The sequence below is a fragment of the Bacillus rossius genome, chromosome 1, assembly GCF_032445375.1.
Source record: "Bacillus rossius redtenbacheri isolate Brsri chromosome 1, Brsri_v3, whole genome shotgun sequence".
NCBI classification, from domain to species: domain Eukaryota; kingdom Metazoa; phylum Arthropoda; class Insecta; order Phasmatodea; family Bacillidae; genus Bacillus; species Bacillus rossius.
The window spans coordinates 376,535,799-376,596,746 of record NC_086330.1 but is presented as its reverse complement, the minus strand read 5'-3'; the positions used below and the strand labels follow the sequence as shown (position 1 = coordinate 376,596,746).

At 41.9% G+C, this 60,948-nt stretch overlaps 1 protein-coding gene and 1 long non-coding RNA gene across 2 annotated transcripts; one reads left to right on the top strand and one right to left on the bottom strand.

The window, feature by feature from the left end:
• Positions 1-1,697: 1,697 nt before the first annotated feature.
• LOC134528888 (sodium- and chloride-dependent transporter XTRP3) lies at positions 1,698-33,859 on the top strand. The gene is made up of 10 exons (XM_063362555.1): positions 1,698-2,097; positions 6,527-6,759; positions 9,080-9,301; positions 12,574-12,684; positions 15,710-15,951; positions 16,749-16,899; positions 25,439-25,640; positions 27,110-27,269; positions 29,421-29,583; positions 33,617-33,859. The coding sequence occupies exons 1-10, from the start codon at positions 1,932-1,934 to the stop codon at positions 33,857-33,859; spliced, it is 1,893 nt and encodes a 630-aa protein (XP_063218625.1). The 5' UTR covers positions 1,698-1,931.
• A 14,973-nt stretch (positions 33,860-48,832) lies between these two features.
• LOC134528546 (uncharacterized) lies at positions 48,833-50,027 on the bottom strand. Its single transcript, XR_010074407.1, has 3 exons — positions 49,816-50,027; positions 49,425-49,609; positions 48,833-49,256 (listed from the first exon to the last, which is right to left on the bottom strand). It is a non-coding gene; the product is annotated as an uncharacterized LOC134528546 (long non-coding RNA).
• Between the last annotated feature and the right edge of the window lie 10,921 nt (positions 50,028-60,948).

Sequence of the window (60,948 nt, the reverse complement as noted above, 5' to 3'; positions counted from 1 at the left end):
GAGCTGGGAAAAAAAATCTACCTACTTCACTCGGTTACCATAATCATACAAACGTGGCACCACCATTGATTCTAAGATTCAAGTTATTGCGAAAAATTCAGTTTCTCAAAACTCCACACTAAACGGTGTTTCTTTACGAACATGTTCGTAACAAGTTATTCAACTTTATTCCGTCAGTTATTACCATAATTATTAATGTATGCATGTTCACTGCTGAACGTCATTTTTCGAGCTGAACATTTTCCCCCAACTACCAACTTCCTCGCTCCCCTCTCTCTGAAACATTTTCAAATGTTGGTAGTCACGGCCCTTGCGTGAACACTATATGTCTATATTGTTCCATAAAGGATCGGTTGCACTGAGCAAATATAAAAGCATGCCCCAAAAATTTGTGCATTTTCTCGACGGGTAACTTTTTGATGTGTAATATCTTATGCTCTCGGTATACTTACCGCATTTGGTAGGAGTAATTTCTTCAATGGAACAGAAATGTTTAACCACGGCACTGCCATCTTTGGCAAATGCCGCGAACCAAAGTTCACAAAGACAAAGTAGAACTTTATAGTATTAACTGTTTAATGAGTTTAACAGTACATGAAGAATTTTGTCGAAACATCATGTCTAAAGCCAGGGTTTAGTATTTTTAAAGTCTTTTTCTCTTTTATCAGAGCCGTTTCATTATATAGTTTAAAATTTCAGTCGGCAAAACTGAATGATTCGATAGTCGACGTAGCTGCTCCGGCAGCGAATTCTAGCGGCGGGCGCGGGAACTACGTGTGATCCGCGTCCAGAAATGCAGTTGAAAAATCAGTTTGCGTATATTTATTACGCTCGGCCTTATTTTAAGGTGTATTTGCAACATGAGAACACAAACCTCTTTACTGAGGTCCCATCGTTCGCTTAAATTTGTAAACAAAACCCTTGCGATCATACCATTTCTTTGCAACTTGACAACGAAAAAATTACAGCAAATACAACCTGAGGAAGGTTTAGAGCGTGATAGTTGGCATCTTTGTTCACAAGCTTGGTGCAAAAACGGCACATCAATTCTATTTATTTTACTTTGTTCGGGTTTTTGTTTATATAAACGGCCAAAACAACCTCAACCTGTCCTCGATAATTGTGAGAACATTGACCTCAGTATCACGCCTCACAGTTATTGTTACGAGAATGTGTGATACGGTTTTATGTTCTTTGCAAGACATATATTTTTAACTTGCGTTAAATTAAGGTGTAAATCTTTAAGTGGCGAACAATTTTTTTTGCAACAATAATTGTTATATATGTTGTATACGCCTACTTTCACTAAAATTAACTAAAATTAATTTAAAACTATTTATAATTAGAATAGAAGTAATTTCTAGTACTGTAACAGCAACTTAGATTAACACAAATTAATAACAACTGGACATGTAATAAACTAAAGAGATCAAAACTTGTAATTAATTTTTCCCGAAGTTGGTGAAACATGGTATGATCCAATTCTGAAGGATTCTGTTGGTCCCATCTACTGCCACCCCCCTGGTTCCCGCCCCGGGGTGAAGCTAGTGTAGCGGAAAGCGGGGAGGCCCTGCGAGACGTGGAGGGGTGACACTTCCCCCCTCCGAGGCGGGGAGGGGTTGCGGTCCACCCCTCCCGCGCGAAGGGGCGCATGCGGCCTCGTCGAGCCAAAACTTTCCACTGACCCTCGCCGCACGTGTCGCGAGGGGCGCGGGGATCGATGCAGGGCGGGCAGTCGCGTGCGAGCCTGCTTCACGTGCTGCAACTGAGTTCCTGACGTGGTCACCGGAGGCACAGACGTCCAGAATGACACAGCTCAGGTTAGAGAAGTGAAACTGCGCAGATGATTTCAAACCTCTCCGCGCCTGGCGTGACTACGTGCTGGCAGACTCGCTCGTGTGTGCGCGCGAGGTGGTGATCGATAGGCCCCCATGGAGCTGGAGGCGGCCGCCGCCGCGGGGGCGGGCCCGGAGGCGGCTGGCGGCGAGAGGGCGGCCTGGAGCAACAAACTGCAGTTCTTCCTCAGCATCATCGGCTACTCCGTGGGGCTGGGCAACATCTGGAGGTTCCCCTACCTCTGCCAGCAGAACGGCGGTGGTGAGTGGCTGTCCGGGCTTCGGGTCGCGGTGACTGACAGGTGGCGCGGTGACTGACAGGTGGCGCGGTGACTGACAGGTAGCTTTGAATATATATACTATATAGAAGTCGCCAACCCAGGTTAAAAATTCTAATACGGTTTTTAGGTAGTTGGTTAATTCACCGCCGCAATCGCCACCATCTCTAGGGCATCGACTTGTGGTGGTCCCTAGCGGACAAGTGTCCAACTCTTCAAAACACCCCTTCCCCCTCCTGTTGAACGACGTTGAGCTGCAGTGAATGATGGACGAGGGGTGCGGGGAATGACAGCGGACGATAGTGCTGCGCTCTAACGTATAAATAACAACTAAGACGATACATGACGTTACGGCAGCGCACTGCAGCGGTGAAGTTCCCAAGCTGCTCATTATACGCTTCTGAAAAACGTAGAGTAAATCCTATCCACTCACGACTTCTATACAGTATATATATTCAAAGCAGGTAGTGTGGTGACTGACGGGTGGCGCGGTGACTGACAGTTAGTGTGGTGACTGACAGGTGGCGCGGTGACTGACAGGTGGCGCGGTGACAGGTGGCGCGGTGAAGGGTAACAACCACACCCCCTCCTCTTCGTCCCTCTCTTATCACTAGAACACAAGGTCCAGCAAAGGGTAGGTACAGTATACACAAGAAGCAATCGAATGAATTCGGAACGTGTTTTCGCGTCTTGCTAACAATATTTCAACATTGGTTCAGCAACAACAGATTAACGTGTTCTCATGTTGCACACACACATATAAAACGAAACTTGGACATGTAATTTAAATTAAAATTCTTAAAAATAATGCCGAGCATAATAAGCATACGCAAATTGTGTTTTCAACTACATTTATAAACGAGAATCATGCGTAGTTTCCGCACCCACAGCTAGAATTCGTTGCTGGAGCAGTTACATTGACTACTGAATAGTTTGATTAGCAGACTGAAATGTTAATCTTTGTAATGACACTACTCCAATAAAAGCGCAAAAGTGTCGAAAACATACTATACCCCGGCTTTGAACCTATGTAGTTTCCGAAGAAGAATTTTATTCAAATACTGCCCATCTGGTTAAAATTCATCAAACATTTAATACTTTAAAGTTTACTTTTGTCTTTGTGATATTTGGTTCGCTTCATCCGCCACAGATGGCAGCACCGTGGTTACACATTTCCGTTCCTTGACTTCCGTCGCTTCCACGAAATGACTCCCACCAAATGCCGTGCACCGAGAGCTGAGATGACGTCAGACCACCACATCTCGAGATGGCGCAGGCCACGCCATGCGCACTCTGGACGCGATGAGCTGAAGCTAGCGTGAAGTCTTCCCGCCATTCTCGTCAACTATGCGACTTTTGTGAATGGTAACCCTTTTACTGTAGTGTTCGGGAAAAAAAAAAGCGTTTAACAAATTGCGGCGCTGGCCCCTTTCATAGTTTCTCAGACATCCCGTCTAAAGGTTCTAAGATACGGCAGCGTGCTAAATGCACACGTCGGTTGAAGGGTTTCCAATGAATATTTCACCAGAAAAGAACTGTCCTGAAAGTTCAGCTGGCCGACGTAGGCTGAAGTTTTCTTTTTCTTTTTGTGCGAAAACAAATTGCAAGTGGGTTCGGTAGGCATGAAGTCGACTTGGCCAGCAAATAAATACGCGGAATCCTAGTGCCGATAATTACCGTTATTTCTGATATTCAGAAATATTTGAATCTAGACCGCAGTAAGGCGACAAGGCCATCAATAAAAAAAAAGTCCAGGACTGTGTATTTCACGGAAATTATATCAATGTGTTATAAATGCATATTGAGCATGCAAACTACTAAATATATTAGGAATATTTTATAAATAAATTAATTTGCATATTAAAGGTTAAAGCTGTATTTTTTGCTCTCCTATAAAAATTTCAAAATGTGGACACGTTGACTTTCTGTGGTTACCAATTCATTTTATCTTTTTAACTTTTTTTGTTGCAATATTGCAGCGATCTTTACTGATCACGCTATAAAACGATATAAATGTATATTACAAAAATATTACTGGAATCTTTTTTTCGGAAGGTCCCAGATCTCTTCAGAGCGGACAGCCCCATTTGACGGGGAAAGGAGGTCAAGATCATATGTATAATTTAATTCGGTGGGAATATTATAATTGGAGACCGAAAAAATTCGCGGATTCATTCCGCGATAGGCTAGGATCAAAACACACTTACCTTCAAGCTGCTTCAGTGATTGGGCCACATTTTTATCTGGTAGGACTCTCAGCCAAAGAAGAACCCTCAACAAAACAAGTATCAAATCACTAACATTCTTTTTGACAGGTCTCAGGAGTTAGTAGCCAATGAGCAGGTGGTATTTTTCAAAGTATGTAGATGTTTGTAGAGTCTATCCTAGAGGTAATCGAAATCGCGAATTTTTCCGGTCCCTAATGATAATGGTTTAAGGATGTCGGTGGGAGGAGGTGTACTTACGCCCCTGAAGGCGTGGGAGCCGGGCATGTGGGTCGCCGCGGAATTCCTGCCGCGCGGCCGCGAACCAGTTATAAATAGCCGGGGAACTCGGCCAAGGGGCGAAGCCTTAGGAAGCCAGGGACGAGCCGTCTGGCCGGCCACGTGACAGGGCGCGTCATCTCCGCACACGGCTCCAGCGCCGGCACAACCCCCGCTGGGGAGACGCGGAGTCTGTCCCCGGCCCTGCCCGTCCCCCGGGATGTCCGCAATGCTCCACGGCTCCAGTGGCTGGCGGAACAGCATCTCCCTCACGACGATGACTGGACCGCAGAGCTCTTGACAGGTCCTTGACTGCCCTCAGTCGGTCACGAACAAGGAGAAGAAGTGGTCACCCAGTCACGTGCAACCCGCCAGCGGATGTGATCTTGTTATCTACCAATGAGTAGAGACCTGTAAAATTCGCGACTTCAAATCCCTAAAGGATAGACTCCATGATCCTCTATGCACTCGTGCAAATTACATCTGCTGATTGGTTACCGACTTGTAACACCTGTTGACTGGAATGATCGTGATTCGCTAATTCTTCTGTTAAAGATTTTTCATTGGCCCAGAGTCCTTCAGATAAACTGTGGCCCAATCACTGAACCAAAATAATGTCAAAAGTATTTGGTCTCTATCCTATCGCGAAATGAATCCCCGAATTTTACAGGTCTCTACCAATGAGTATTCCAGAAATGGATGATAATCGTGGCGAAATAATCGTGGATCTAGTAATATATGTAGAGACCGTTAAAATTCGCGAATTCATCTCGCGATAGGCTTAAATACAAATAGTTATACCTCAGTGTTGCCTCTGCTATTGGCTCACAACTCACCTGGATGACTCTGGGCCAATGAGAAACGAACGAGAAGACTTGCTAGGTTTTAAGGAATCACTTGACTTGTTTGGAAATCTCCTTTACATGATGGTATTTCTCATACTTACTAAAACGAATAATCAAAGGTTTATCGAATCACAGGCTGCTACGTTGGGACGTCTCACAAGACAGCAGCCAATGAGTGGGTGACATTTGACCGAGTGTACGTAGAACTATGGAGTTCATTCTGGAGGTCATTGAACCCGCGAATTTTTCCGGTCCCTAAATATATGATAACTTTGGCATTGTTCTAAGCATTTTGAGTATGAAAAAAAAATATTTTTTTTTTCACAATACGTTGTTAGTTAGAACAGGTGCAAGAAAGGAACTTATCTCAAAGAATGACTTGAGGTAAGGGACTGGAATAGAATTCGCTGTTTCGATGACCTTCAGTGTATACTGCACAGTCCTCTGTATACTCGGGAAAAAAAAAACGCCAGTTCATTGGCTGCTGAGTTGTGAGTCGTCTTAAACTGGTTCGACTGTGATTTCGATACTTCATAGGTTGAGGGTTTCTCATTGGCCCCGCCTCGTCCAGATGAATAGTGAGCCGATAGCAAAAGAAGCCCAAAGGTACAACGCGACATGAGTCCGTGAATTTTTCCTGTCTAACAATGACCTGCATTTAGCAGGTTTCTAACACTTCAAACACTAGTGACTTGATTATGAACGATACAGCTGTTTGAGCGCAGAGCGCGAGGAACCCTCCTAATCAATAGGGACAGGAAAATTTCACGGGTTCAATGACTTCTAGGATGAACTCCATAGTTCTACGTACACTCGGTCAAATGCCACCCACTCATTGCCTGCTGTCTTGTGAGACGTCCCAGCGTTGCAGCCTGTGATTCGTATAAAGCTTTGGTTGTTTGTTTCTCACTGGCCCAGAGTCATCCAGGTGAGTTGTGAGCCAATAGCAGAGGCAGCACTGAGGTATAACTATTTATATTTTAGCCTATCGCGAAATGAATTAGCGAATTTTTCCGGTCCCTCCTAATCAAAGTGTACTCTATGGTTCCACAGTGTGTAGTGATGACTGCTCTGTGGTCGGACAGGCGCGTTCCTGATCCCCTTCGCGGTGATGCTGGTGCTGGAGGGCGTGCCGCTGTTCCTGATCGAGCTGGGCATCGGGCAGCGCCTGCGCCTGAGCTCGCTCGGCGTGTGGAGCGCCGTGCACCCCTGGCTGGGAGGCATCGGGGTCACCAGCTGCATCGTCACCCTCTTCGTGGCGCTCTACTACAACGTCATCATCGCCTGGTGCTTCTTCTACCTCTTCCAGTCCTTCCAGGTACCGCCTCCCTCGCCCCACCTCACCACAGGACTAGGAGGGACACTGAAACCATGTGTCGCCATCTGTCGGGCGGGCCCGCAACTACCAGCAAATATAGAGGTTCTCATACAAAGTTTTTTTTGGTTATATTAAGTTATCTCCTTGACGGCGCAAAACTAATTTAATCGATGCGAAAATACTTAATGCTGTTTTGTAATAAACCGTCATGTAATAAATAAAGGAGTAGGAGGTGCAAAAATTCATTGTATTACACACCACAAAATTAGTGGCTACCAAAATAGAGTGAATTTTCACTCGTTTGTTTGCCTGATAATAGCTTATACATTACTTCTTCTAATAAATTAATGTAGTTATGTCAGCAATGTATTATGAACACTACCATCTAGCGGACGGGCCCATAACTACTTCAAAAAACTAGGTCTCAGTCTCGGTAATTAGAGCTTCTCCCCCATGACCTCACCCCACCTCACCTCACCTCACCTCACCTCACCTCACCGACCATCTCGTCATGGTCAATAGGCAGGGACTGGAAAAATTCGCGTTGTTCATCGACCTCTAGGATAGACTCCACTGTCCCGTGTGTGCTCGGGTAAATGTCATCTATCCGTTGGCTGCTTACTTGTGAGACGTTTCATCTGGGTTGTCTATGGTTCAGCTCTTCCTTGGTTGAGTTTTGCTCATTGGCTCACAGTTCTCCAAAGAAGAAGAAAAAACGCGCCAATCGTGGCAGCGGTGCAAAGGAATAGTGGTTTAAATATTAATCCATCGCGAATTGAATCCGCGAGTTCTTCCGGTCTCTATCTGTAGGTAGTGTCACAATTATTCATTGGGTAACAAAGTAGACTTGAAGCACATATACATCTCCCTCGCGGTGACGATTGTACCACAGTGTAATTGACTACCCTGGCCTGTTCTGAACCAGGAGTAGTCATCCAGGCACGTGTAATCCGCCAAAGGATGAAATTTCATCAACATCCTATTCCCACCTGTTCCAACAAACAATCATATAGGGACAATAATTTTATGTTTAGATATCATTTTTAATGAATGACAACATAAACAAGACTTAAAAAGTCAAATACTCGGTGACTTCGAGGTTGAAGCCGCAAATATTCTGGCACAGAATTTACAAACGACCTTGGCAACTAGTTCTCCGTGGGAAGTCCACTATTGGAGGAGGATCTGGCCAATCACAGCTAGTTGCGAGTGACCTCTATAGAGCACTGTGCCAGAATGACACCACACGCGTAAAAGTCGTGCGTATCAGCCTTTCTACACACTTGGCTTGTACCCAGAAGCCGGGAATTAGTTGATGATTCCGGCCTCGAAGGTCTGCTTGGAAGATTCTCAATTTTTCGGATGGGCTGAAATGCACTATACATAGAGACCGGAAAAATTCGCGGATTCATTTCACGACAGCCTAAAATTCAAATAGTTACACCTCAGTGCTGCCTCTGCTATTGGCTCACAACTCACCCGGATTACTCTGGGCCAATGAGAAACACTCAACCGAAGCTGTATTGAATCACAGGCCGCTACATTGGGACACCTTAGCAAGACAGCAGCCAATGAGAGTGTGACATTTGACCGAGTGTACGTAGAACTATAAAGTTCATCCTAGAGGTCATTGAACCCGCGAATTTTTCCTGTCCCTAAATATAGGTACATACATAAATGTAAATCTAGTTCACGCTTAAATGGAAAAAAAAATCGGGAGCCCTTACTTTCAGTATCCTCTGCCCCGTGTTTCATTTAATGGCATTATAATGAACCTAGTGACCCGTATAGCTATGCACTGAGGAAGGTGGAAGTGTAATAATAACCAACATCAGCACCCGAGAGTTGCAAACATTTACCAAATTTTTTTAAGCTGTCAAGTGCAGGAAGTATTTTTCCTGTTACGATGCCAGCTGAGTGGGTTTATATCAAAGTGTGAACGTACCCAGTTCATGAGGGCATTTATTATTTTTAAGGCACATTTTTTAAAAAGTGTTTAGATTAGTCTGCATGGCTGAAAAAGTTTTTTTTCCCCTACATTTTTGTGGCTAGTACAAAAAAAAAGTTTTCGTCAGTATAAATTCTGCCAAATATATTATGGAATCAACTTTTTTTTTTAAGTGACTGCATAATTTCTCTTGTGCTAACGAACGATTTCGTGGACAAAACAAAATTATTTTTTTTTTGATCAACACGAAATATTTGGAAGGGTCTGTATTTGTTTGCTGGAGCCACCGACTGCTGCCCGTGAGCGCTGTGGAGGCCACACAGGGTCAGCGACTCCGGAGGGCTGACGGGGGGCGGGGTCCGTGGTGCGCAGAGCCCGCTGCCCTGGGCCAGCTGTCCCCGGGCCAACGGCAGCGAGGTGGCCGAGTGCGCGCGCTCCTCCGAGACGGCCTACTTCTGGTACCGCGTCACGCTGGACGCGTCGCCCTCCATGGACCACAGCGGCGGCCTCAAGTGGTGGGTCGTGGCGCTGCTGCTGCTGGCCTGGGTCGTCGTCTACCTCATCGTCATGAAGGGCATCCAGTCGTCGGGCAAGGCGAGCCGACACAGCCCCGAGCCTTCTCTTCACAGACGAGAGTTCATTGCAACTCGTGACAACTAATGGTTAGAGACCTGCAAAATTCGCGGTTTCGATGGCCTTCAGGATAGACTGCACATTCCCCTGTACACTCGGGCAAGTAACGCAAGTTCATTGGCTGCTGACTTATGAGTCGTCTCAGCTGGTTCGTCTGTGATTCGATCCTTCTTTGGTTGAGGGTTTATAACTGGTTGAGATTCGTCCAGATGAACAGTAAGCCAATAGCAAAAATTATCTAAGAGGTATATGTGTTTGAATTCTAGCCTATCATCGAATGAATCCGCGAATTTTGCAGGTCTCTACTAATGGTTAGAGACCTGTAAAATTCGGGGATTCATTTCGCGATAGGATAGAGTCCAATACTTTTGACATTATTTTGCTTCAGTGAATGGGCCACAGTTTATCTGAAGGACTCTGGGCCAATGAACAATCTTAAAACAGAAGAATTAGCGAATCACGATCATTCCAGTCAACAGGTGTTACGAGTCGGTAACCAATCAGCAGATGTAATTTGCACGAGTGCATAGAGGATAATGGAGTCTATCCTTTAGGGATTTGAAATCGCGAATTTTACAGGTCTCTACGGTAATGGTCAATTATGTTAGGTTAGCTACATTATAAATACTTTAAAACATTGTGGACGGTTGATTTGGTTAGGATAGCTACATTAAAGATACTGTGAAATCATGTAAACTGTTTCCTAGCGCTGGATAGCTACATATTAAAAAGTTATTTGCCAAGCAACCATAAAATGATTTTACAGTATTTTTAATGTAGCTATACTTACCTAATATAACCAACCATCCACAATGTTTTAAAGTATTTATAATGTAGCTAACCTATCCTAATCGACCGCAAAATTTAAGGCCACACCGGTTTATACAATGAGATAGAACGAAAAAAAAAAGCGAGCATAAACTTCGGGGAACTTCGGGTGTGGCTCTCTCGTCTGTGAAATGAAGGCTTCCCTCTATTAGAGAGTAGTCTTCGCTTCAATCACATATTTGCACACAATCATAAGCAGTGGTATTGTAAGGATATACTTATCATAAGTGGCTCTTTTTAGTTAAGGATTTCAGGTTTTTGAAAAATCACTTGAATGTCCTCAGCTAGCCAGTAATTAAAAATTTTGGGGTGAAAGACCCTAATATCTTCTGCTGGACTTGGGTGGTGTGGGAAGGGGTTTACATCCACTACTCCTCCAGAAATCCAAACACCCCAAAAAAAAATAGATTTATCAAAAAAATTTTTTGTTATAGCTTCCTACGGTCCTATGCAAATTCTGGCTACGCCCATGTGTTTATGTCTCTTTAAAAATCACTTGTGATTAGAACAAAATTACAAAATGAAGTGAACTTTACATTTCTACAAGATAGCGGTTATTATAATTCAGTGCCGCCAACAGAATAAGCCGTACGTATGCGAACATGGCTTAAGGGGTGGGAGTGGGGGTGAGGACATCTATGTCCTTGGATTGTGGGTGTCCTCTCTGTCAAACTGGAAGGTGCCATCTGGAAACGGCGCTACTGAGTTCTGGAAGATGGCGACTGCTATCCCGAACACTCGCTGCAGGCTGTATTTTCGAATAGCGCCTCGCATCTCATCCATATGCAACATTATAAGAGAGGAAATGAGTTTATCTTCTGTTTGCTTGTAAAAAGTATACTTGAAAAATTCTGGGACGATTTAAAAACCTCTTTCACTCTTATAAAGCTACAATATGACTCCAGATATCCATAGACTATGTTTTGTTTTAAAATAAAAAATTTGTTTCCATGAGACATTGCAATATTTGCAACTTGAAACCGGAGGAAAGGACCAAGTTGACTTATTTTCAGGCTCTCTCCAAGTAAAAGGTTACATATATAAGTTTTCTTGATAATACTGCGGATTCAAGTTATTTTAATATCTTTATAAATAGATACGTAGCTAAGAGCACTAGAATGCTTTGATACGAAAGGAAATCTAAATCGTTAACTAGTACCAGTGGCTACTCTGAAATAAAAAATAAAAAAATATTCATTTGTTTTTTGTGTGGTGTGTATATATATATATATATATATATATATATATATATATATATATATATATATATGTATATATATATATATAATCGGCTATTTTTATGAATTTCCGGGGTTTCCATTATGCGCAGGATATTGCCTGATATATGATAAAATAAATTGAAAGATGAATTCACTATGATGACTTGACCTTGAATTTTAAACTTCAATTTTTTTTATTGTTTATTTTTGATGTGTAAATATCTTAGCTCTCGGTAGACGGAATGTGAAGGAGTAATTTCGTGAATGAAACGGAAGTCACATGCAACGGAAATGTGTTCCTAAACACGGTGCCGAAGTGTAGAAACATAAAACGTAAATAGTAACTTTAGTATAAGGGGACATAGCAAAAGTATTAGTTACCAAATTAAACTTTGCGTTAGTGAAACTACCATGGAATATGTTTGGTAAACTAAAATACATAAGAAAATTGGCATTACAATAAATATAATACATATTATCGCTGCATCTTCCCAATAGACTCGGTAACACAGGCGTGAAGTGCGCGGATAAATCCCTAGTGCGAATTTTACACATGGTTCAAAATCACATCACTGGTAAAAATTTTTAGTATTAAAGACTGATTTCAGTCACTTAGGTAAAAACAAATATACAAAATATACCAGGTGTTGTAATGTGTTTTCAAATTGTTTAGGTTAATATTTCAGAAATTCCATAGAAGTATATTTTCTAACTTGTGCGGAAAATGTATAGTATTAACGGTTATAGTGAATTTTAACAATATGTGCAGTATTTTAATAAAATTCCTTGTCGGAAATCATGTTCAGAGCCAGGGGTTTAGGATTTTTTTCAAGTGTTTTTCGCTTTTATCAGGACCGTTTCTAATAGTTTAAAATTTCTGTTTCGTGCTGCTATCTGCGGGTGATGGTGGCAAGCAACTTATATGATTCAGGCAGCGAATAAAATATGTGTGTGATCTGCATGCAGAAGTTTTTGTATTTTAAAAGTGAATATTTTATTTATCAGTATATTTATGATGTTCGATATTATTTCAAATAATTCTACGTTAAATTTGGTGACCGAGTTTCGTATTATAAGTTTATTTGCAACATGAACAACGTGAGAACACGTTACCGAGTTCAGATGTTTACACATCTCCGGCGAGTGCTGAAAGATCCGCTGACAATTTTATTTTCGATTCCACAGGTGGTGTACATCACGTCGTTGTTTCCTTACGTCGTGCTCACCATATTCTTCATCAGGGGCATGACGCTGAAAGGCGCCGGTGCAGGCTTGACACACATGTACACGCCCAAGGTAAGCGTTTCCTGGAAAATGTGAAAAGATAAAAGAAAGGAGTGTGTGCAACTCAGTTCACGTGATAGAAGCGAAACTTCTTTGGTAATTCAAACCTCTTTGGCGTCAACAATGTCTCACGAAAACTTTACATTCTTGAAATTGTAATTGAAAATTTTATCTCCTCAAGCCCAGAGAAGTTTCTCTTCAGAAATATTTAGTTACACAGCTTAAACAATACTCATATAACATTGCTTAACAATACTGATTTACACAAGTAATTAAAATAATACGTACTTAAAAGAACACTATTTTCTTGCGAATATGGCCGGTGGCACAACAATGCACAATGCACAACAATAAGCTCAAACCACGTTGTGATGCCCTCTGCCCAAAAACTGCCTTACTAGATGTCAGCAAGTCGGCAGGGTTCAATCTGAGCCGCCCAAGGGAACGAGGCCTGACCAGTTCTCTGCACCGTCCGCATCCTGTTTTTCATCCTCTATGGCGTCAGAAACGTTTTAAATCTTACTCTCATAGCGACTAAAGAAGTTTCGCTTCAAAAGGTTAATTTTCGCCGAGGACAAAGAGTTCCTGCAGTCCTGGTCGAGTATCGCGGTGTAATGTTCCGCACGTGTTACTGTTTCCGTTGCGGCCGCCGCACATAACGTTTCACAAAACAATCCTGACCGTAACAGCATGCAAACCTATGCTTAGTTTACACAGTGCATGGGATACACCGAGACAAGTTGGCAAACATATTAGAGCAACCATCTTAAGACTTGATTTCACCAATCATCTCGGATAATTGCATTTTATTTCCTTGATGTTTTTACATAGGACAATTTCTACGAATGTTTCACATTACGAGCATTGCAATTTGTGTTTTTTTGGCAAGTTTTGTTGCCATGAATAGGCAAATGTCCACATTTGAAGTTTTTTCCTGACTAATTGCATCGTGAACAGTCACTAGAAGTAATTTTCAGAGTTTCCACGGCTGGTTAATACACACACGCTTCCTATAGTCTTTTAAGAGAAAAAAAAATTGTTTCTTCATAAAAATCTGGAACTGGCAAAAACCAAAATTTTATCATGGCGACTTAAGCCGAGTTTTAAAGTCTTATCGTGTACGCACGGTCCTACTCAGCTCTGAAACCAGCCTGTGTTGGCTCAGACGTCTGGACTCTACAGAGTGACAATGTGACATGGCACTGTCAACTGTCCAGCTGTGACAACACAGTGAACACAGTCCCCTGGAAACTCTACAGACACGTAACATGCGCCAAATTTTACCAGATGACAACTGGTGGAGACAGTTGGACTTAGCGTAGCATTTCGTGTTATGTTCACAACGTCCTTCTTGATCGGCTAGGTTCGTTGAGGGCATTTCTTCCGCTAGCGAGGGGGCCAGTGGAACTGCAGTTGCTATACTGTTGGTAGAGAATAAACCATTTCGCGGTTTATTTTGCCACCACGCTGCCGTGCAAACATGTGTGCGTTTCTTTCTCTTGTGTGATTAGTAGAGACCGGAAAAATTCGCGGATTCATTTCGCGATTGACTAAAATTCAAATACATGTACTTTTAAGCTGCTTTAAAAATTGGCTCACTGTTTATCTGGAGGGCTTTGGGCCAATGAGAACACCTCAACCAAACAAGCATCAGATCACTGGCAAACCAGTAGTAACGACTCACACGTCAGCAGCCAATGAACTGACGTTATTTTCCAGAGTATACCGAGGGGCGTGTGGTCTGTCCTGAAAGTCATTGAACGCGAATTTTTCCAGTTCCTAGTGATTGGTAGAGACTGAAAAATGTGAGCTATTATTTGGCTTCAGACCGTTCTACAATTGAATTACGCTGTCAATGGGTCATAAGAAGGGCATATATTTTTCGCGAAATAATCTGATCGCTCATTGGACTTCAACAAGGTATGCCCGTGGTAGAGAGAGATTGTTTCCTCGTGATTGGCGGTCGTGTGCAAGAGAAGCTATTTCCTTATTTGGCCGGGTCATTTATGACACGTGATGGCTGTGATTGGTGTGCCAACAGTAGGCACGTGCCTGAAACAAACCCAGCCAACCGCGACACACAGCTGGTCTGGAAACATGGTCCTAATCATAAGTAGTTTTGGCATGCCTCTGAGGACGGGAAACCAGTAACATTATAAAAATGGCCGGAAGGTACAATGTGGCAGCAGCCAGTAAGACGCCTTCTTCGGGTGAGTTCACCCTGGCAGGAGATAACAGGAGTGCTGCATGTCCGGCGACCAGGAGTCCTCGAGCCGACGGCAGTCAGCCAGCAGATAACCAACAGTTGGCTCGTCCGAGACAGCACCAGCTCGCCACTGCACTCGAAGACGCCAGGCGCGTGATGCTGGAAGCCAACTCCCGACTCCCGCAGGACTGCAGAGCATGGCCTGGTGGTCAAATACACGGTCGAATGACATGGTCCTCATCCACTGGACGTTCATGATCCCATGGGAAACAGCCGCAATCCATCAAAAATGATTACCAACCATGAGAGTAACAAGACGCTAAATTTTTTTGACAAAAATCTTAACCCATAGCATGTTCGTAAACAAAAAAAAACACTAGTCATCAGCGTAAGAATTTGTGGTTTTTTTGGAAATTTTACACTACTATAAGCTATTTTTTTCATCGGGTTAAGATCGGATCATTTTGGAAAAATCATGTTGTTGAGAAGGTTAGGTTGTTGTCTCTCGAAGTTGTCAGCGAACTGGTCCTCAGTTGGTTTGGAGTAGTTAGTGCCTTCCTGTCTCGGATATCCATGAGGTCATGCGCGAGCATAATTGTGTTAGTGAGTAGGCTGTATTCCCAAGGCTTTAACATTCCTGCCATTAAGTGTGGTTCCGTAGATGTACTGACAATTTGTGTATCCAAAGATATGTGTTTTAAAATTTTTAAAACGAAGTACTTAGAAATTTTTGTGTGGTGTGAACTGTGTTGAGATAGTGTGGGAATAGTTTTCCAACGCAGTCAATAGTTGTAAGCCACACGTCACTGATTAGCTGTCGTTGTTTGCCAGGTTGAGAAACTCCTTAATCCGCAAGTGTGGCTGGACGCGGCGACCCAAGTGTTTTACTCGTTTGGGCTAGCGTTCGGGTCCCTGATCGCTTTCGGCAGCTATAACCCGCCGACAAACAACTGCGTGAGGGACGTGCTTCTCGTCTCCGTCACGAATGCCTTCACGGCCATTTACGCCAGTGTCGTGGTCTTTTCTATTTTGGGCTTCAAAGCGACGACGATTTTCGACAAGTGCGTTCTCAGGTGAGTCGTTGTCTCAGCAGCTGTCAAATGTTTGATGCGTGCACGCGTCACGGTAAGTAAGCACACTCGCACACGTGTATTTTAAATGTACTTCTACAGACTTGACTTAGTTCCCATCGTAGTTTGGTAAGTGCTGGAGAGGTGAAGACTGGAGACATGTGTTTAGTCAGTGATACACGGTAGTATGCATACTCACAATATCACCAGTTCATGCGAGTGAGAGGTCATGACTAGAGATGGCGATATGTTGTGGGAAATTTTGACATTTTGCCATGTAGGCTTAGATACATTTTGTCCAGATTTTCATGTTTCTTTTGTTACTGGCTGTTAATGACGAAATAAGCTCGTTCCCCAATTAACTTAGCTAATAAGGAAACACATACATCCGTCATATGCCTAAAATAACTACGCCACATAAAACATATTTATTTCAATAACAATGGAAGAAGATGCAGTGGGTTTCAGAATATATGGTCTTTAGTCATGATTGTCTTGATTCAATACTTATTTTAGACCAACGTCCTGTTTGCAGAAAAAGAACTATCCCTGAGTTTTTTTCCAAACATATGAACTGGCATACAGCATCATGTAGTCGGTGCATCAGTATGCGATTTTTTGAATACGCGATGTTTTTATAGCATTTTCTTCAGTTGAATGTTCCCAGGGAAAGTTTTATCTGCATGTATTTATTCTAACAGGTGAAATTTCTTTGCTTAATCATTCTGTAACTCGAATGAGTTCAGCAAGCAAGTTTTATCTGTGCAAGGAAACTATTTAAATCTTGTATTTTTTTTCAGTAACAAGAAACTTCTCGTTGAACATGGTTACATCCATGATATGAATATAAGTTCCGGAGAATATGACAGCATTGTTGCCAACACAACCGCGCTGGACGATGTGTTGAAGTACTCCCTGCAAAACTGCAGCTTGACCCAGCAGCTAGATCAGGTTTGCCAGCATCTCCCACTGCTTTTCACATTTATGCTATTTACCTTATTTAGCATAATGTTATTTTTCATTGGGAAATTTAGGAGGGAAAAATATTTCGTAATCAGTTTAAGCTTTGAGTATTCTGCGCTATCTAATTGAGATTGTTTCGAGCGGGGAAACAAACCTGGAAAGAATAACCCAGAGGATTAATTACAGTTTAATTTTACAGGCTAATATTTACTAATATTTACACTACTAGTTGAATTACTACAACAGTTTCAATGCATGTCCACAAATTAATCGCAGTTTCGTAAGTCCACTGTTCACTCTCTCAACTGGAGCTCGGCTCGACAGTGGATCTCCCTACAGCTCGTCCCTTGCCATGCAGCTCGACCCCAACTCACTGCCTCTCACTCATCACTCGTCCGCCGCGCCGCAGCACCGTCCACCGAGGCTCGGATCTCATCCACACGGGGCCCGTGCCTCGTCGCCCGCTATCGCTCGCCAAGGAGCAGCTCGCAGGTCCGGTCTGGCTGCGGCCCACGGGGAGGGTCTCGTAGTTTCCAGAAGTGACGCGACGTCAAAGTAGACTTGACGCTTGAAGCTGCGAGAACAGTGGCGTCCTAGTTACGCCATTCATACACATACGCGCATGTGCATTGTAAAGGGACGCGCGGAGCTGGACTGAGCCGTGAGTTCTGCAAGATGGCGCCGGCCGAGAGCTCAAACGAGCCAGCGAGTGGCCCGCCCCCTGCCCCCTCCCACGCAGCCGGTGTGAGGGGGGAGGGAGGGAGCCTGGTGTGACGCACGCCCCGAGAGTGACTCAGGCTCACGGCAGCTGCTGTGTGTGTGTGTGTGTGAGGACGGGCAGCCTTCTTTTCACAGACGAGAGAGCCAAACGCCCGATCGTGCATCTTCGGGTTTTTTTTTTTGTTCATTGTAACTCATGATAACTAATGGTCAATTAGGTTAGGTTAGCTACATTATAAATACTTAAAAAATTGTGGACGGTTGATTTAGTTAGGATAGCTACATTAAAGATACTGTGAAATCATGTAAACGGTTTCCTAGCCCTGGATAGCTACATATTAAAAAAGTTATTTGCTAAGCAACCATAAAATGATTTTACAGAATTTTTTAATGTAGCTATACTTACCTAATATAACCAACCATACACAATGTTTTAAAGTATTTATAATGTAGCTAACCTATCCTAATCGACAGCAAAATTTAATGCCACAACCGTTTATACAATGAGATAGAACAGAAAAAAAAGCGAGTATGAACTTAGGGAACTTCGGGTGTGGCTGTCTCGTCTGTGAGATGAAGGCTGCCCGTGTGTGGACAGGCGCGAGGTACTGTCGAGCCTAGCTCCAGTGAGGAGTGCGGACTGCGGAACTTGTCAGACATTGAGTGACTTGCGAATATACATTTTTTAAGTGTGAGTGATTGGTGATGAGACATTTTTCAGCAGGTATTTTTTTTTTTTGGTAATTTGAAATATTAGTAATTAATAAAACTACAATAAAACTTAAATTGGGCTATCTCTTACGTAACCCAGTTTCCCAGCACAATTGATGTAAAATATATAATAGATTACAAAAGAAGGAATATTTTTCACTTACACTAACTTATAACAAAACTTCAAATGAGCATTCGGAAAGAGAAATAGGGAAAGTAGTTATATTAATAGTTTTTAAAGTAATCGATTTTAGCTCGTTTCTCAACTGCGGCGCAGAAAAAAAAATTGGTTGTCTGTAAAGTCGGTTTACGGACGATAGTTTAACGTGACAACGTCATAACAAAACATTGATGAAATGATTGCATAATTTATGAATAAAATTGAATCATTTTTATTTTAATAATAAAAGAAAAAACTTGAAATTATACTAGTAATCAGATTTTTAAAATGCAAGAATAATTAACCTTTATTGCCGAAATTGTTGTTGCAATAAGCAATGAAAACCACTTTAACTTTCACTTCACTTTATAAACAGTCGACGAAACAGTTCACGTGTAGATGACTTGTAATTAATTTTAAAAACTGGCGTTTAGCTATAGAGTTTAAATATAATTATGAACAAGTTTTCATATAAATAGGCTGTAATCAAATATCTATCATCAATTATATGAATCACCATAATTTTTTAGTCAATTGTAACATAACCTATTATTACTGCATTCGCCGACAGCCTTACGGAACAATGAGCATAACGGGACACAGCGTAACGGAACAATGAGCGTAACGGAACAATGAGCGTAACGGGACACAGCGTAACGGAACAATGTGCGTAACGGGACACTTTCGTGCGTGCAGCCGGCGTTCATCGATTTATTAGACGTTGCCACGTCAAAAATTGGGATTGACCATTCCAGATTCTTGTCGGCGAGGAGTTCAATAAAAAATACACTCACACGTGGTAATTTTCGATGAACGTTTCGCTCGCCTGGTGGACTTGATTGCCGCGGTCGATCATAGATAGCAGCTGAGTCACGCAGACATATTGTAGAAAATCACTTACAAAAGAATATTACGTTTTCACCTTTGAAAATACTAATAACGCATCTGATCGACACATAATTCAAACATGGACGAATAATTGGTTAGAGCAGAAAGGATATACATGCGTAAATTGGAATTTGGGACGAAATATCAGCTTTAATATTTTGTATCCAGGACTAGATGCCCACTCGAGAATTGGCCATAATCCTGACAGCAAGCAGTAAGAAATCTAGCCTTTACTTAGCTAACATGCAAACTGTTTATATACTTGTTTCTTTTATTACTTTCTCGATGACAGTAAAAATAAGCTGCTAAGCTACTTAGTAAACAATTGTTGGTAGCAATAGTAGGAACTGTTGGGCTAGTACTCGTCGAAATATCCACACACAGCAACACATTGTTGCAAGGTGTTGTGGTTGCAATGGATTGCTCGGTAGCGTTTTAGAAAAAAAAAATGTTTTGTAAAATAGTTTTCTTTAATAAGTTTAAGTTATTAGTTTTTCCAAAAGTTTATTTTTTTATGAAACAAAAATGTGATAATTAAAATAATAATTTAAAGTGTTATAAACTTAACAATAATTATAATTAAACGTTTCCCATAGTATATATTATTCATACAAAAAAATATTTTTTTAGCCATGGTTATGCAAACTTTAGATCTGTTAGCAGAGAGACATTTCCTCCACGAAAAAAAGGAAACAACACTGCTCACACTGCAACTCCACAGTTGAGCTAACTTTCTGCTGCAAGCAACCATAATCATCTCTATTTCTTCGCTGAACCATCTCACACTCCTAGCCGACTACACACAACTCGCTCGCTCACTCACTTCTCTAGCTACGCCCTCTCTCTTATCGCGTCCTGGCTTTCCCCCACCCGCCCACACTAATCAATACCTGTGAACACTATCACCAGTCTTACCAACATTCCCCCCTTCCTTGTCCGGGGAGACTTACACTCCACGTGCTTCATTAGCTCTGATGGACTAATTGACTGCACCCCTCTCATCTTTCACTAATCTCCCCCTCTTCAAGTTCCCAGCTCCTCTGGACCCAACAACTCCAAGAGCATTAGCATTACATAACGACAAAACAACACAACTGTTGATACTCTAACACTGTATTTTTTTTCTCTCAACGACAACTTACAAACAAATAAAAAAGGGGTTGTTTGTAAAGTCGGTTTACGGACGATAATTTTACGCGATAACGTCATAAGACAACATTGATGAAAAATTTATACTTTTTAATTTTCAAATATTATTTACAGTTTTTTTTTGCAAATTTAATTTAAATAATTTGTTTAAATATAATCACGAACAATTAGTTAAAAAGCCCGCCTTAGCCTGTTTGATATTATAGAAGATTTTCTCGCACGGTGGTTGGCCGGTCCTGGCACGCTCGGGCTCAGGCGGAACGTGACAATGAGTCATGCTTTTTCGTGCGTGCAGCTGGCGTTCATCGAACTATAAGACGTTATCACGTCAAAAACTTGATCAAGCGCTGAGATGAAGGAGCGCGCGACGAACCTCGGATATGTTCGGGAAAGATCGGAGGGTCGGAGGAACGGAATTCTGCCGCCATATTTCGTAACGAAATGCCTAGTTTGTAAGTCATTTATCTTTTTTCTGTTTTAGTTTCTTAGTTTTTTAGGTGCTGACTGGCGGCGGAGTGAGTGGTCAGTGCAACCATTCACCACCAGGGGCGCTTGCGTCCCTGGTCACTAAATCCAGTCCTGGATAAAAAGCAAAGCGGACTACGAGTCCAAGTTCCCAACCCCCGCATGGTAGACTCTTTTCTACTCTGTCCAACACTTCATCCAGACCATCCTCTGTCTCCTGTAAACTCCTACACGTAATGCATGCCAATTTGCATCCCGCATGAATGTGCCCAGGGTTTTCCCTGTGTCTATGCAGGTTTTACCTGGGCCCAACCTATCTCTAGTTATAGTCTAGATTTAAGAGTGAGGGGAGTTAGTCATGGCGCCAATCGCTGCCATGGCTGGCCAATCCCCTCCTAGCACATTATGCATGCGACCCTCTCCTTGCATGGCTAATCCCAGCATGACTAGGCGTATAGGCTTCGGCCTGAGACGCACCTAGGTCCCTCCCTAACCCGGACCCCTCCAAAATACACTTAGTTTTAGTTAGGTTAGGAAAAAAAAAAAAAAAAATTCTGCCGCCGACTCTCCCCAGCGCGTGACCGGACGGGGGAGCTGAATTGTTGCCCCTTGGATGGGCAGCCCTTCAGGATTTTTCTGACAGTGGTTAGTTTAGTTTAGGTTAGGTTAGGTTAGGTTAGGTTAGGTCACTTTACAAACTAATCACTGTCAGAAAAATCCTGAAGTGCTGCCCATCCAGGGGGCAGCAGTGCAGTCGCCCCGACCGGACACGCAGGCCGGAAGTTCCGCGGCCAAGTGTCGTGTCGTCCTGCGCATCGCGTCACGTCATCGCTGCACTGCACAAACTGTTGGTTTATTGATCACTGAGGCCAGGGTTATTAACTACGCAAGGAGCGCAACGCCGCAACAACGCAACAACGCAAGAAAATCACGTTAGTCTATAAACAGGCCTGTTGCAATCCGTAACGAACCCTTTACTAAATTTTTTTAAAACATTAGGAAACTAGCTTGTTTCTGTTTTGGTAAAACTATTGTATTTGTTTGTCTTTTCGTTTTGTCGTGTTTTTTTGTCTCGTTTCAACTGTTGTGCTGAATTATTTTGGGTTCAATATTTTTGTGTTGTCATCATTTGTGGGTTTTTATTCGTTCTCTTAGTACATTTTTCTTTGTTTTTCTTTGTTTGTTGACCATATTCCTGTTTCGGAATATTTTGTGGTGTTCATATCCTTGTTGACAACAGCAATTGTTTGCTTTTTTTGTGTGTTTTTTTTTGTCTTTTTTGGGTATTTTTATTTATTTATTTATTTTATTTATTAGTTTTTCTTCAACAGAAAAAGTTCTTAGCAATGGCGTATGTCCAAAAACTTACATCAAGTCATTAGGAAACAAATCTAAACATCTGGGTATTATTTAATAATTCGTATTTATCATGAAAACCAAATATATTGTTCACAATTTGATTGAAGAGTATCTTAGAAAGATTTATGCAATGGGAGTGCATGACTTGATGTAAGCTTTTGGACATACGCCATTGCAAAGCACATGTATGTCTGTAGAAGAAAACTACAAAAAACCCAAAAGACAAAAACACCAAATTAAGCAAAAAAATTGCTGTTGTCAACAGGATATAAACACCACATAATATTCCATAACAGGAATATGGTCACCAAACAGTTTGTTGAGTTTGCAATGGCGTATGTCCAAAAGCTTACATCAAGTCTTGATTGAAGAGTACTTTTCATTCACTGTGTTAAAGTGTAACAAGTGAAAAACGTGTGCATAATAAACAGAACTTCGTGGGTTTGTATGCGCAAAACTTCGTCTTTGGAACAGTTGTCGGAACACGTCTTTTCCAATATGCGTTTCTTGAGTAGTTTATAAACTACGCGTAAATGCCCTGTCACACTGTCAAATGTTTATCTCAAAGTTTAGGCTTATTTTACAATATATTTGGAGGGGTAATATTAGGTGGAAAATGGCTAGGCATTAAATTTTGACCATCAAATTAATTTGGACAGATAATTTCAAATATGTTTCTTATCATGTCACACTACGTTAAGTTTATTTTGGGACTGAGCTATATCAAAGTTTTGGTTAAAATCTAATTTTGAAATTAAATAACGAATAAACACGCCGGATGCAAAATTTGAACTTGTTAACCATTTAACGCATTAATTTTTTTTAAACATCTATAAATTTAATTTACATTAATACTCGTTACATAATAAATATTGACGTTCAGTGATTCTTGAAAGTTATAAGAGATATTATTTGTTTTTTAGCATATCTTTATCTCGCATACGACATTCATATTAACATTATGTTCTTCTCCTTGTGACGGAAACGGACGTCATTTCCGTTTTCACTTAGCGCGATTTCGATTGGCTGATTGCAACCAACATATTTTTGAAGGGAAACCTACGATTCACTCGTCCTTCTGGACATACCCGAATACTCACGTTGGCAAGCCTTCTTTCGACAGATGAGAGAGCCAAACGTCCGATCGTGCATCTTCGGTTTTTTTTTTGTTCATTGTAACTAAATATACAAACTCATGATAACTAATGGTCAATTAGGTTAGGTTAGCTACATTATAAATACTTTAAAACATTGTGGACGATTGATTTGGTTAGGATAGCTACTTTAAAGATACTGTGAAATCATGTAAACGGTTTCCCCCAAATAAATACACATGTTGTGGTACGGAAAAAAAAAGCGAGCATGAACTTCGGGGAACTTCGGGTTTGGCTCTCTCGTCTGTGAAATGAAGGCTTGCCAACGTGAGTATTCGGGTATGTCCAGAAGGACGAGTGAATCGTAGGCTTTCCAATTTTGAACCCGTGCTACATGCAGAATATTTGACAGTAGATCAAGTCACCCAACTTGTCAACCAAACACGGCTGACCCTGTGACGTTTTTCGTCGACGTGATAACCTCCAAGCTTGTTGGGGAGTTGGTATCGGAGGTTATTCGGTGCCACAGGGCCTTGAGGATGATACACGGGGGAGAAACTAATATTGTACAGACTGAGACCTAGTTTTTGAAGTAGTTTCGGGGCCACCCGCCAGATAGTAGCGTTAATAATACGGTACTGACACAGCTACATTGATCGTGATAAGTAACGCAACAGCCATTACCAGGCAAGCAAACCAGTGAAAATAAATTCACTTTATTTTGGTAGCCACGTAATTCACTCATTTGTATAGAACATGACTTTCTATTGTAACTAACTGTCTTTCTCATTGCACACCCCTTCATCTAGTTTGAACGACTCAATCCATTGACCACAAAAAAAAAACAAAAAAAAAACTACTCCTACAGACATCGCTCGTTAGCACAAAATCCTCCAGACACACTGCTACCAACTCCAGAAAAACTAAAGGCAAGCTCAACAATCCCGAACACCGCCGAACTTACCCGAACTCTCTCGACACGCTCGGAGCAACACAACACAACTCCAGAACAAATCAAACACACACACACAAAATAATGTGGCACTCCAACCTTGGAGTGTCACACTATTTACAAAACAATACTAAGTGTTTATTTTACTAGACATTAAAGTCGTCAGATAGTTAAATCATCATTATAAAACCAAGTGTTGTAACGGGGACAGTATGGAGAAACTAGAAATAAATACGCGAGAGAAGTGGCGGTGTGGGGTGTGCCTACGTGTTTAAGTACGTGAAACTAATTAACAGTAGTGGTATCTAGTGACGTGGAGTATAAAGTGTCTCACACTTCTTCGGAGTTCCCCATATTGCCCTATTAATAGAGACCGGAAAAATTCGCGAATTCATTTCGCGACAGGCTAAAATACAAATAGTTATACATCAGTGATGCCTCTACTATTGGATCACAACTTACCTGGATGACTCTGGGCCAATGAGAAACACCCGACCAAAGCTTTGTACGGATCACAGGCTGCAACGTTGGGACGCCTCACAAGACAGCAGCCAATGAGTGGGTGGCATTTTACCAAGTGTACGTAGAACTATGGAGTTCATCCTACATGTCATTGAACCCGCGAATTTTTCCGGTCCCTAGATAAAACTAACACCAGCATTTATGAGTAGAGACTAGAAAAATTCGCGATTTCGATTACCTCTATGATAGACTCCACAACCCTCTACACACTCAGGCAAATGCCACCTGCTCATTGGCTACTTACTGACTCGTGACACCTGTCAACTGGGACGCATGCGATTCGATACTTTTTTGGTTGAAGGTTTTCCATTGGCTCAAAGTCCTTCAGATAAACTGTAAGGCAATCAGGGAAGTAATATAAAGGTACAGTTGTTTGGATTCTATCGTATCGTGATATGAATACGCGAATTTTTCCGGTCTCTAGTTATGGACCCGACCCAGCACATAGCGTGACACACGCGTGCCGGACGTGTCTGTGTCTCCACCGCGCGTGTGACGTGTCTACAGGCGGCAGAGGGCACGGGGCTCGCCTTCATCGTGTTCACGCAGGCCATCGTGGAGCTGCCCGGGTCGCCCTTCTGGGCCGTCATCTTCTTCCTGATGCTGCTGTCCCTGGGGCTGGGCTCGCAGATCGGCATCATCGAGGGCCTGCTGTGCACCTTGTTCGACGCGCGCCTGCTCAAGGCGGTTCCCAAGCCGCTGCTCACAGGTGCGTGTTGCTACTACCACAGTCACCACCTCGCGACTTGTAGGCTTCTGGACACACGCCACTGCTGAGCACGTGTATGTCTGTGGAAGAAAACTACGAAAAACCAAAAGACAAAAACACAAATTAAGCAAAAATTGCTGTTATCAACAGGATATATACACTACATAATATTCTTTAACAGGAATATGGTCAACAAACAAAGAAAAAAACCAAGAAAAATGGACCAACAGAACGGAAAAAAAACCATACAAATGATGAATTGAACCCAAAAAAAAAAATCAGCATAACAGTTGAAACGAGACAAAAACCCAACGAAACGAAAAGATGAAACAAACACAATAGTTTTCCAAAACAGAAACAAGCGACGTTTCGGGAACTGCTATCTGCTCCCATTTTGCTTAATTTGTGTTTTTTTGTCTTTTGTGTTTTTTGTAGTTTTCTTCTACAGACATACATGTGCTTAGCAATGGCGTATGTCCAAAAGCTCACACCAAGTCATGGACTTCCATTGCACAAATATTTCAATGATAATATACTACCTCACATTGTAACTACGTACATGTTGCAACACGCAGAATACTACCTTACAATTGATTCACTTAGAAAATATCACTTAGACACATCGTAACTTTTTTAAAAAAAGGGGGTTGTCTGTACAGTCGGTTTACGGACGATAATTTTACGTGATAAAGTCATAAGAAAACATTGATGAAAAATTGCATACTTTTTAGTTTTCAAATATTATTTACAGTTTTAACAAATTTAATTTAAATAATTTGTTTAAATATAATCACGAACAATTAGTTATAGAAATAAACTGAAACCAAATCAATGCCAATAAATTGTTAAATTGAAATGACGAAATTGGACAGATAAATCAAATTTTTTTAAATTGCTGCTTTTATAAAGCCCGCCTTAACCTGTTTGATATTATAGAAGATTTTCTCGCACGGTGGTTGGCGGGTTCTTGCACGCTCGGCTCAGGTGCAACGGGACAATGGGTCATTCTTTTTTGTGCGTGCAGCCGGCGTTCATCCATTTATAAGACGTTATCACGTCAAAAAATTCCTTTTAATAGTACAGTGGCCCTCGTCAATCAGTCGGCAGGCGGTGCAGTGACCCCACCATAGTTCTGCTGTCAGCGATCTGATGTAGGTTTGTCTGATTTTTCTTTCCTCTCTAGTTTTAGATGCTGACTGACAGCGCAGTGAGTGGCCAGTGTAGACACTCACCACCAGGGCTACGATCGCCCCTGGTCATAAACCCAGCAACGGACTATGCGTCCAACTTCCCGAATAGTACACTCTTTTCTACCCTGTCAAACTATCCATCTATCATCTTCTGTGTCCTGTACACTCCTACGATATTAATGCATGCCCTTGCACCTCGCGTGACAGCCATTGTTGACCATGGTCCGTCAGTGCCTGCTAGTGGACCATGTGTGGTGACTGGATGGACCTGGTGCGCAGGCGCGGTGTGCCTAGCCTGCTTCCTGGCGGGGCTGGTATTCTGCAGCGGCGCCGGCGAGTACTGGCTCACGCTGTTCGACTCGTTCGCCGGCACCATCGGCCTGGCGCTGGTGGCCTTCCTGGAGACCGTGGCCGTCATGTACGTGTACGGCCACCGCAGGCGAGTGCCCTTCCACCCCTGCCTGCCCTACCTTCGCCTGCTTCCAGCACCATCAACTGGTGGCGTCTGCAGCGAGAACCCTCATCCTCTGTCCACCCGTGTGCCTTTGTTTGGAGCGAAGCGTCAACCCGGAAGTCGAAATACAGCGTAGTTTTCTACGAAGTTGAAAATTCCGTAAATTAATGGTTAATTACCTAATGTTCTGGAGTGACATAAAACCATTTACAAAAAAAATTAATTTAAATTCTAAGAAAAAAATCACAAAATTGTGGAAGCATTATAATACATTTGGGACTAATTTTATGGTTAGTTACCTTTTGTTCATGAGTGACATAAAACCAACTACAAAAATTTTCATTTAAACTCTAAGAAAAAATCACAAAATTGTGGAAGCATTATAATTTTGGACTAATTTTATGGTTAATTACCTAATGTTCTGGAGTGACATAATACAATTAAAAAAGAAAAATTCATTCTAATTCTAAGAAAAAATCACAAAATTGCGGAAGAAATATAATTTGGGACTAGCTACTACTACTACTACACCAGGCCGGGTTACAATTGGCACGTTCTGCATCCAAAAATAGCCACGTAACCCGACCCGGGACGTGATTCGCAATTTTGCGTAGTTGTATGTTTTGTCAAGTTTTTCGAAGCTAACAAATGTCGAATTAATTAAACATCACCATGTTTTTTTAACCTCTCATGAGTTCCTCACGCAGTTTATGAATAAATGAAGTTCCGCTGGTACAAGTCGTACTCGTCACGGAGTTGAGGCAATGTACGCATTCGGTGGACAAAGCGAAAATAGTATTCTCCCGGAGATATAAACATTAGATAATTAAGAATATGAAATTTATCGAGCTTACGTTATTAATCATACCTTCACCATCATTAATTTTTTTTATATAATTAAGCTTAAGGAAACTAATTTTAAAGCAAATAAATAGGAAAGTATTTTCTGTAGGCCTTTCTTATGGTACTCATATTATTCCATTTTACATAAAATAAATTTATGCTGCAGGGAATTATCAAACATTTCACGTGTTGCTCCACCAGAGCTAAAATAATGTTTTTATAAAATTTGATATAGTTATTTTGAATACGTATTTAAACTGTTTTTGATGCAGAAAATACAAGGTAGTACGAACAGAAAAGTTTTCATCTCAACTTGTACTGTGACACAAACGACCTTCTGGTAAACTTCAAATCCACTTAAAAACCATTTGTGTTTGACGTCCGACAATCTAGTTATAGGGCTGCAATATATTTTGATAGTATAACTATAATTCATTCAGCAGAACCTTTTTATGGAGGTAAGAAGTCAGGGCGTGGGTGTGTGCAGTCTTTGTTAATACTTGAAGTCGAAATGGAAATAACCCAAGTAGTATACATTGGTCGGTTCGAGTCCTGGGTTCCGGTTGTGGTGCGGGTACCGCCATCTGTTATTGTGACGTCACGACCGCCATATTGAATTACCTTGACTTTCAAAATTGATATAAAAAATTTCCAAAATTGACTAAATATTTCGAGTAAATTTGGTCACGACCAAAGATCAAGGTCATCCAATATGGCAGCCGAGACGTTACAATCCAACATGGCAGACCCCGACACTCAGCACCACACCCAGCGCAGAGGACTCAGGCCGACCAGTGCATACTACTAACCTAACAATCTCACTTTGCCATCTTGATCACAAAATTTTTTGGTCATAATGAAATTTAATGCTAATTAATCGCTGTCGTATTTTAACGTCTTTATTTAAAATGTGTTGATTTAAAGATGAGATGTTTAAAAAAAATGATGACAATTTTTCGCCTTATTTACAAACATATCATTAGCCTTTATGCAGCTACAGTTTATTTCTCTAACCAATTGCCAACCTTCAGAACAGACCACCGCTCCACGGACTAACACCTCCATGGAGCCTAAAGTAGAGCAGCGCTGTAAATCGAAGCGCACCGACGGTAGTTCTGACGCAGACGACCAAAAAAATTTATTTCATTAATATTAATTTAACCACAAAGCAGTGAAAGGCTAAAACAGTTAGCCCCTTGATTTCTGAGAGTTTCTATAAGATATTTCCTCGATTATTTAGCTTCCCGATTCGTGAACTCTCGAAGTGACAAGAGAGTGGCGGTTGTTCTGCAGATTCACGCAGGACATTGAGGACATGACGGGCTACCGGCCGGGACTGTACTGGCAGGTGATGTGGAGGCTGCTGGGGCCCCTGGTCATGTTCGTGATCCTGGCCTCGTCCGTCTTCTACATGCTCACCAACAAGCCCGCCTACAAGGCCTGGGACAAGGACAAGGTGAGTGGCTGTACTGGCAGGTGATGTGGAGGCTGCTGGGGCCCCTGGTCTTGTTCGTAATCCTGGCCTCGTCCGTCTTCTACATGCTCACCAACAAGCCCGCCTACAAGGCCTGGGACAAGGACAAGGTGAGTGGCTGTACTGGCAGGTGATGTGGAGGCTGCTGGGGCCCCTGGTCTTGTTCGTAATCCTGGCCTCGTCCGTCTTCTACATGCTCACCAACAAGCCCGCCTACAAGGCCTGGGACAAGGACAAGGTGAGTGGCTGTACTGGCAGGTGATGTGGAGGCTGCTGGGGCCCTTGGTCATGTTCGTGATCCTGGCCTCGTCCGTCTTCTACATGCTCACCAACAAGCCCGCCTACAAGGCCTGGGAAAAGGACAAGGTGAGTGGCTGTACTGGCAGGTGATGTGGAGGCTGCTGGGGCCCCTGGTCTTGTTCGTAATCCTGGCCTCGTCCGTCTTCTACATGCTCACCAACAAGCCCGCCTACAAGGCCTGGGACAAGGACAAGGTGAGTGGCTGTACTGGCAGGTGATGTGGAGGCTGCTGGGGCCCCTGGTCATGTTCGTGATCCTGGCCTCGTCCGTCTTCTACATGCTCACCAACAAGCCCGCCTACAAGGCCTGGGACAAGGACAAGGTGAGTGGCTGCCGGGACTGTACTGGCAGGTGATGTGGAGGCTGCTGGGGCCCCTGGTCTTGTTCGTGATCCTGGCTTCGTCCGTCTTCTACATGCTCACCAACAAGCCCGCCTACAAGGCCTGGGACAAGGACAAGGTGAGTGGCTGTACTGGCAGGTGATGTGGAGGCTGCTGGGGCCTCTGGTCTTGTTCGTGATCCTGGCCTCGTCCGTCTTCTACATGCTCACCAACAAGCCCGCCTACAAAGCCTGGGACAAGGACAAGGTGAGTGGCTGCCCGGACTATACTGGCAGGTGATTTGGAGGCTGCTGGGGCCCCTGGTCTTGTTCGTGATCCTGGCCTCGTCCGTCTTCTACATGCTCACCAACAAGCCCGCCTACAAGGCCTGGGACAAGGACAAGGTGAGTGGCTGTACTGGCAGGTGATGTGGAGGCTGCTGGGGCCTCTGGTCTTGTTCGTGATCCTGGCCTCGTCCGTCTTCTACATGCTCACCAACAAGCCCGCCTACAAGGCCTGGGACAAGGACAAGGTGAGTGGCTGCCGGGACTGTACTGGCAGGTGATGTGGAGGCTGCTGGGGCCCCTGGTCTTGTTCGTGATCCTGGCCTCGTCCGTCTTCTACATGCTCACCAACAAGCCCGCCTACAAGGCCTGGGACAAGGACAAGGTGAGTGGCTGCCGGGACTGTACTGGCAGGTGATGTGGAGGCTGCTGGGGCCCCTGGTCTTGTTCGTGATCCTGGCTTCGTCCGTCTTCTACATGCTCACCAACAAGCCCGCCTACAAGGCCTGGGACAAGGACAAGGTGAGTGGCTGTACTGGCAGGTGATGTGGAGGCTGCTGGGGCCTCTGGTCTTGTTCGTGATCCTGGCCTCGTCCGTCTTCTACATGCTCACCAACAAGCCCGCCTACAAAGCCTGGGACAAGGACAAGGTGAGTGGCTGCCCGGACTATACTGGCAGGTGATTTGGAGGCTGCTGGGGCCCCTGGTCTTGTTCGTGATCCTGGCCTCGTCCGTCTTCTACATGCTCACCAACAAGCCCGCCTACAAGGCCTGGGACAAGGACAAGGTGAGTGGCTGTACTGGCAGGTGATGTGGAGGCTGCTGGGGCCTCTGGTCATGTTCGTGATCCTGGCCTCGTCCGTCTTCTACATGCTCACCAACAAGCCCGCCTACAAGGCCTGGGACAAGGAAAAGGTGAGTGGCTGCCGGGACTGTACTGGCAGGGATTGTTTGTAAAAATAAGGGAGTCCCAAGGTTTTTCAGTTCTCAGCGCATTTAGTTTTAATGTTTTGTCTCGGTCTGGTTGAAATAAGTAGGGTAGATGCAATGATGCTAGATTAATAGTGCATGCGAAGACACTATTTCAACACCCCCCCCCCTTCCCCCATCGTCGCACCCTAGGCTGCAGCTTAATTAGCCTAACGGTTAATCAGGCACTGAGAGAGACAGTAGGCAAGTACGGGTTGCGGCAGGGGTGTGCTGATAATATGCCATTTCGGCACCATTATTTCTAATAATATATTTAATAATATTTTTAATAATAATAAAAAATTAGAATATTTCCTAATTTTTTTTATCTAAACTTATATGCTCAGTTTTCAAATCTTCTGTCCAGTGTACGGCGGGACCCATGCTTCTTCGGTGTAGTGCTCTCCCCATTTTTTTTCTGACTCTTCAACCGCAGTTTTCTCCGGCTAGTATTAGCCAAGCAGCCAGCTTCATATTTTTCCCGCTTGGAGCCATGCCCCGGGTGTTGGTAACCTACACCGTCGTGTCGCAAAACGCTTGCGGAAGGCAACCTGCCACCCACCACCCCTTCCGAGAGACAGTCTGACATCGTCGGCTTCGCGAATAACTCCGGTCATGTTCAACAACGCCCAAGCACGTCTGTGTCCTCGATGGAAGCCCTTTCCCACCAGGGTAAGCGTTTCTCTCCAGCACCCCCCGCCCCTCCCTTGCCAAAGGTGTTGGGAGCCAACGACCCCCGATGACCCGGACTGCCCGCCCGAGCGCGATTGGTCACCAGTATGGGGCGCGACGTTTGAAAAGACTCGCACTCGGGTCTACTGTACTTCATGCCCGCGACATCTAGCGAGAGCGGCCAGAACTAACGGGCAGCTTCCCCCTTCTCTCCGCCAGAGGGCAGCACATCCCTGGCCCCTCCGAGCCAGCTGTAAGGGATCGACTCGGCTCCAACTCGAGAGGTCGTTCCCGACGAGTCGTTACTCGCGACTCGCCAGGGCGAGGTAGCGGGAGGCGCCATCACCCCCCCCCCCCCTCCCTTGGATGGGCGCCGTAACTTTCTTTAATTAGGCGCGCCGACGCCATTGTTGGACATTCGGCGGGCAGCATCTGGACAGTACGGACCACGCGTCGCGATTCGCGAGAGTCTGCCACGGTATTGTTTCCAAGACTCGGCACTACGACATGTAGTCTCGAACGTCAAAGTATAGAAGCCTTATTTTTTCTTATTTTTAAAATTGCCTGCCCGTACTAGTTTTTTTATTCTAAATTTTTTAAACTTTTCTCGTCATGGCTACCGCGGACTTCCGCGCCGGGAGTTGCCAACACAACTACTGGAGCCAGCCTACGTGACTTCACCCCACTGTTTTGGGTAAGTTATCATATCTCCCCTCCCCCCCTTCTTTTTGCCTTTCCCTGGGCGTAGTCTTGCCCAGACTTAGCCGCCTGTTAACCAGTCTAAGCAATTTGGGACTTTGGTTACAGGCGGGGTGCAAGAATTAGGTGCAAGAATTAGAATGGAACTTCACTGCCAAAATTAGCAGTTCATGATTGGACTCATGGAGTCACAAGATTTCTCCCCACACCGGTCGACATACAAGTTTCTTCATAAATCGAATTCTTCTGGATTTTAATCTACAGAAACCTCCGGTGCCAGGACCGCCAGTTTTCAGGACATAGGATTTTGTTAAATTCATTTCAAAAGCAATTTAAAAAAAATGTAATTATCTTTCTCATGAGCCTGCGAGCTCACATAAAACCAGGTTCAAGTTTATGAGATATGTTTGTTTTTTCTTTTTATATGTATTTTGTTGCCCCGGGGCTCCCTTTTGTTTGTAGTTAATGTATTTTAATACACGTGTACTTAAAGATAAAGATAAAAGAAAAGAAAAAGCTAAGTAAATAATTTTAGTAAAAGGGGAGTTATATAAATCAAACCAGCATTCTTGTTATTTCATTATTAGTCATCCTCGATCCACATAGCCTCCTAGAGTTTCTAGTAGGTTATAAGTAAATTCCTTTGTACGACGTCTGGGCACCTCTGTGATAATAATTGTTGTTTTTTGTTTGTGGGCTGACGCTTCCAAGGCATTATTTTATACTTATTCATTTATTGAGTGTTTATCTGAAGCCCAGTGTACACTACAGGGGGAGGCGGTGTGGACGCCCTACCCGGACTGGGTGATGGCCATTGCTGTCGCCATGGTGACTGCGGGCGTGCTGCCCATCCTGGTGGTGTTCCTGCTGCGCCGCTTCCAGTGCCTCTCGCTCGACGTGAACATCCACCAGGGCTCCATCAGGCGCATCGACACCACCGTCTCCACCAAGCAGATGATGGCGGATGTCGACGTGAGTACACGGTCCACCACAGTCCTCGCGCCCCTTCGCTGAGTTGTTGCTCGTTGGATGGGCAGCCCTTCAGGATTTTTCTGACAGTAGTGTTTTTGAAAGGTTGTCTGAATTGTTGCCCCTTGGATGGGCAGCCCATCAGGATTTTTCTGACAGTAGTGTTTTTGAAAGGTTGTCTGAATTGTTGCCCCTTGGATGGGCAGCCCATCAGGATTTTTCTGACAGTAGTGTTTTTGAAAGGTTGTCTGAATTGTTGCCCCTTGGATGGGCAGCCCATCAGGATTTTTCTGACAGTAGTGTTTTTGAAAGGTTGTCTGAATTGTTGCCCCTTGGATGGGCAGCCCATCAGGATTTTTCTGACAGTAGTGTTTTTGAAAGGTTGTCTGAATTGTTGCCCATTGGATGGGCAGCCCATCAGGATTTTTCTTACATTAGTGTTTTTGAAAGGTTGTCTGAATTGTTGCCCCTTGGATGGGCAGCCCACCAGGATTTTTCTTACAGTAGTGTTTTTGAAAGGTTTTCTGAATTGTTGCCCCTTGGATGGGCAGCCCATCAGGATTTTTCTGACAGTAGTGTTTTTGAAGGTTGTCTGAATTGTTGCCTATTGGATGGGCAGCCCATCAGGATTTTTCTGACAGTGGTTAGTTTAGGTTAGGTTAGGTTAGGTTAGGTTAGGTCACTTTACAAACTAACCACTGTCAGAAAAATCCTGATGGGCTGCCCATCCAACGGGCAACAATTCAGACAACCTTTCAAAAACACCACTGTCAGAAAAATCCTGATGGGCTGCCCATCCAATGGGCAACAATTCAGTCGCCCCTTCGCGAATACCGTGACGGCGTGTTTCGGTTTTAAACTTTACTTCTGGACGAGTCAAAATGGTAGAAACGCTGTTTTAAGCGTGAAACCCCCGGTACATGTTCTTGAAAGCACTCAAGGACATGGCCCCCACAAGGGTGGGACTGGGTGGACCCCTGGGTCCAGGGCCCGGGCCTAGTTCTAGTCCTAGTCCTGTTTATTTTTATCTCAGCGTGTGAAAAAATGTACATACTCGCTGTGGTTATTTTTAATTAAAATAATTTTACAAATAAATATTAGTTTGGACTTACAAAAAAAAGTAGTAACCATGCAATTATAATGTAGCCCGGTTGGGGGGGAACCCGTCTCCGATCCCGGATCCACGGCCCGTAATCGAATGTGGGGGCCATGCTCAAGGGACATGCGGTACAACTCTCTTTTCACCTCCGTGTAATGTTACAGTTATCCAGTACAATACCATAGTTACCGCACGCACGACGAGAATACATATTTTTGTGATGTTCGGCAAATGCATCCTGTCTCTGTGCGACAGCCCCTGCACACTCTGTTGGCTAGGGTCGCGGGTTCGATCCCAGCACTCGGCCATGGCACCAGTGGGTGTCCAAGAAGTTGGGACACTGTCGTCTTGGAGGGCCGTCGCCTGAAGCTTAGCCGTGCGACGTAACACCCTGTTCGACAAGCAACATCATTTTAGGCCGGGCGCGCACAGGATCAGACAAGACGCGCCGCAACAGCTGAACACAGTGTTTCCGTTACGTTACTTCTTCCCACGTTCTTAACATCAAATTTCTGTCCTGATACGCCTTCGAAGATGGATTATATAAAATAGGTAGGGACCGGAAACATTCGCGGTTTCGCCGGCCTTCAGGATAGACTGCACATTCCCCTATACACTCGGGCAAATCACACCAGTTCGTTGGCTGCTGACTTGTGAGTCGTTTCAGCTGGTTTATCTGTGATTCGATCCTTCTTTGGTTGGAGGTTTATAATTGGTGAGATTAGTCTATATGAACAGTAAGCCAATAGCAAAATCATCTAAACGGTATATGTATTTGACTTCTAGCCTATCGCCGAATGAATCCGCGAATTTTTCCGGTCTCTAAAAATAGGTCTTTCCTGTACTAATAAAAAAACTAGTCGATCTGCATTAAGGTCCATATTACTTTACAAGTGAATATTCACTCAAATTGAAGTAACGATGGAAAACAGTATTTGACTAGTCATCTATAAACACACTACAGTAAGCCTTTGTGGATAAACTTTCTATACTATGGCTAGAGATCGGAAAAATTCGCGAATTCATTTCGCGATAGGCTAAAACACAAATAGTTATACCTCAGTGCTGCCTCTGCCATTGGCTCGCAACTCACCTGGATGACTCTGGGCCAATGAGAAACACCCAACCAAAGCATTATCGAATCACAGGCTGCTACGTTGGGACGTCTCACAAGACAGCAGCCAATGAGTGGGTGGCATTTGACCGAGTGTACGTAGAACTATGGAATTCATCCTGCAGGTCATTGAATCCGCGAATTTTTCCAGTCCCTAGTTATGGCATGCTCAGACACGGCAGCCATCAGACGGTCTGAACGTGACGAGTTGGAGCAGTCAGTCGATGTTGTCGTCTCGTGTCTGATCCTGTGGATCTGCTCGTGTGTGAATCCCTGGAGGTCAGCTGCTATCAGACAGAATGTAGCGTCGCGCCTCATTCTGTGTGGCCCGGCCTTACTTATTCCTTGTGTCTTCCCCTTCGGACAGTCAATAACTAGAGACCGGAAAAATTCGCGGATTCATTCGGCGATAGGCTAGAAGTCAAATACACATATCTTTTAGATGATTTTGCTATTGGCTTTACTGTTCATCTGGACGAATCTCAACCAATTATAAACCCTCAACCAAAGAAGGATCGAATCGCAGACTAAACCAGCTGAGACGACTCACAAGTCAGCAGCCAATGAATTGGTGTTATTTGCCCGAGTGTACAGGGGAATGTGCAGTCTATCCTGAAGGCCATTGAAACCGCGAATTTTTCCTGTCTCTATCAATAACAAACATGGACAGAGATTCATCGCGAAGAGGATGAACTGCAAAGTCCACAGTGGCATTTACGTTACGTGATTGTCCGAGATGTGTCCAGTCACGTGTCGACTGCCAGTCACGCACGCGCCAGGGCATCCCAGAGCCGCGATTGGCCCGGCCGAGCGACGCAGAGGCTGTCTCGGGCGGACTGCAGCCAATGGGGAGAAGGCGTTCTACGGGCGTTTCCGCGGGAAATCAAGTCTCCAATAAGTAGGGTCAGGAAAAATTCGCGGGTTCAATGACCTCCAGGATGAACTCCATAGTTCTACGTACACTCGGTCAAATGCCACCCACTCATTGGCTGCTGTCTTGTGAGACGTCCCAACGTAGCAGCCTGTGATTCGTATAAAGCTTTGGTCGGGTGTTTCTCATTGGCCCAGAGTCATCCAGGTGAGTTTTGAGCCAATAGCAGAGGCAGCACTGAGGTATAACTATTTGTATTTTAGCCTATCGCGAAATGAATTCGCGAATATTTCCGGTCTCTATCAATAACAATTAGTTAAAGTTCGCATGCTATCCGCGTCTATTATCTTAATTGGCTAGACGTGGTGGTTTCAACCACTTCAAAGCTGAAGAAATAAATTCCGACGTTCCGGTTGATGTTGCAGTAGCCATCTTCAGGGCATGTGAAATTCATTTGACACCCAATAATTAGAGACTGGAAAAATTCGCGTTTTCAATGACCTCTAAGATAGACTCCACAATCCTCTACACACTCAGGCAAATGCCACCTGATCATTGGCTATTGACTCGTGACACGTGTCAACTGGGACGCTTGCGATTCGATACTTTTTTGGTTGAAGGTTTTTTATTGGCTGAAAGTTCTTCAGATAAACTGTTAGTCAATCACAGAAGTAATATAAAGATACAGTTGTTTGGATTATATCATATCATGAAATTAACCCGCGAATTTTCCCGGTCTCTACCAATAATAAACATAGCACGCCGAAGGTACGTTATTTTCGTCATATTTCGAATGATCTTAAATAATTCATAACAATTTAAAAATTTAAAACTAGTTTATCGAAATCGGGTTTTAATGCAAATCTAACAGCAAAATATCAAGTGAAATGTTACAATTTAGGGGTAAGTTTTGACTGATGGAAGTCGAATCCAAAACATTGAGATCAGTTGGAAAGCCACTCCTGACATAATTCACTAACATTTACTCAAGAAATATTTCACATGTCGTGAAACTCTGCCAGATAAAAATCCGCGTCATCTTCTCGTGTTGCGTGACGATATAATGAGAAGGAAACAATATACGGTGTTTTCAAACGGCCAAGTCGCTGACAAGACTAGGGATGGCAACGATATATCGATGTATCGGAATAATCAATATTTCATGTTCAAAGTATCGATAATTTGGAATCGATATTTAAGTGCCGATATTTTGTTTCAATACTATCAAATTTGAATATATAAATTTTTCAATTAAAAATATATTTTATGAATATTATCTGTAATTAAATTTAGCAGAAAAAAAATAAATGGTGAGTCAAAGGCTTCGGAAAGAACACATTATTTAAAGACCTTGGAGGGGGGGGGGGATGTAAGGGAAATATTGGAGTTAACAGTATCGGAAATTTCATAGGTGGGTAAGTTAACAATTTCAATGCAGTGACAGGTTGACTGTTGGGCAAAATAAAATACAACTATGTAAATTTTCAATTTTTTATTATTCATTATTCTCTTTTTTACATGTCTGTTGGCGTCTTTTCTATTAAAATTTTCAGAAGTCTATAAAAATTCATTATAATTACTTAAAAATAAAAAATGCAGGAAAAAAATTATCGAAACACATAGAGAAGGTGTTATTGAACAATAAAAAAATAAAGGGAAAAAAATGGTTTCGTTCACTTTTTCTAGAAAGAGTTAAATTGTTTTGACTTCTCCTGAGAACCGCACTGCGCTTACAGACAGACAGTCGTGAAAGATAATTGGTCAGAGAAAATATTCTGTTCGCGGTGACTAGAGACCCGGAAATTTCGCAGATTTTTTTGACGTCAGAATAAAATTTCAAAGGCCTTAAACGTTTGCTGATTTCTTAGTGAGAACCATTTTGTTCTAGTTTATTGTCACTACCTGATTCGCTCACTTCTCTTCTAGCCGGGCACCGTTGGCTCACGGTCGTAGAGGGGCGTGTCCAAATAACTGCGGTCCAATCACTAGAGACCGGAAAAATTCGCGAATTCATTTCTCGATAGGCTAAAATACAAATAGTTACACCTCAGTGCTGCCTCTGCCATTAGCTCACAACTCACCTGGATGAATCTGAGCCAATGAGAAACACCCGACCAAAGCTGTATATGAATCACAGACTGCTACGTTGAGACGTCTCACAAGATAGCAGCCAATGAGTGGGTGACATTTGACCGAGTGCACGTAGAACTGTGGAGTTCATACTGGAGGTCATTGAACCCGCGAAATTTTTCCGGTCCCTACCAATCACGAACACAGTGCGAGAGTGTAAAGGTTTGCATTCTGCCTTGCGACCAAATGAATTCGTGAAATTTCGTTATCTTTAGCAATGACTCTCCGCCTTTACCAAGTATGTACCGACTAAGTAAATAATATCCGCGTGTTCCCAGAATGACACTTCTACGCATGACCTAAGTTATAATCTTATCTTCCCAGGCACCGGCTTTCTGTTGCAGATCATGCGACTGAGACGTACCGTAATAGCTTTCTTTACAAGCAGAGATAAGAAACATTATTGATATAGAATTCCTAGTCTGCAGTGAATGTGAGCAAACCTGAACGACCAAATGTTTTCTTTGTTTCCAAGACAGAGATGCTAGGCCTAGCATTTGTGTACACTTGAGATAAAAAAATAAGCGCCTAAAAGAATGAAGAAGCCAGTAAAAATGTGAATGAGATTCGAAAAAAAAATAACATTTATTATTTCTAAAGTATTGTTTATAGAAAGCAATTTATAAATTATTTTGGCAATTAATTAAAAGTTAATCTTAATTATTTAAATCTTTTTAGCGTAATGCCTGAGTAGTATTCAAGCTTAATGTAATCTTGGAGGAAGATCGTTTTAAATAAATAATATATCGCGTAGCACGTTTGCAAGTAATGATGTAGGTCATGGTATTGGAGACCTCGGTCTAAACGTGATGACTTATGTCAGTCTGTCTTATTATTGTCACCGTAAATTAATGAGTGATTAGATGGTTGATACTTGATAGGTAGTGTTAGTTTATTGGTGTTTAAACTTAGAAATTTCTGATTTTTATTACATAGGCAAGGAAAACAATGTTACATAGTGTTATGTGTGCTGAGTTCAAGTCACACATGTGTAAATTGGTAATCGAGAAAAATTAAGGGCCCTTGGTAAGTATGAAAGCAATTTTTTTAATGGTATTAAAAGTATTAATTAACTTACAACAGAGGAAAGCGAGCTTTGATTACCTTTTTCGTGTCTTGTTAATTATCTGTTGTAACTGGTTGTGCTTAGTACGGAATAGGTAATTCTTTGACACTGTCTCAGACACAGTGTATTTGGGTAGCTCTTGAAACATGTACGATATTTACATATATATTTATATCATTTTAGCTGTAACACGTCACACGGACAGGCATCTGTGCTGCAGTCATTTGAGACACGTGTTCACGTGAGTGGGAACAATTGTTTCGCCCTCGGACACCCCAGCAGGTGTCTTAGTCGCATGGTGGTTGTGGTAGAACTAGTTAGTCATTATTGGTAGGGACACCTGTATTTCGCGAATAAATTTCGTGTCAAGGTATTTCACAAAACACTGTAGCTTTTCTCCTGTGGTTATTGGCTGAGGTCGGGGAGAGGTGTCGTCCCGCTCTTGACGGGGCCAATGAGAATGTGGTCACCGTACTGCTGCACCCTCACAATTTGCCATGACTCTTAGAAAAAGCTACAGTGTTTTGTGAAATACCTTGACACGAAATGAAATCGCGAAATACAGGTATCCCTAATTATTGTTAATGTGTAACATCTTAGATCTCGGTGTACGGGCATTTAGTAGGAGTCATCTCGTGAATTTAACGGAAGTCGCATGGAACGGAAATGTGTAACCTCGGTGCTGCCATCTGCGGCAGATGGCGCGAACCAAAGTTCACAAAGCCAAAGGTAAACTTTATATATACTTTTAACTGTTTAATGAATTTTAACGAGATGGACAGTATTTTCAATAAAATTCCTTGTCCAAAAATCGGTTCCCAAGCCGGGGTTCAGTATTATTTCAAGACTATTTTTTTTTTCCTTTTATCGGAGCCGTTTTCGTTATTTAGTTTAAAATTTCGGTCCGCTGATCAAATGATTCAATAGTCGACGCAGCTGCTCCGGCAGCGAGTTCTAGCGGCGGGCGCGGGAACTACGAGCGATTCGCGTCGAGAAATTGATTTTAAAACACAATTTGCGTACATTCATCACTCTCGGCATTGTTTTAAAAGGTTTCGTATAATAAGTGTATTTGCAAAATGAGGACAATTAAAATCGCTCGTTACCGAGGTTAGATGTTACACATCTCTGACGAGTTCTGAAAGACTCGCTGGCATTTTTTTTTTTTTTAAATTTTGCATGCGGTATGTATGAATGCTATAGGGCTGCGACACACCATCCAAGCATGGACAATTAGGAAGCTGCAAAACCCGCCTCAGTCCTTATAGTTCAAGTGACTTCCAAGTATGTCGCCAGAATATCTTCATTTGATCCGTCACAAGTTTATAAATATTTACTGTGCGCGCATGGATTGGATATGCCATCAAGGTAGTCGGCATGCATTTAGCGTGACAACGCCACTGGAAGCGTGTGTGGCATGCGTTACGAGAGAGGTTACAGTTACATGAAGATTGTACTTCATGTAATGAATGCACTTAACCACTCCACATATAAAGCACATGCAATATAAAAACATCTAATTATAATTATGAATGTCACCTATACCTGCCAGACATGATTTGCCTATCAATTGTATCCATCATTTTAGAAGAAATCTCAATAGTTATGTTCACAATTTTCTTTGGGAGGTTTTTAAAAATGGTACACGTTAAAATGTATTGTCTTCTTTCAAACTTGATTAGTTTGATTTTCAAATGAATAGATAAGGTTAAACAGTAAGTAACTAAACGAAACTGATTGACAGGTAATCAGTGAGTGGTTCACAACCAATCAACTCCTCTCTTTGAACGCATCTGGCGCACGACAATGTTTTAATTTATGTGTGCTTTCTTTTTTACATGCAGGCAGAGTTGGCATTAGATAAGTTTCCACGTATAGTAAAAATGGTACAAAAATGAATATTTGTTTGATCTGCTTAGATATCTTAAGTTGCTCTTAGGTTTTTAGTGAAACGCATTCTATATATTAAATTTGTGTGGTAAGTGTTAGATAAAATATGTTTTTGGTTGTTAGTTGTAGCATAGTTTTCATTGTGTCATTTTGGTATACACACGCGTGTGTTTGGAAAGGGAGGATGGGGTAAGTCGAAGAAACCAACATTAAAAATGATAGTTTATAAATGTTTTAAACCATTTGGCACGACGTAGGATTAGTACAATAATTGTTTACATGAGTTACAAAATATTTAGTTTGATAATTTTTCCTAGTTTTAATGCATAAACAAATGTGATTGATGGATCGTAAAAGTAATTCGCATTTAACTGAAATCTGGCTAATATTGCAATCTTAATACTGTAAAATATATTAGATTATACAAGCTAAAAATATAACAGTTAATGTAATTTACAAATTGACCTGTCAATGGATAAATACGGAAAGCACACTCTCCGCTCTTGAAATGCACACAGAAGACACACTCTACGCTCTTGAAATATATACTTCGATGCTAATCCTGTCACAACTCGTCGTCACTATTTTTAACACGCAACAGATCTACATTTAACAATAGTATTTTGTTAAAGTTTTGTATACCGAAACAAAATTAACTCGTTGGGCAACTCCTGAGCTCCAGATCAGTGCTTTTTAATTGAAAATCTGTAGAAACGTTTCCACTTGTTCTTTTCCATTTCGTGTTATTTCAATGACAGAAGGTCCACCGATTTCTCAGTAAAATCCACGATCTTAAGCACGGATCCCACATGAATTTGACTGATTTGTCAGTCATAAACAGCTTGTTTACACACTCTGAATATGAAAGGGGTAAAAACCATTGTAAAAATCAGCGGAATTTCACTGGTGAACTTTTAAAACGGTTTCATTCTGAATCTGTTTGGTACATTTTAAACCGTTTTTATGCCGGGATCATAACAGTGCGAATATTTTCTCACCAGTCACGTTTGACACATCCGTGACATCAGCGCCACAAAATGGCGGATGCGATGGACTTCCCCGATTAAGAATAATTCCATCCATCGCAATGAGTGTCAAAATTTTGTTTTCCATAGAGAGTTAGATACGTGCGTTGGTAATATTGTTAGTGTGTTTCTTTAAGGTTAAGGTTACTAGTTTCTCTGGACCATGCATATTAAAAAAAGTGCAAACATTGATGACCGTAGTATGTTTGGTGCGTTCAAGTATAGGTACTATTTTTTTTTTTTTTAACGGAACTCAAATTTATTATACACACACATCTATATATATATAAAAGAAAGTCGTGTTAGTTACACCATTTATAACTCAAGAACGGCTGAACCGATTTGGCTGAAAATTGGTAGGGAGGTAGCTTAGAACCAGGAGACGGACATATGATACTTTTTATCCTGTTCCCGGGGAAAAAAATTATATATAAAACGAAGTCGGTTTAGTTACACCATTTATAACTCAAGAACGACTGGACCGATTTTAATGTTTTATGATTTTTTGAATTCGTCTACGCCCTGAATATCAGAATAACTATTAAAATATTGATATAATTAAAAAATAAATAATACTCCATACTCCGCAATTGACAGCTCATATCACGCAGGTTGGCCATAGGCATACAAAGTTACAGATGTACAAACTGTGAGTGTTATTTCTCTATGTCCTCTAAGCAATTGCCGCGAAGATATTCTAACGGATAAAGTAGAGAGAGTAAGAAAAACTAAAGCTCTATACCGTTTGTCGTCGCCATGTTTGGGAAAATTGCTTTTACCCATTTTGTGGTGTATTGTTTACTTTTATCATTAAAATGAATTAAATTTCTTGAAATTTCATGAAAGTGAAAGGAAATAATTTCATGGTCGACAACAGTTGAATTATTCCATATTCACCACTTCTTTCCAAAACATTCAAGACACATTGCAACGTTGAGTATTGCAATTCGGTGAAGTTCATCAAATGCATCGCGAAAGGAAGCGTTATGGCGGTTTTTGGCATCCAAACATCCAATACCAACGATGAAATTACGCGCTATCAAGTTGGTCGATATGTGTACTGCAATGAGGCGATTTGGCGTAGATTTTCATTCTCTATTCACAAACGCCATCCAACTGTTGAACATTTGGCGGTGCATCTGGATAATAGTCAACGAGTTTATTTCACCGCGTAGAATTTTTCTCAACATGCTGAATCACCTACAGCGACAACATTGACCAGTTTCTTTGCGATTTCCCAAAGCGATCCGTTTGCACGAACGTTGCTTTACTCGGAGATGCCACGTTATTGCAATTGGAACGCTTCATCGAAGAAATTTCAACGTCGGAAGCAAGGCGATGTGATTCCTGTTCATTCGTGTGTGCGATATACTGATGCTCTTGGTCGTATTTACACAGTTCATCTGAAGAATGATGAATGCTTCTATTTTCGGTTGTTGGTGGTGAATGTTCGTAGGCCAATGTCATTTTAATCACTACGAACTGTTAGTGGTATAGTATGCACAACATTTCGTGCTGCATGTCAATAGCTCAATTTGATTGAAAACGATACTCATTGGGTCACAACAATCGCTAAAGCAATTATATAGCATCTCTAAGTCAGATACGCATATTATTTGCTATCATCATTTTGACATGCTTCACATCGAATCCACGTGACCTGTGGAACAAATACAAGGATAATATGTCAGATGATATTTTTCATAGAATTCGTTTAAGTTCAAGAAATGAGGTGAATGAGGAGTTGCATAAGCAGGCTTTGCTTTTGACCGAAGACATGTGTTACCTCATGTGTGGCAGTTTGTTATTCATGTTCGGAATGCCAGCGCCAGATCGTGGAATGAATGACGCATTTAATCGAGAGTTGGAAAGTGAATGTGAACATGATCGACATTAATTAGACCAATCAGTTCAAACAAATGTACCCCTGTTGAACCCCTAACAGAAGAAAGTGTATGATACATTAATGGAGGCAATTTATGACGGAAATGGTGCTTATTTTTCCTGGATGTCCCCGGTGGAACTGGGAAGACATTCATCATTACCTTGATTTTGACCATTGTTCGTGCGAGATCCGACATTGCGGTAGCAGTTGCTTTTCTGGAATAGCGGCCACATTGTTAGAAGGATGCCGTACGGCTCATTCAGCGTTAAAATTGTCGTTAAACCTTCAAACTACTGAACAACTGACATGTAACATTGCAAAACACTCTGCAATAGCCAAAGTTTTAGTAGTATCTAAAATCATCATCTGTAACGAATGCACAATGGCGCACAAACGCGCATTGGAAGCACTTGACCGAACATTGAAAGATCTGCGGAATGACTCGAGAGGTTTTGGAGGCGCAATGATTTTACTGTCTGGCGATTTCCGCCAAACACTGCCAATCATCCAAGATCGACATCTGCCGATGAAATAAACGCTGGCCTCAAATCATCCAATCTGTGCCGCTATGTGAAGAAACTTCAGCTGGCAGCAAACATGAGAGTTACATTGCTGAAATATCTATCTGTTGAAGATTTATCCTAGCAATTGCTGACTAATGGCAGTGTTCCTGTTTACGAATCGAGCGGATTGATTTCATTTCCTCCGAATTTTTGCAATTTTGTCTCATCAAAAGACGAGCTCATCAAAAGACGAGCTCATCAACAATGTGTTCCCGAACATCATTGTTAACCACAAAAATAACAAATGGTTGTGTGAGCGAGCAATTTTGGTGGCTAAGAACAAATATGTGGATGATTTAAACTTCGTAATTCAGAATCAAATCGTTGGTACTCGGCATTCATTCAAATCTATTGACTGTGTAACAAACGAAGACGAAGCCACCAACTATCCAACTGACTTTTAAACTTCTTGCATGTGCCTGGCTTACTACCACACAATTTACAACTGAAGGTTGGTTCGGTAGTCATCATGCTTCGAAATAAAACCAACCAAAACTATGCAATTGAACGCGTTTAGTGATAAAACTGATGATCAATGTGATTCACGTAATGATACTCAAAGGAAAATTTAAAGGTGTGGAAGTTCTCATTCCGAGGATTCCGATGATCCCAACCGATATTCCCTTTGAGTTTAAACAAATTCAATTTCCGATTCGTCTTGCAATCACCATGAGGATTAACAAATTACAAGGCCAATAATTAAGTTTATTGTGGTCTGAATCTAGAAAATGCATGTTATTCTCGTGGTACGTGGCATGTTCACGTGTCGGCAAACCAGCCGCTTTATTTTTTCTTGAGCCTGATAACAAAACGAAAATTTTTGTATAGGCCCCTATCACAAAGTGCTTCACTGAAGAAATCAACCCGAGTGCAACCCATGCAGCAAAATACATAGCTTCATTAAAGCAAACGTCTTGCTGACACGCTATTGAAATACTTGATATTTGTACTTTTATTTAATTTTTAGTATTCATTTTATTACATTAATAAAATCCTAAATTAAGTTTAGCCAAAAGTTAACACGACATTCATTGACTGTTAGGCGGTACGAAGTTCGCCGGGTCAGCTAGTATATACATATATATATATATATATATATATATATATATATATATATATATATATATAAAGGATGTTGGTAGGTGTGACGTTGATAAACCCCGACGCCGTTTGACCGATTACCATAAAGTTGGCACAACGAAGTGTTTTTTTTTTTCATGGAGAAGGTTTTTGTGCCATCCATCGTTTTGTAACCAGCCGCTGTGTTATACAAATTTACAATATGTTTATTGAAGTATTACAAACTACTTCCTGGCAACCGATTTCCAATGGAATCTTTTATGAAAGTTCAAAAAGAGAATTTTTATGTTTAATCGTGCGTGCTCAATAGCGCGATGAGTCGCCTTCGCGCTGTCGCAAGTCCAGCAGCAGAGGCGACGCTGTGAACAGTTGTTGTACACTTCTTACAAGGGGAATCCTTGGAGAGCCAGGTGCCGGCGACATGACCTGTGAAACTGCAAGGCAGAGCTGTGTGAACTCGCAGATGGTGCAGAGCTCTGCCTTGCGATGCCACGAGTGATATTAATCAATTTAGAAAATGTTTGTCATTTATGGTTTTGCCTGCATCCTTAATGTAAATGTAATGTTAAACACGTTCAGATAATTCGCACGAGTTGATGAAGTAAATACAAGTTTTTTTTTGTACAAATTAGACGTAAGGGGAAGTTGTCACCTTCAGCTCAGGTGAAGAGTACAGGAGACAATACACGTGGCACACCCACGCGACTGGGTTCCCAAGGGCTGTCCTTGGAACATGCTTTTTCATGTAATTTACCTTAATTTTATTTATTTAATTACATTTGGGTACAAGGCCTATATCAGTATCTTATATCTCATTTCTTCAAGTTTATTAAATACTAGCTGCCCGACCCGGCTTCGCACGGCTATACTAATGGAAAAAAATTAAGCCACATCTCCCATTTACAGAAATGGTAAATAAAAAAAATTCAGTGAAAATTTATTACAATGCTGTATAATGTACCGAAGAGAAAATGAATAGCACCGATGGTTTCCCGACTCGTGCACGCAACGTACAACTGATGTACCCGTACTTCGCTACGGCAGTCTACAGGCAGATCACTCTTGCGCCACTCATTATACATGCCCCTCCTTGTGGGTACGCCACTGCCGCGCGATGCCCGTTGCCATGGAGACGCAGAAGGCATGAACAATGCAAAATCCTGTTCTCATGCAGACAAAGTACCCACTGTTGCCTGGTTTTAACAACCCATGGGATCTAATTTTCGGAAAATGTCATCCTGCGTAACATAAGGAACATTACTGTGAAGTTTAAAGTCTGTAACATATATATACTTGAAAAAAAGGGCAATTTTTGATATTTAAAGTACCCGCAAAATTTCAACGGTGATGAGGACTGCACTAACAATGAAATAGTCGTTGCCGTAGAGACGAATGAAGCATCAACAAAGCAACAGCCGTTGCCATGGTGATTTCCTACCAAAAACTGGAAATTTTGATATATTACGCCCCCGAAACTCCCCTTGGGATCGGATTTCCGCAGAATCCGTTCTTAGTGAGCGTCTACATCACAAAATGAGTAACTATGCTAAATTTCAAGTCAATCGGGTGTATAGTTTTAGAGATCTCGTGATGAGTGAGTCAGTGAGTGGTATTTCGCTTATATATATATATATATATACACACACACACACACAAGTCCTTGTCAGAATTGTAACGGGAGAGGAAAATTATTGATGGTCCGAAAAATTAAAATCAATTAAAGATAATAAAAATAATTCTAGTAAAAGAAAAAAAACAAATTAAACACATAGAAAGGAAAAAAACAATAGTTTAGGTTTGCGATTTAAAGTGATAAAAAGTATTTAAATACTAATTGAACTCTTATGAGGGTACTTATTGCTTCGTTGTTAATATCACACGGGTGTTTTTTACTTGTATGGGAAAATTAAGAATGATAAGGCATCTAGTGCGTGGCAACAATGTTAATAGGCAATAGGAAATAAACTTCTAGCGCCTGCGGCATTGTCAACACACACTTCGTACGTGTACTGCATGTTTTATCTAACCCCCGCCAACGCATTTGATTCTAAACTGGACTTTTAGTAAGGATCCCTAATGTTATTGATAATATAATATAGCCTAAAGCCTTACTCGATAAATGTACTATCCAACACTGAAAGAATTTTTCAAATCGGACCAGTGATTCCTGAGATCAGCTTGTTCAAACAAACAAACAAACAAACAAACAAACTCTTCAGCTTTATAATATTAGTAGGAGATTTATGTTCCATAGTTAATGTTATTACGGTTAATTGGTTGAAATACTACTACAAATTGGTGGATTATATTTATATTCTTTATATATATATATTTGCAATCGTGAAGTTAGGAACGTTACATTGTAGATTTAACGAAGTTCTCTATAATTACAATATCATGTTGCACGCATGTTCGCCGCCTCGTGAGTGGACACCAGGGCAGCCGCAGTGCCGGCGGTGTGTGATGGTTGCAGCTGGACGAGTACCAGGACTTGCCGCAGGAAGGCTCCGACGACGACATCGACGGCGGGGGTCGAGCGCGCGCGGCGGGCCACGGCAAGCTCTTCCGCATGCAGATCCTGGAGGACTGAGCGGGCGCCGTCTGCTGTCGCTGCTCCGGCTGTCTGTCCCCGTCAGCCGGTAGCGGTGGAGGGGCTGAGGCGGCGACTACGCTGGGTCGGTGGCCCTGGCCGCTAGTTCATTGCCGAAGCTCCAACACCCTCCAGATCAAACAACAGGGAGCTATCCCTAAACAGTTCTGCACGTTTAAAAGGCTCTGGAATGTTTTAAAAGAGAACAGGTAGATACTCCCACACTACCCTTCAAGGGCGCATATGTGGGAGGGGAACGTTGAGAAAATGCCGGCCGTATAAGGTCGGAATATATACCTGCCTGTCGCCGGCTGCTGTCGCTGCTCCGGCTGTCTGTGACCCGGGCACCAGGTCCATGACCCCTGACCGCGAGGCCAGCACGGCTCTCACCGGACCCGCACCACGCCGACCGACCACAGCACAAGGCGCGCCCCGAGAAGGCTGGGGCTAACAGCGGTCAGGAACCCGCGTGCATACATACACTGGAAAAAAAAAAGAGGGGGGGGGGTTGTTGTGAAGTCGGTTTGCGGACGATAATTTTACGTGATAAACGTCATAAGAAAACATTTATGAAAAATTGCATACTTTTTTTTAATTTTCCAAATATTATTTACAGTTTAATTTAAATTAATTTGTTTGAATATAATCACGGAAAATTAGTTTTAAAAAAAAAAAGGCCCGCCTTAACCTGTTTGATATTATAGAAGATTTTCCTCGCACGGTGGTTGGCCGGTTCTTGCACGCTCGGCTCAGGCGGAACGTGACAATTTTTCGTGCGTGCTCAGCCGGAGTTCATCGGCTTTATAAGACGTTATCACGTCAAAAACTAAAAGTTTATAATTTTTACAAATTACAAGTGATATCTTGGCAAACTGAATCTCCGAAGATGTTCCTTGTAAAGGTACAAACAAATATTTTTTTTGAGCGTGTGCCTTTGTCATTTGAAATGGGTATGCCTATAAAACTCATCACGATATCAACGCTCGCATCTGTGGTTTTTATCGCGAATCACGTCACCAGTTATTTACCGAGTATTGTCTATTGTATGCGTGATTTTTCCAAACAACTTTCAGTAAACATCACGGGTGCAAAATGTGCTAGCAAACAACCAGTGAATAGACGTTAAATTCCGTGTTAATGACAGCAGAAAATGAAATGGCATGTGACATCGAGACTTAATAAGGACCGCAGAGGTACTATTGTGTACACCGGAATATATTTTTTTTCGAACAAGAACTGGTAATAAATAATCCAGAGATCTCCGCAGATGTACGGGTAGTGAGTGAATCCATAGAAAGTGTTGATGCCGCCCTGGTTGCGACAGAACACGAGACCGCGGCGTGGTGACTGCACGAAGATGCACTGCGAAGTGAACTTCGTTCAAAGTGCACTCAATGCACGAGCCTGCAACAACTGCGCAGTGACGTGTTTGCACGCCACTGCATCAGTCATATTATCTTTGAAAGATTTGTGCAATGGGAATGCATGACTTGATGTAAGCTTTTGGACATACGCCATTGCTAAAGTATATGTATATCTGTAGAAGAAAACTACAAAAAACACGAAAGACAAAAACACAAATTAAGCAAAAAAATTGCTATTGTCAACAGGATATAAACACCACATAATATTCCATGACAGGAATATGGTCAACAAACAAAGAAAAATGGATTAACAGAACGAAAAAAAAACCAAAAACGATGACAGCACAAAAATATTGAACCCAAAAAATTCAGCACAACAGTTGCCGTGTTTTTGTCTCGTTTCAACTGTTGTGCTGAATTTTTTTGGGTTCAACATTTTTGTGCTGTCAGCATTTGTGGTTTTTTTTTCGTTCTGTTAGTCCATTTTTCTTTGTTTTTCTTTGTTTTTTGTTTTGTTTTATTGACCATATTACTGTTATGGAATATTATGTGGTGTTTATATCCTGTTGACAATAGCAAATGCTTAATTTGTGTTTTTGTCTTTTGTGTTTTTTGTAGTTTTCTTCTACAGACATACATATACTTTAGCAATGGCGTATGTCCAAAAGCTTACATCAAGTCACTGCATCAGTCCTTGGGACATTGCAACACACCGTGCACTTGACGAGTTGCAGGGCCCGCAGGGACGTGTGTGCGACCACCCATGCCCTGGCGCTTCATCCGGGTCACTCAACTCCCGAGTGTTCGGAGAGACCCCGGAAATAACTTACCGCATTTCATAGAGGAATGTCTGTCTGTCGTCGCAAGCGCCTCTGTGTTCATCGTCGAGCGACCCTGACGATGCTCGTCGAGATACGCGCCGAAACAGCAGCTTTCGTCGTAATCGCCACGTGACTCCAGCACGGAAAACAGGAATCCAGTTCCAACAAAGACTGTCAACTGCCCAATTCAACTATACAGCGGAACAATAGAAACATGCAAAATTCGCGAAATTATTTGGTGACAGGCTATAATTAGACATTTCAATCGCATTATCTTTGGGTGATCAGTAGAGACGAGGAAAATATTCGCGGATTCATTTCTCGATAAGTTAAAATTCAAGTACACACACCTTTAAGTAGCTTTTGTTATTGGCTCACTGTTCATCTCTGAGTCAATGAGAACCCCTCAACCAAAGAAGTATTGAATCACAGACTAAACCAGTTGAGACGACTCACAGGTCAGCAGCCAATGAACTGGCGTTATTTACCCGAGTGTACAGAGGACTGTGTAGTCTATCCTGAAGGTCATTTAACTCGCGAATATTCCCAGTCCCTTGTCATCAGTAATTTTACACGCGTTGAATGACAATAAACAATAAAAAATATAATATTTATATTTTTACCTAATCGTTAGAGACCGGAAAAATTCGCGAATTCATTTCACGATAGGCTAAAATACAAATAGTTATACCTCAGTGCTGCCTCTGCCATTGGCTCACAACTCACCTGGATGACTCTGGGCCAATGAGAAACACCCGACCAAAGCTTTATCGAATCACAGGCTGCTACGTTGGGACGTCTCACAAGACAGCAGCCAATGAGTGGGTGGCATTTGACCGAGTGTACGTAGAACTATGGAGTTCATCCTAGAGGTCATTGAACCCGCGAAGTTTTCCTGTCCCTACTAATCGTGTGCAAACCAGGTGGGAGATAAAATATGACAACAAATAGCTACGGTTTAACTATGCATAGCTTTTTGGATTCTAGCCTGACACCATAAAATAACGCAAGTCTGAATTATCAGACTCCAGCAGAAACCAAGGGAGACGCTACTTGCGCAAGAGGCGCTGCCAATCAGACTCCACTTCCGGAGCAACACCCAAACCAGCCAATCAGCGACTGAGGAGCAATACACCAATAGAAGGCCAATCCAGAGATAAAGCAAGGATACAGATGGAGCATTAGCCGTCAGATGTGAAGCCATTATTTTCCCCCATTTTTTTTCCTGTTTTCCACTTACAAATATGGAGAACGTTTGTTTATATTTGTATCACTGTTATAGCCTGCTTTTACTAACGACTGTATTTAAGCTGTTCGAAAGATAATTAGATCATAATATTACTGGTTAATATGTTCATATATATTAAAAGTCCAAAACGAATCTTCATAATACAAATGTACTAATGATATGAGTTGATATATTTTTTTTATTTAACTTACAATACAGGTACAGCTGATACAGTTGTAAACAAACGGCCGCCATATTGGTACGTGTAGTACAGTGGAGCCCCCCTCCCCTTTTGGCTTCAACCCCTCGCCAAGAATCGGACCTTATGCTCCATGTGGATATTTCCCAGTCACGTTTTCGCTTCTGGTCAATCAACTGTTCTGTGGCTGTTCGAACTCCAGTGCGACAACAGAGACGCCAGTGTTCACTTGCTCTGTTGGCGAAGTAAACTTATTCACTTAACATTGAACCAAGTTTTATATGAAACATCCATTTTGCTTGTTACCCTTCCGGAAGTCGCACGACGGATGAAAGCATTCTGTTTGTGTTCTTCAGTTTTCTGTGCAGCCTCAGCGCATGGCATAGTTTACAAGCATATACGAGTGTGGTCAATATATTTTTAGGCATAGGTCTACCAGCAACTTTAAATATCTACGGCGCAGTTTTAAAGAGAATAGATTCATGTTCATTCTTTAGTTTTTCAGTTCTTCGACCTTTTTGTTCATGATTTTAAAATTTAGGAGCCTTAGAGCTTGAGTAATCTACTAAAGCTTCGTGATTTGTTAACAGTTTGGCTTTCGGTAACATCTAGTTATCTGCAATTTCTTAACATGCTAAAAACCTAAGTGTGAACGCTTTCATATACTACTTTAAAATGAATCTTTTGAAAAATTTCAGACTGTGCTTTACGTGGAAAAATAAGCCCGAAACAGTTTGTTTCACCTAGCATTCAAATCCATTGAACCTTTTTACAGTGCTTTTCAATACAGTGGTAATTTTATTCATTATGGCATAGGCTACTCGCCATCAATTGTTTTTAAACATAGATACATAATGATTAAGTCTGGTAGATTTATGATAATAAAGCAATATTATTTAAAGCAAATAAATATTTTAAGATACATAGTAGTCTTTTATTATTAAATTGAAAAGAAATACTGTTGGCTATGCAAAGTAGTGTGGCATAGCTTATTTCACGTGACTAGAAAAATATAACGTTGCGAAATCAATAAAACGTAATGGTGTATCGTCAGAATAACACAAAATTTAAGAAAAATTTAAGTTGCACATTTTATTAAAATAATTTGCAGTGTATGTTATATTCGCCTACATGCTAGTCAGTTATTGTAAGTTATTTCCATTGTGTTATAAATTATTTGTTTGTGTTTCTTCTGAGATGTAATAAAAATATAATAGCGAGACAATATGTTTACTGTTTCAACAACGCATGTACATAAGTAGGGTCGGATTTAAGGAAGGCTGGAGCGAATTAAGCAATTATACTTTCGCAAAATTCTTCTCAAATCTTATTTTACCTAAGTAGATGTATTTGGTTCGTATGAGGACAGGGGAGGAGGGAGGGGGATCGGGGATCCGATCATGCCACCTTACGGCTTCGCTTCATCAGCCATGTTGGATTACGTCACTTCCGCCAGCCATACACGCGACGTCATATAGTTCTGTTGGTCGCCACCAGATAGCAGCAGGGATTATTTTATTTTAACTAAAATATTTTCAGTGCCGAGGCTGGGATTCGATCCATGGGACGTGAAAACGTCCAGGATGTCGTGGTTACGAGGCGGACACCTTGACCACTAGACCACGAGACCAATTGGGATATGGTGAAATAAATAATCTATATATGCTACGTACTGAATAAACCATGTTCAAAAATTCTTATGAGGCTTAAAATCCTCTACTACCATCATCCTATAAGCCATCATGTCCGCCATCTTGGAAATTATTTCAATGCTAGAAATTCAGGAAAAAGTTCAAAATTCATTAAATAAATTTTGTAACCAATAAAATGATTAATTAGATCGACTTAGGTCCTTGGTACGATTCTGGATGCTGAAGAAAAAATAAATATAACAACAATTTAACATAATAGTGACAGGTTCGTAAATAAAACATCGCAAATTCTTTTACAAAATAAATTTTATTACAAAATCTATATTTTACTACAGGATCACTTGCGAAAGCCCTGCATAGGCGTGAAATGACTAATTCTTAGCTCCAATCGGTTTATACTAGACAGAGACCAACCAGGACCTTTACAGACATAGTCCTCCTCTTCTTGACAGAGTTTCTGGATACCGTTTTTAACAGTTTGCTTCACATCGTCAGAACTGTAAATTACTGCAGCCGATGTCTTGAATGCACACTTCCTCACTTCGTCTTCGAATGGATACGGCTTTCCATATATACAGTCCAACCACAAGTTCTATTTTGATGGATCGTTTGTTGCTACATCATCAGTAAGCTGATTGATTATGTCCTCTCTGATATCATCAAGAAAATTACAAATGTCTTTTGACTCACCTAACGTATTTAGATAATAGTAATCTTTCAATTTTCCACGAAATGCAGACTGCGCCAAGTAGAACCCATTATCATTCACTTGTAATGCACCGAGCACAGTATTAGGTTTATTTTCATGTCCAGACGTTGTAGCAATCGGTTGCTGCACATTGGTTTTCTTGCTTGTACGCTTACGAGTCTCCAATCTAAAGCGAGGAGTCGAAATTTCTACAGGTAGTTCTTCAGTAGACACACGAACTTTACTGTTGCATTTTTTCACATGCCGTCGCAAACTATCAATACGTGTAAACCATTCATGACACTCATCACAGCGGAACTTTATGCGAGATGGATTCTTCTTGCATTTACTCCTCTCATGTCTTCGTGCTACATGAGAAAAAGTGAACGACATATCGCAGTAGCTGCAAGGATACCTTGCTGATGAAGACAAGCCTTTCAGACCCGATACAGATACTGACGTTGTCGCAGTTGCGCCATCTCCAGGCATACTCTTATGAACATCAATGCATCGTTTTTGAATAGAAACCTTTACTTTCTACCGAACAGCAGGACCTTTGCATGTCTTCATGTGCGTTTTCATATTATCTTTTCTGGCAAACTGCTTATGGCATTTCTCACAAACAATCATTTTACGATAAAGGTTCTTGACACATTCTCTCTTTTCGTGTCGTCGAGCATTGCTGTTGTTTGTGAAAATCTTGTCACAGTAACAACACCGATGTCCGTTAGTTGTTGAATCACCAGCCATTGAAGTCTCCATCGAGGCTGAAACGAAGTTCATCATGTTTTCCTGTGAAGCCAGCACCACCGGCATTAAATTCTCTTCTGCTGGTGGTACCACGACTGTTGAAGTCTCCTCCAGTGTTGTCAGAGGCGTTGCCGTCGGGATCTGCTCCAACATTGTCGGCGCTGACGTTAGAGTTCCTGTAGACGATGGTACAACATCCATCAAGTTCATCGTTTTAGACGGTAAAGATACCATCGAGTTCACAAGAACAGGTAATTACGCGACTTATGCACCAGAAGAAACAAACTAGGTGATCCTTACACCGATAACGTCAGTAACAAACTGAGCGACCTGCTGTATAGGACTCGCTTATATACATGCACAGGATGGAATAATACGCTAGTCAAATCAAGATCAATTTACTAAAATACTAGAGTCAAAACAACATTAAAAATAGAAGCACCATCAACAAAAAGGAAGCACTTTTGAAAGCACCATCATCAAAAAGGAAGCACATTTTGAAGCACCATCATCAAAAAGGAAGCACATTTGGAAGCACCAACAACGAAAAGGCTGCACCATCAACAAAAAGGAAGCACATTTGGAAGCACCGACAACGAAAAGGCAGCACATTTGGAAGTACCGTCAACTATAAGACAGCACATTTGGAAACACCGACAACGAAAAGGCAGCACATTTGTCATTAGCACCAATATTCATTGGCTCCAATATTCATTGGCTCCATTATTCATTGGTTCCATCAGTCTATTGATTCCATCAGTCTAGTGACTCCATCAGTCATTGGCTCCTACAGTCATAGGCTCCAACTGTCTTTTGTATCATCAACTCCAAATACATTCGGCTAGAATTCTACGAGTCTAAGAGACTATGAGGCCACAAGGCTACGAGTCTTAAAAAATCTAGCTGTTTACGAGTTATTCATGACCGCGAGACTGCATGACTAAACGAGCGCATGGCTACGAAACTAAATTTCTATGAAGCTACTTGGATACAAGTCTACTCGGCTCCAACACGCAATGTACACACCGTACACACAGGAAACGGAACGTACACACACAGGAAACGGAACGTACACACAGTACACACACAGGAAACGGAACGTACACACAGTACACACACAGGAAACGGAACGTACACACAGTACACACACAGGAAACGGAACGTACACACAGTACACACAGGAAACGGAACGTACACACAGTACACACAGGAAACGGAACGTACACACAGGAAACGGAACGTACACACAGTATACACAGGAAACAGAACGTACACACAGACCACACACAGGAAACGGAACGTACACACAGGAAACTGAACGTACACACAGTACACACACAGGAAACTGAACGTACACACAGTACACACATAGGAAACGGAACGTACACACAGTACACACACAGTAAATGGAACGTACATACAGTACACACAGGAAACGGAACGTACACACAGTACACACACAGGAAACGAAACGTACACACAGTACACACAGGAAACGAAACGTATACACACAGTACACACAGAAAACGGAACGTACACACAGTACACACAGGAAACAGAACGTACACACACAGGAAACGAAACGTACACACAGTACACACAGGAAACGGAACGTACACACAGTATACACAGGAAACAGAACGTACACACAGACCACACACAGGAAACGGAACGTACACACAGGAAACTGAACGTACACACAGTACACACACAGGAAACGGAACGTACACACAGTACACACACAGGAAACTGAACGTACACACAGTACACACATAGGAAACGGAACGTACACACAGTACACACACAGGAAATGGAACGTACATACAGTACACACAGGAAACGGAACGTACATACAGTACACACAGGAAACGGAACGTACACACAGAACACACACATGAAACGAAACGTACACACAGTACACACAGGAAACGAAACGTATACACACAGTACACACAGAAAACGGAACGTACACACAGTACACACAGGAAACAGAACGTACACACACAGGAAACGAAACGTACACACAGTACACACAGGAATGGAAACGTATACACACATTACACACAGGAAACGGAATGATCACACATACATTAGCGGAAACACACAGGCTTAGTTGGAAATCAGAATACAAGAAATAAAAACATTAAATTTTTACATTCAATATTTAATTACTTCTCAACATTACACAAATACAAGTAAAAGAAGCCATTATTGTATGTATCCAGCTTTCCTCAGTTCCTTGAGTATGAAGGATATTTCTTTGATGCACGAATAGTTTCCTGCACAAAGCGAGCCATGTAGAAGTCTTAGCCGGTCAACCAATATGTTTGGATCTTTCCATGTTGTGTAATCAATCTCTTTTACAACCATCTTACTTGCTTGTTTATTATAAATACTGTTAATATCACAATCGTTCCAGTGATCATAATAAGCATTATCAGATTTATTTATTATAACACGACGTTTCCATCGTTTCGGTCTCAGGACATCGCCACATTCTTCGATCTTGTCAGCTCTAGGTGCTTCATCACAGTCTATGCCTTTGTCAACAGCCTCAGAGTCACTGTAACAATCACTGTAGAAGACATCCTCTTCACCCAGATTACCGTATGAATTCGCTATCGATGATGTCGAAGTGTCTTCATCGTCTTCATGCTTCCTTTTTAGGAGTCCATCATTTTTACAAAGAATGGAGGATCTACTGAATATAGGCTTGAATGTATTCTCACTTTTCACGGTGTTGATACTTCCATTAGTTTCAGTCTTCCCGAAGCCATTAGCATCCTTCAATTTATGTTCTTCCTCACGATCGGGTGAGCTAATACCATCACGCTCAGGACAAGGAAAATTATTGTCGTAATGCAGATCATTCTTCTTTAGTCTAGTGGATCCATCGGTGTCCTCTATGCCGTAAGTAGTCTTGACTTTACATGTTCTACCATGTCTTTTCAAGCTGTCAATTCGTGTTAACAACCTGCTACAACGATTACAGCTTAACATGTTGCGTAGTGGGTTTATAGCACAATCATTCTTCTCATGACGTCTAGCATTCCTTCTCATGGCAAAAATCCTTGCCACAGTATCTACAGCGGCTTCCTTCCGATTCAGCTGCAGATAACAAACCACGATCCATGGTAGCTTCTGTGACTAATGTTAGATACAAACTGTCAGTTTTCTCCAATTGGAACCATTTCTTAAATAGAGTTTTTGAAATATTTCATCAGCGAGAGTTAAGTTAACTAATGCAAAGCAAATTGATGCAAGTAGTTCTGGCTGTCGTCAACAGATGTCGCCACGTGTTGCTTGCAGGTAAATTATATATCATTAATGTGGGATGCGGAACGCTCACTATCGATCACAAAGGGAGGTTGGCTTCGATAGTATCCAAGGAGAAAAAAGTTCGTCCTTCCTGCTAGTGCTTCTCAGATTTCTCACAGTCCGCCATCTTGGATTGCGACGTCAGGGCGGCCATCTTGGATGGGTGTGACCTTGACCTTTGACCGAAACCGCAGGAATGATCGCAAGCACACGGATTAACCATCAAAAATATTGATAAGAATAATAAGGAGCACACGGAGGAAACCATCATAATATTGGCAAGAATAATCAGGAGCACACGGAGAAAACCGCCACAAGTTTTCTTTGATATCATAAAAATACAAAAAAAAATTAATAAAAAATTAAAAATAAAAACGAAAAAAATTCAAACATTCTGCTAGCTTGTGAACTTATCATTGTTGAGCAAAGATAGAGTTCTAGTACAAGCCAGAATGTTTGAATTTTTTTCGTTTTTATTTTTAATTTTTTATTAATTTTTTTGTATTTTTATGATATCAAAGAAAACTTGTGGCGGTTTTCTCCGTGTGCTCCTGATTATTCTTGCCAATATTATGATGGTTTCCTCCGTGTGCTCCTTATTATTCTTATCAATATTTTTGATGGTTAATACGTGTGCTTGCGATCATTCCTGCGGTTTCGGTCAAAGGTCAAGGTCACAACCATCCAAGATGGCCGCCGTGACGTCGCAATCCAAGATGGCGGACTGTGAGAAATCTGAGAAGCACTAGCAGGAAGGACGAACTTTTTTCTCCTTGGATACTATCGAAGCCAACCTCCCTTTGTGATCGATAGTGAGCATTCCGCATCCCACATTAATGATATATAATTTACCTGCAAGCAACACGTGGCGACATCTGTTGACGACAGCCAGAACTACTTGCATCAATTTGCTTTGCATTAGTTAACTTAACTCTCGCTGATGAAATATTTCAAAAACTCTATTTAAGAAATGGTTCCAATTGGAGAAAACTGACAGTTTGTATCTAACATTAGTCACAGAAGCTACCATGGATCGTGGTTTGTTATCTGCAGCTGAATCGGAAGGAAGCCGCTGTAGATACTGTGGCAAGGATTTTTGCCATGAGAAGGAATGCTAGACGTCATGAGAAGAATGATTGTGCTATAAACCCACTACGCAACATGTTAAGCTGTAATCGTTGTAGCAGGTTGTTAACACGAATTGACAGCTTAAAAAGACATGGTAGAACATGTAAAGTCAAGACTACTTACGGCATAGAGGACACCGATGGATCCACTAGACTAAAGAAGAATGATCTGCATTACGACAATAATTTTCCTTGTCCTGAGCGTGATGGTATTAGCTCACCCGATCGTGAGGAAGAACATAAATTGAAGGATGCTAATGGCTTCGGGAAGACTGAAACTAATGGAAGTATCAACACCGTGAAAAGTGAGAATACATTCAAGCCTATATTCAGTAGATCCTCCATTCTTTGTAAAAATGATGGACTCCTAAAAAGGAAGCATGAAGACGATGAAGACACTTCGACATCATCGATAGCGAATTCATACGGTAATCTGGGTGAAGAGGATGTCTTCTACAGTGATTGTTACAGTGACTCTGAGGCTGTTGACAAAGGCATAGACTGTGATGAAGCACCTAGAGCTGACAAGATCGAAGAATGTGGCGATGTCCTGAGACCGAAACGATGGAAACGTCGTGTTATAATAAATAAATCTGATAATGCTTATTATGATCACTGGAACGATTGTGATATTAACAGTATTTATAATAAACAAGCAAGTAAGATGGTTGTAA

Excerpts from the sequence above, each read along its gene's own strand:
- LOC134528888 (XM_063362555.1), top strand. The coding sequence starts at position 1,932 with ATGGAGCTGGAGGCGGCCGCCGCCGCGGGGGCGGGCCCGGAGGCGGCT. Across the intron at positions 12,685-15,709 it reads CACACATGTACACGCCCAAG|GTTGAGAAACTCCTTAATCC; the intron begins GTAAGCGTTTCC and ends GTTGTTTGCCAG. Across the intron at positions 29,584-33,616 it reads AGGCCTGGGACAAGGACAAG|GGGGAGGCGGTGTGGACGCC; the intron begins GTGAGTGGCTGT and ends TGTACACTACAG.